The 71,359-nt window shown below is 42.8% G+C and overlaps 4 protein-coding genes and 1 long non-coding RNA gene across 5 annotated transcripts; all 5 read right to left on the reverse strand.

The window, feature by feature from the left end:
* Positions 1 to 13,371: 13,371 nt before the first annotated feature.
* Positions 13,372 to 17,656, reverse strand: LOC146760279 (uncharacterized). Its single transcript, XM_085550795.1, has 4 exons — positions 17,538 to 17,656; positions 15,856 to 16,026; positions 15,102 to 15,221; positions 13,372 to 13,593 (listed from the first exon to the last, which is right to left on the reverse strand). Exons 1-4 carry the CDS (start codon positions 17,649 to 17,651, stop codon positions 13,387 to 13,389), a joined length of 612 nt encoding a protein of 203 aa, XP_085406921.1. The 5' UTR covers positions 17,652 to 17,656; the 3' UTR covers positions 13,372 to 13,386.
* Positions 17,657 to 18,393: 737 nt separating this feature from the next.
* LOC146760280 (kinesin-like protein KIF20B) lies at positions 18,394 to 20,175 on the reverse strand. Its single transcript, XM_085550793.1, has 2 exons — positions 18,969 to 20,175; positions 18,394 to 18,528 (listed from the first exon to the last, which is right to left on the reverse strand). Exon 1 carries the CDS (start codon positions 20,114 to 20,116, stop codon positions 19,202 to 19,204), a length of 915 nt encoding a protein of 304 aa, XP_085406919.1. The 5' UTR covers positions 20,117 to 20,175; the 3' UTR covers positions 18,394 to 18,528; positions 18,969 to 19,201.
* A 7,862-nt stretch (positions 20,176 to 28,037) lies between these two features.
* Positions 28,038 to 30,655, reverse strand: LOC146760281 (obscurin-like). The gene is made up of 3 exons (XM_085550801.1): positions 30,315 to 30,655; positions 29,064 to 29,330; positions 28,038 to 28,418 (listed from the first exon to the last, which is right to left on the reverse strand). The coding sequence occupies exons 1-2, from the start codon at positions 30,623 to 30,625 to the stop codon at positions 29,297 to 29,299; spliced, it is 345 nt and encodes a 114-aa protein (XP_085406927.1). The 5' UTR covers positions 30,626 to 30,655; the 3' UTR covers positions 28,038 to 28,418; positions 29,064 to 29,296.
* A 2,484-nt stretch (positions 30,656 to 33,139) lies between these two features.
* Positions 33,140 to 35,416, reverse strand: LOC146760282 (uncharacterized). Its single transcript, XR_014947406.1, has 2 exons — positions 35,150 to 35,416; positions 33,140 to 33,195 (listed from the first exon to the last, which is right to left on the reverse strand). It is a non-coding gene; the product is annotated as an uncharacterized LOC146760282 (long non-coding RNA).
* A 13,254-nt stretch (positions 35,417 to 48,670) lies between these two features.
* LOC146760283 (fibrous sheath-interacting protein 2-like) lies at positions 48,671 to 49,906 on the reverse strand. The gene is made up of 3 exons (XM_085551399.1): positions 49,668 to 49,906; positions 49,282 to 49,407; positions 48,671 to 48,955 (listed from the first exon to the last, which is right to left on the reverse strand). Exons 1-3 carry the CDS (start codon positions 49,737 to 49,739, stop codon positions 48,671 to 48,673), a joined length of 483 nt encoding a protein of 160 aa, XP_085407525.1. The 5' UTR covers positions 49,740 to 49,906.
* Positions 49,907 to 71,359: the final 21,453 nt, after the last annotated feature.

Below are 71,359 nucleotides of genomic sequence, written 5' to 3' on the forward strand. Positions count from 1 at the left end.
CTGCCCATCCTCTGTTCTTCCTTCACATCAACTACAACTGCACTCTGTGTGCTAAGTCCAAAAATATTGCTTTTATACTTGAAGTTAAGAATGCTATCTCTTGAAATTTTATTCAACAATCAATTTGTATATAAAATCCTATGAATGTCTCTATGTCAAGATACCAAAGCCATCAGCGAAAATGAATTTTCTTCTACCTGAATACCCCGAAGATGGAGTCTGTTTTGGCATGATCTACTATTATTCACCATCCATCTGCAAAATGTTTCTGTCACAGCTGCTCTACTACTGCAGACTTTCAGCACCTCACTGCTTATTTACATAATTTTGGGCCAAGCTGAAGTAGTGCAACTCTCTTTTAAAGGATGCTGAAGCCTTCACAGCTTTGCTTTTACTGTGCTTGCTCAAACCTCTATAACCCCTAATTGACAAAGAAGTTCAGGAATGCAGAGACACAACAGTGGTCTCCAGCATAAGTGTTTTGATAAAATGAAAGAGGAAAAGTACATATTATACACATCACCTCTGGGAAACAGTAATCACAAAAGTTATTAAACATTCTGCTTAAGGCTCTGCAGACTCCTTTTCTCTTTTGGTTTTGTTAGCAATAAAGGCAGCTTGCTAATATTTGTCACTTTCAAATTCATAATTTACTACTCAAAAGGCAGCAAAGATACATTATATTTTCATAAAAGACTATGAAGTTGTCCAATTTTCCAGAGCTGCAGGAGGACTGAAACACTATGCGGTGGCACAGGTCCTTTCATGCATTATGAATAGGGTGATTTTACAATTCAAAACAACAGTTCTCACCTTTCCCACTGCCTGGCACAGCTGGGCAGTGCTTTAGGAGACACTGCATCTTTCAGGATCAAGAAATGCACACCCCTTATGAAGGCAAAGGGATTGATAAGAGACTGAAGGAGGCACTCAAAATACAATTACTGTGTTTGGGGATGGGATTTGGTGCTTTTGTCCACAAATCTCCTCGAGTAGGAATAATAGTACTTCAATGGTCTGAAAAACTGTGCTGGAAATTACTGGGATCCAAGTTTTCATTGCTTCCTCTGAGTCGGTAACCTACAGCAGAGGCAGGTGAATTTTAGAACCTCTCTTGGTGTATATTGATGGCATTGATGTAGAGGATTTGGCTACCCTAATTCCCATGGCCACAGCATATTATCTTCAAGTTGCTCCATTAGTTACCATACTTTACAGATTAATATAATATCTTTGGATCTCCTCGTTACAACAGGCTTTAATTGGCTTCTGGTGAGGACATTCCTTTTGGCTTGATCTCATGGAGCCTCTGCTGTAAAACTGGGAGTTGCATTCACAATACAGCTCTTTCTGCAGCTAGAACCCAGAACTCACCAGGCACCCCATTGCCATAAAATTCTTATCAACTTAATATCCTTCAGACCAAAACACATCATATGCTTAAAACAAACTGAAAAGGGTTGCTGGTTTGCCTACTGCCTGCAGTCAAGCCTCAGTCTTTTCCAGTTCTTGAAGCAAAATCTCACATCTGCACACTCACTGAAGCCAGCTTTGCCTGACACATCAGAGAAAAATTCCATTTTTTCCAAGCTCCATATAGACACAGAGCACATTTTCTTACTGTACTGTTAGCTCGGATTGGCTTGAGAAAGGTTTATTTAAATTCTTTTGGGGAAATTGGAGCCCATAGACACCGAGTTTGCTATCCGTATACATTCCAAGAGACACGCCAGCCCTCATCGCATCCTGCAAGAAAAGCTCCCATGTGAAAATTAAAGACAGGTTCTGAAAGCTCCCTCTTCCTGAAGCACTGATTTTGCTACACAGTTAATTCTGCAAGATTTGAAACTCTACTCTCTGCTTTAACGTCCTCCTTTTCCTACAGCCTTGAAAATGTCCACTGACAACCATTCGTGATGCACTTTTCCACTACAGATTAAATCCTTTCCCCCGTTTTCTTCCCTCCCATTTTGAGAGAGTTTATTTCCAAACCTGTATTTCGTACACTAAAAAAAACCCTGAAATAATTCCAGATCTTAAGTCTGCTCAATAGAAATATTTATTGATGAAAAAGTTCACTGTAAATGGGTCCACCTATGGAGAACAACAGCAAGCAAATAGCAAACATATAAAATGGGCCATATGACATACGTGCATAATGGGGGGGAAGAAGGAGCTGTATTTGCAAAACAAACATCTGCATTTCCTATAGCACATGTAGGTCCCCATGTTGCCACAGAGAGGGCAGTGAATTATGCATCCTTCTATGGTCAGAACTATGGGGGGGCTACAACCATATGAAAAGGACTGGAAAGACCAAGCGGGTAAGGGAGAAGGAAGGTTTATTACATCAAATGAGATTCAATACTAACACAGCTCACTGCTATAGATCCTGAATCCAATATCCTACATGAGACGGATAATGATATAGTCAGTGGGAGGTCCTTCTAAGAAGGGGAAATCTGCAGTTATATTTTTATACAAATTTTTTTTTATTCCTTTCTATCTTGAGCCTTTGCAGAAGAAATGGGACGTTTGTCTCATCTCTGCTTTTATCACACACACAAGAGACCAAAGTAGTCTTTGTACTAGATAGCTCCTACTATTTAAAGCACACTGTAACAGCATCATGGGGCTGAGATGTAGCTGGATGGAGGGCACCCTGCACATGGCATGGCAGCATTTTGTTGAGCTTCAGGAGGGCAGCCTACCCACAGCATGGCAGTTTTGAGTTGAGCTGCAGCTGGAAAGCACCCTGAATATGGCATGGCAACATTGAGTTGAGCTGCAGAAGGGAGGGCACACTGCACATGGTATGGCAGCATTAGACTGACCTGCAGCTTGATGGAAGGCACCCTGCACATGGCATAAAAGCCTTGGTTTGAGCTGCATCTGGATGAAGTTCATGATGTCCATGGCATAGCAACAGTAGGTTGAGCAGCATCTGGAGGGCACCCTGCACATGGCATGGCAGCTTTGGGTTGAGCTGCATGTTGATGGACGGCAACCTGCACATGGCATGACAGCACTGGGTTGAGGTGCAGAAGGCAGGCACCCTGCACACGGCATGGCAGCATTATGACGAGCTGCAGCTGGATGGAGGGTACCCTGCACATGGCATGGCAGCATTGGGTTGAGCTGCAATGGGAGGGCACCCTGCCCATGGCATGGCAGTATTAGGCTGAGTTGCCACTCGAAGGATGGCACCCTACCAATGGCATGGCAGCATTGGATTGAGCTGCATGTGCATGACATCCTGCACTAGTTATGGCAGCATTGGGTTGACCTGCATCTGGAGGGCACCCTGAAAATGGCATGGCAGCATTGGGTTGAGCTGCATGTTGATGGAGGTTACCATGCACATGGCATGGCAGCATTGGGTTGACCTGCATCTGGATGGAGGGCACCCTGCACATGGCATAGCAGCATTGGATTGAGCTGCACCTGGAGGGCACCCTGCCCATCACATGGCAGCATTGGGTTGAGCTTGAGCTGCATCGATGGCACCCTGAACATGGCACAGCAGCTTTAGGAAGAACTGCTGGATGGAGGGCAACTTGCACATGGCATAATAGCCTTGGTTTGAGCTGCATCTGGATGCAGTTCACAATGATCATGGAATGGAAACAGTAGGTTGAGCAGCATCTGGAGAGCACCCTGCACATGGCACGGCAGCATTGGGTTGAGGTGCAGAGGTAGGGCACCCTGCACATGGCATGGCATCATTGGGCAGAGCTGCAACTGGAAGGCATCCTGCAAATGGCATAGCAGTATTAGGCTGAGCAGCAGCTGCATGGAGTTCACCCTGCACATGGCATAGTAGCATTGGGCTGAGCTCCAAAGGGAGGTCACCCTGCACATGGCATGGCAGCATTGGGTTGAGCTGCATCTGGAGGTCACCCTGCACATGGCATGGCAGCATTGGGTTGAGCTGCATGTTGATGGAGGGAATCCTACACAAGAAATGGCAGCATTGGGTTGAGCTGCAACTGGAGGGCACAGTGCACATGGCATGGCAGCCTTAGGCTGAGCTGAAGCTGGATGGAGGGCACCCCGCACATGGCATGGCAGCATTGGGATGAGATGCACCTGGGTGTGGCACCCTGCATATGGCAAAGCAGCATTGGGTGGAGCTGCAGCTGGAGGGCACCCTGCACATGGCCTGGTAGCATTGCGTTGAGCTGTAGAAGGAGGGAGGGTACCCTGAACGTGGCATGGAAGCATTGGATTGAGCTGCAGCTGGATGGAAGGCACCCTGCACATGGCATGGCAGCATTGGGTTGTTCTGCCACTGGAGGGCTCCCTGCACATGGCATGGGAGCGTTTGGTTGAGCTGCAGCTGGATGGAGGGCACCCTGCAAATGACATGGCATCATTGGTTTTGCTGCAGACGGAGGGCACCCTGTACATGCCATGGCAGTATTGGGTTAATCTGCAGAGGTAGGGCACCCTGCACATGCTATGGCAGCATTGGATTGAGCTTCAAAGGGAGGGCACCCTGCTCTAGTCACGGCAGCATTGTGTTGACCTGTATCTGGAGGGCACCCTTCGCTTGGCATGGCAGCATTGGACTGACCTGCAGCTTGATGGAAGGCACCCTGCACATGGCATAAAAGCCCTGGTTTGAGCTGCATCTGGGTAGAGTTCATAATGTCCATGGCATGGCAACAGTAGGTTGAGCAACATCCGGAGGGCACCCTGCACATGGCATAGCAGCATTGGATTGAGCTGCAGCTTGATGGCACCATACACATGGCACGGCAGCATTGGGTTGAGCTGCAAAGGGCGGGTACCCTGCACACAGCATGGTAGCATTACGCCGAGCTGCAGCTGGATGGAGGGCACCCTGCGCATGGCATGGCAGCATTGGATTGAGCTGCATGTGCATGGCACCCTGCACTATTTATGGCAGCATTGTGTTGACCTGAATCTGGAGGGCACCCTGAACATGGCATGGCAGCATTGGGTTGAGCTGCATCTGGATGACACCCTGAACAAGGCAAGACAGCATTGGGTCGATCTGCATCTGGAGAGCATCCTGCAAATGGCATGGCAGCATTGGACTGACCTGCACTGACCTGTGCAAGGAAGGCACCTTGCACATGTCATGGCAGCCTTAGTTTGAGCTGCATCTGGATGGAGTTCACAATGTCCATGGCATGACAATATTGGGTTGAGCAGCATCTGGAGGGGACCCAGCATATGGCATGGCAGCATTGGGTTTTGCTGCATCTGGATGGAGATCACCCTGCACATGACATGGCACTATTGGGTTGATCTGCAGCTGGAAGGAGGGCACCATGCCAATGGCATGGCAGCATTGGTTTGAGCTGCAGCTGGAGTGCACCCTACACATGGCATGGCAGCATTGGGTTGACCTGTATCTGGAGGGTACCCTTAACATGACATGGCACATTTTTGTTGAGCTGCAGCTGCAATGCACCTTGCACATGGCATGGCAGCATTGAGTTGAGCTGCATCTGGAGTGTGCCCTACGCATGGTTTGACAGCATTGGACTGAGATGCAGATGGATGGAGGGCATCCTGCACAAGTCATGGCAGCATTGGGTTCAGCTGCATCTGGATGGTACAATGAATATGGTATGGCAGCATTTGTCTGAGCTGCAGACCGAAGTCACCTTGCACAAGTTATGGCTGCATTCGGTCTAGATGCAGCTGAATGGGGGGCACCCTGCACATGGCATGGCAGCATTGGCTGGGCTGTAGAGGGTGGGAACGTGGCAAATGGCAAGGCAGCATTGGGTTGATCTGCAGAATGAGGGCACCCTGCACTAGTCATGGCAGCACTGGGCTGAGCTGCAGCTGGATGGAAGGCACCCTGCACATGGCATGGCAGCATTGTGCTGAGCTGCAGCTGGATGGGTCACGTCACTCCCATATATAAGAAGGGGAGCAGGGAGGACCCAAGGAACTACAGGCTGGTGAGTCTCACCTTTGTGCCTGGGAAGATCATGAAACAGATCCTGCTGGACAACATGCATGGATTCACATAAAATTCACATAAAGAATGAGCATGTGATCCGAGACAGCCAGCACGGCTTCAGCAGGGGAAGATCATACTTACCTAATATTGTGGCCTTCTATGAAAGAGTGACAATGTTGGTGGACAAAGGGAAGGTGACTGATGTCAGTTACCTGATCTGAGCAAGGCCTTTGACATGGTCTCCCACCACATCCTCATCTCCAAATTGGAGGGAAGTGGATTTGATGGGTGGACAACTCGATGGATAAGCAATTGGTTGAAAGACCGCAGACAGAGGGTGGTGGTCAATGGCTCTATGTCCAGGTGGAGGCCAGTAACGAGCGGTGTCCCTCACGGGTCTGTCTTGGGACTGGTGCTCCTTAACATCTTTATTAATGACATCGATGAGGGAATGGAGTGCACCCTCAGAAAGTTTGCTGATGACACCAAGCTGAGTGGTGCGGTCGATACGGTGGAAGGAAGGGATGCCATTCAGAGGGACCTTGACAGGCTGGAAAGCTGGGCTCGGGTGAACCTAATGAGGTTCAACACGGCAAAGTGCAAGGTTTTGCACTTAGGCCGGAAGAACCCCAGGCACCTGTACAGGCTGGGAGGAGTTGTCCTTGAGAGCAGCTCGGCAGAGAAGGACCTGGAGGTCCTGATAAACGACAGACTCAACATGAGCCAGCAGTGCACTGTGGCAGCCCGGAAAGCAAATGGGATCCTGGGCTCCATCAGGAGAGGGGTGGTCAACAGGGATAGGGAGGTGATTGTCCCTCTCTACTCAGCTCTTGTGAGGCCCCATCTGTTGTACTGTGTCCAGGTGTGGAGCCCTCAGTACAAGAAAGACATGGAGATTTTGGAAAAGGTCCAGAGGAGGGACAGGAAGATGATCAGGGGGCTGGAGCACCTCCCCTATGAGGACAGGCTGAGGGAGTTGGGTTTGTTCAGCCTGGAGAAGAGAAGGTTGCGGGGTGACCTCATTGCAGCCTTTCAGTACCTGAAGGGTAATTGTTTAGTTTGTGGAAGATTGTGGAATTTTAGTTTGTGGAAACTGAAAAATTGTACTGTTTGATCTGTGGGTTTTGAAGGGAATGGGACAAACTGCTTTGATGGTATAAGAAAGTGTAATTGCTATTGGTATACAGAAGTATAATTGAGGGTGTGTGGAAGTGTAACTGAAGGTACAAATAGTGAAATCATGTACAAAGGAAAAAGAGTTAAAGAGAAAGTAAGTTTATGTGTGCTGGTATGAGAGCAACCCCCTGTATTGTTTCCCCCCCTTGCAAGAACTCTTGGAGTGAGAGAGAGCCGGGTACAGAGACTGTTGCTGTAAGCAGCAAAGGGGGGAGGTGGGAAGGAGGGGGCAATGGAAGTGAGAATAGCCTTCATGTGCAGAGATGTAGGAAACCTGAAATCCCAGTGTTAGCACTGGACACCTGGAGAGAAGGAGGTGAAACTGAAATAGGATGTTAGTAGTTTATGTAATGATGAGAGTTTGGAAAGTGAGAAAGTTTGGGACAGACACAGGCTGGAGGAGTAAGGGCTGGCAAGGTATAACAGGGATGTCAGGACTGAAAAGAGGTGAACGATATGAAAACAAAACAAAACTGATTGACAAACAGATAGTAAGGGAATTGGTGATAATAACAGCTGTTACTGTTGTGGTGCCAGAATAGGGCCGTAGGACCCAGAGATCCCCTCAGGGAGAGGTGGGGGGAGTGGGGGCTTGAAGTGCCCAGGGAGGGCTCCGCCCCACTGAAAGGAAAGCAGTGTGCAAACTGCAACGGGAAATTGCATCTAGGGAAGCAGGATAAAGAGATTTATTTTCTGGTGGATATGGGAGCTTCTTACTACTCATAGATGGTTTTGTAACAGTAATAGAAGCTACTGCCCAACAAGAAAAGGTTTACGTTTTTTTTGGATTAATTAAATATAAACTAAGTAGGAATACAGAAATTCTTGTACCTGCCAGGTTGCTCTGGCAAGAAATTTAATAAAACTGGAGCTAAGGGTCCAACAATATTGACTGTTTAAAAACTGTAAGTCTGACATTAGCACAAATGGGGAAAAACAATGTTGTACCCCAGGAGTCACAGCAATATCAAACATGATGCACTTAGGGGTGTGGGCATCAGGGCCAAACATGAAGCCCTGAATAGAAGTTAAAAGCAAGAGATTGCCCAGTCAGGGTAAAGTGGTACCCTATAAGGATACATAACTGTAGAAGGATAGAAGACTTTCTGGAGTTTGGACTCCAATTTTGCAAAAATTTTTGATAGCAAGTGCTGTAGTTTGGTACAACACTTGAAGGCAAGTAATAGAATTGTTGAATGCATACACTCAGTGGTGGCAAATCCATGCACTTTATTAGCCCAGTTAAGGAATGAATAGGTGGAGTTTACCTTCTGGATTTGAAGGATGTTTCTTCTGCCTGCTTTCTGTATCACAGCTTTACAAGTCGGTGTGCAGGTTTGGAGGAGCTATCCCCCTTGCACCCGGCGCTGCGCAACGCTGGAATAAACATACCTGCTTTACAACCCATCTCTGGATTATAGAGTTTGATTCCGCAAGTCAGCTAAACATTTGTGGTTGGTTTTTCTTTTCCCTAAACAAAGCAACCTATTTTCTGCACTTGCTGTGCCTTACGAAAATGCACAGAAATTAGGCAAGCCTGAGACTCACCAAACACCACATGTGACGTTTTGTAAAAGGTCAGTTTTGCAGCAGAGAACCACATATAATTATACCAAGTGTGCAACTACTTTTCCCATGCAGCAGCAGGCAGCAATGAGGCTGTTCTCATAATAAAAATACCATTTGAAAAGTAGTGTAATTAAGTGTATATCATGATGTACCCAGTAGCAACGAGAGCTCTATTAACAGCTTCTGGAACAAGTAGATCACTCCCATCCCCTGCAATGACTTTGCCTCCAATATCGCATGGCTGATAAATTGCAGTCTTCTGGATATGAAATATTTGCAAGTAATTTGCAAACTGCAGCTAATCAGAACCGTCTTCCATATTGTCACCAACCACTTCAGGCAGCATTGTTCCATTTTGACATCTGGCTATGAGGCATTCATGCACGGCATTCACATACATAGGTCAATAAATAGGAGGGAGCGTGATTTCAAGTACTTATGCTTCCATCAGTTCCTTCTGTGTACCTGTGCAGTAGCTGCCCATCTCACCTGGTAGGTACGAATGCTGTTTTCTAGTCCAGGTCAATAAAAGCCTCCATGTTGACATCCACATGCAGATTTGTCCAGCTAACACCATGGAGAAAAGCTTCTAAAAGTCAGTTCAAGTTTTTAATGAGATTGCTGAGCATAAAACCACATGATTCCCATGATTTTTCACAGATTGTTTTCTGCAAACCTGGATCTCACAAGCCTACAAGCAAGGAGAAAGCTTATCGGCACAGCAACAAATAGTACGATTGTGCGTTTTTTTTAATACAATCAGTATATTGTTCTAGCACCAGCTGCTTTTAAGGCAATTCACTCCCATCAAACTCTCAAATATTCACCCAAGTCGGCTTTCATCCATGTTTTTACCTCCTGAGCAATTGAATCTATAGGAACTATTGGACTTGGAGACAACACAAGGACATACTGCCAGCTGAGAACCTTTCAGCTAATTCATCCAACAGCATCTAATGGTTCAAAGCTCACTGAGGGGGAGAACAGTATTTGGGATATTAGAATTCCCTCCAAATGTATTGGGTTTATTTTTCTAAGTTTATTAATTTAAAGCTGAATTTGCACAAGTGAGGGAAAGCACCTTTCTTCCACACTGAGGAATTGGAACCATCTTCTCTCCAAAGAAAATTCTTTAAAAAGGCCCAAAAATTAAGTATACATAAATGTTAATGTGTATTCATGCTCTTCTCTCTGCCAGAGTTCTGCTAAGTACACCAGTCACGTGAAAAAAGCAAGCCAGGCCATCCTGAACAAGTACAGTTATTACTGCACAATGGGTAAATAGCAATCAGTCCTAGAGATACTGTTCCTATACAGGGGAGGCAAGACAAAAATAAATAAACCCTTAACCACAATAAAATCCAAACCCAGTTTAAGAAAGCTTGTATTTATTTCAGCCTCAATGGAGTCAGTTTGAAACTGTCAGAGAGACACTGTACACCTATACACAAATTTAAGAACACAACGGAGTAACTGTTACTGTTTATTAACAACCAGTTTTAATAATACGATAAAAGTATGTCCTGAGAAAGGGGAACAAACACGCTTCTTCAAGGTTTTTTAGCTGTTCTGGATCTCAGCCGTCGCTTGATGATCAGATGATCACTTTCCTTCTTTTGTTCCTCAGATTCCTGAAGAAAACATTTCAAAAGTTACTCATCTTTTCACACAAGACTGACAAGCTCCTCTTGACCCACGCAAACATATTTCTTCCCCTAAATGGATTTCAGAATGGCATTTGCTTATTATATTTTATTCAGAAAACTATGGGATACCGAGATCATTTTAATGCAGCTTAATCACAAGGAACAAATATAGAGAATGTACAAAATCCTGTTTATCTTAAAAAAGCACACACATCTGAGGAAAGCCTGAAGGCAGCTTTCATTTTGAAATACTTGTTTTCAAGAGAGTATTATAATACTTGTTTTGTGAAACATGAAGCGTTCAGAAAACATTTTTAGCCTCAATCCCTGTAGCTATGACTTGCCCAGAATTTCAGTTCTCGGTTCAGTTCCATGTTCTCAGAACTACAGTGAGAGAAGAAATTGTCTCATCTTCTTCATCCTCTAACAAAAAAAATATAACATTTTGGTTTCTGCCCCTATCATTCGTCAAATCATCAAAAAATTCAGAGGGATATTACAGTATGGGCAAATGATCACTATGTTGAACAGAAAAAGGACTCTAACATAATTAAAAGATGCAGTTCCAACAGAGCAAGAATGTTCTTAGCACAATAGCTGCCGACAGAGTCATGAAACTGGCACATCAGATCCTTTGCAAGTTGGCTTAGACAGGAGATCATAGTTTAAGCATACCTAAAAAGCTGTCTAAGTTGTGCTCTAGAAAAGCGTGTAGTAGAATAATCCCACTCCAACACATTGAAATTATCTATGATTCCAAATTAGAAGACATCTCCGTGATTGCTACATCACCTACTTAGTAAACTGTAAGCCAGGCAAACACAGAGATCTTTGAGGACAAAATAAAACAGAACAGCAGGAAGACCAACAAGAATGACTTGGTAGAATAAAGAAATACCTCAGTACTTTGAACCTCCTCCTGCAAATAGATGAAACCTCCAGTCTGTTTGGACTCCTTAGTAGTTTATTTTAAGCCAAGACTACAGTATAATCGCTTACCGAAGAAGCAGGTATATCTAGAGGGCCAGAAACGACAGTTGAATACAGCTTCCTTTTGCATCGTTTTAGCTTGGTCTCTCCTTCTTCGAGACTTTCAGGTTCGTTTGATTTAGGAGAACTTACTGCTGACATCAGCTTCTTGGCTAGAAGAAATTTGTTTTGATACATAAACCAATCAACTTACTGGTTTTGTGAGTCTTTAAATCAATGAATGCAAAAAAAGCTTCGTAACAAACTTGGTTTATAAATGACACGTAAAATTTAAGTGAAAATACTCAGAAATTGTATTTGTTCATCGAGGTTCTTTATTGCTTCTATAGCTGAAACTGTTTATAGGTTCAGGTACGGCAGCTTAAAGCACGCATTAAAATGGAGTATGAAAGACAATCATGGCTCAGAAGTCGCTGGAAGTCAGAAACTTCAGCAGGAGTTAAACAACAGGCCTAACTTTCGTGCTGACAGAAGCACAAGACAGAACCAACTTTCTCTGTATACTTGTAGGTTTTCACAAATGTAATAATGAATCTCTGAAGAGACGAATAAATGCATTTACTTCATAAATCAAAGGACAACTTAACATGGCAGACAAGTCTAAGAACACATACATTAATAGCCTACAGCAGAAACAAGCCATTCTACAATGTCTAGAAAACATGGAATAAAACTTATTCTACACCAACCTTTAGAGTGTATAATAGAAGGAGAGCTTTGAATAAAATCTCCAACTTTTTGCAGTGTTTCATCCTTCTTTTTAGTCAGTCTTGAAGCATGTACTCGCTTTCTCAGGAAGTAGTCTTTTCCGGATTTCTGTTCAACAGAGATGTGAACATGTGAAACAAGAGCATTGTTTAAACTTCATTTTAGTTCAACGTTATTTTAAGTTGACATTTTGAGCTTTACTACTGACACCTCTGTTCATTATGCTGATGATACCACAACGGCAAGTAATGTAGACAATTTTATACCCTTTTTAGGGAGTTGTCAAAATCTCAGCTATTTCAAGGCATACGTTTCTTAAAGTTTCTTAATAAGGCAGTAGTTTCTTTAAAAGTAGCTCCCAAGCTGTGGAGTTGTTTCTTACATAAGCTGTTCTAATTACATAAAATAAACAAACATACAAAACAGAAGACAACAGATGGGAAAAATCTACTACTCATACTCTGACCATGCCAAGGATACTGCTATCACATGTGAACATCTGTTTTTAATAACTGCCATGCATATTAATTATATGAACCTTAGTTTAATACAAGGGCTTCACTTACAAAAGCACACGATAATACACTAAAGCTTCTCTTCCCAACTATTCAGTGTGCAATATCCTTCCCTCCAAATCATTACACAGTACAGCCATTACACGCTCTGGGGACAGACTGACTTGCCCTTTGGTTAGCTTATGGGATTTAATAGGAAGAGCTCATAAGCATGTAAGATTCCCATTCAGGTATACACATAAGGATAAGACACTGCTTCATTCGTGTGACCACACAATTACAGGAAGTCCCAAGCTAGCTTCAAAACTAGAACAAAAACCAACCATTTTCTCGTCACTTGCAGAGGGTGAATTAAAAGCCATGACAGATTTTGTATTTTTCGTGTTCTCACTTTTCACAAAATCCTGGGAAAATAAGACAAGTTTCAGCCATGATTCTTTTGGAAAGAACAATTGATGTCACAAAAGTGAACACTTTAAACACTTTTGCTAATAGTAGGGAAGTATTTGCTAGTGGTAGCTATTCCACTGTAAATCAAATAATAAATAAGCATTCAATTATAAAAACAGGACATTAAGATATCAGTATTAGACATCTCATGATGTCTAAAAAGCTGATTTATGTCTACAGGTTTCAAAGAAAATACACAATGGAGTTAAGAGAAATTCCCTTCTCTTAAACCATTATCACTGAGCTTGGCTGTTAGTTTTGTTCATTAAAGCAGTTCATTGATTAAATTCTTCAACTACTTTACTGAGGTAGAAATAGCATTTTTTTAATGCTTGAATGAGAATGGTAAAAAGGCATCAGATATTTTGTTTTCTCTGTTGGGTCTAGGTCATACCTCATCCATGTCATCACTTCTTTTCTTTTTTGCCTTAGGCATTTTCACTCCTAAAGGTATCATGCTGCCGTGCTGCTTTATCTCCGTCTTATCAGGTTGCAGAGGTGTCAGTGGGATTTCCAGCTCCGGTTTTGGGAACCGACTAGTTTTGCCATTTTCTGCGGACACTCCAGAAGAGTCGAGGACAGTTTCCAAATGCTCCTGATAGCACAGAAGAATTTTAAGTGCAAGTGTTAAGGTAGCCATGAGATTAAAAAGCTATAAAGCATCTGGAAAAGGATATGTAAGCATTCAATTTTCCTGCTGTAAGAACATTTGTAACAGAAGGAGTCTATTTCAGTTACAGCAGAGTTTTACCCCTCTTTCCTAGAACTTGTTACATTTAAAATTATTTCCAATCTATGATCACAAAAAAAGTTCTCCATGTTAAACTGAGCCTGATACTTTACAAGTCATTTTTTCTCAAGGGCACAGACAACTACACTTTTTTTTAATAGAGAATGGTGGTAGAACTGACACGATTTTCTTCATCTCAACTCTGCTGCGTCAGAACTGGGCAGGAACAGGAGCATTTGATTCAAGTGTTCGATTAACTTCCAGCTTAATCTTAGGGAATTTGCCCTTCCTCTTCTACACTAGAGATGTTATTTACATAAGTAAGGTCCAGCTGGCAAGGTGCAAGCCCAGTACAAGTCATTGAAGAACTCCATTGCTATCTTTTCCCTGGAGAGAATACAGACATTCAAGCAATGACACCGTACTTAAGCTGAAGGCTATCATGTACCTGCTCATGGTCAAATGGCAGCAAATGCACAGCTAAGTGACAGGGAAATGTCAGTATGCATTTCCCCAGCAGCACTTACTGTCCACAATCCACCCAATCCTGTTTTTCTCAACAGGAACAACAAAGTCAGAACTGAGATCACCTGGACTCCTCCTTCTCTATGGCAGGAATTCAGCTAGCATATCAAAAATGAGTTCAGATGCTGGTTGAACATATGGAAGACAGGCTGCTGGGGACATCAGAAAATGGTAGATGGCTGCTTCTACTGCTGCTAGTAACTAGCAAACTCCAGTGTCCCAAACACAGACTAGCAGCTTTTACTACTTACACTGTTCCGACCCCCTGAGGGGAGTCTTCTTCCTCTCAAAAAGTTACCAAAGATTGTAGAAAGACAAAAAGTAGTCAGAGCCACTTTATCAGGCTCTGCTAAGAATCTGAATGGAGTATCACCACCCACTGTATTTCCAAGAATTAAGTTGGTTAATAAATACTTTGTTTTTAAAATATATGTAACTGCTATTTTATGAAAGTTAGCAATTAAAAACTTATATAGGAATGATTAACATCATCTGCTAACAAAACAATATCCAGAAATCCTGCAGAGGAAGAAAATAAGTTCAATTTGCTGTGCCCGTTTCAGTGGCTCCATGAATTTTTTCCAAGTAACTTATCTAATCATGAGCCACTTCATAAGCATTAACATGAGGAGAGTTTTCAACAGCACCTGACAAAAATTCATCACACAATTGTTTCAACAGTTTTTATTCCTATCAAAGGCTATAAAAACAGGTGATCTGATCACCTTGAAAGAGATAAATAAATTAAAACTTGGGAATTGTTTAGAGAACATGAGATCTTTTCCTACTCATTCCTTATCAGAAGCAATACAATCACAACATTTTCAGATCTGAAGTTTCATACTAACCTGAGATTCATTTAATGAAGTGAGGCTACTAGTACATCGACGTGACAAATAATTGTCTTCAGATTTGCATCTTAATGGAATACTTTCTCCAGTTTTAGTTTTGCTTTGTTGTTTCCTAGGCTGTAAATATTTAAAAGGAGTAAAGATTAGGCTATGCATTAGACCTCCAAAACATCTCGAGTTTTCTAAAGTTACAGTGTAAAACCTCAAGCTCAGACGCCACATGAACACGTAAGCTGAAACACAGCACAAGTGTGGGAAGGCAGTAACATCTATTCATTGTGTGATCTTCAGATACACCCTACTGGGTCTCACTAACAGTCTCAGGCAGTATTCTGCCTCCAAAAGAGAGAAAGCGAGACATTATTTAGGGACAAAATCTGTAACGCTGGTCGTTTTGTCATCCATTCCCCCCATACTCTGCACGCTCACAGCTGCTATGTTAGAACACCAAAGGCTAAACCTCTGCCTAATCTTCAGCATCCACATACGAATACATGGAAAACTGCATGGAAAAGTTCCATAATGTACACAAAGAGATGGTGTTCTAGTAAATAAAATAGTTTTGAGAAGATGAGAGCTCATGTTTGAGTGGAAGACAAAAAGAACCAACAAGTACTCATCACTGAATATGTAGTTAAAGGACTATATGCCAAGAAAAATGATTCCAGCTCCAGTATCTCCTAGGAAAACAGAAGAACAAAAAGGGGTTAACAAGATGTTAAGTACTGACTTTCTATAAATATAATCATACCTTTTCATTCCTTCTACTAGAGTCATTCCTTCTACTTTGTCTTTCTTCAAGTAAAGGTATTTCTGGCAAACACTGAGGGCTACTGTGGTTAATGCGTTGTTTTAATTCCTTTATAAAGTCATCTTTGTCAGCCAGTTCTTTTCTTAACTCTTCTATCACAGTTGCATTATCCTAATAAACAGTAAAAACTGCTGAGCTGTGGGATTGGCAAAAGGAATTAACACACACAAGCAGTATTGCAATTACTTAGTAGCATCAGTTTTAGAATTGCAGGCTAGAACACTTAACTATTCAAGAACAGTAACATTTCACGGATTTGTACGGTCACTGTTACAAGTGCAGTAGTCACAGAATTGCCTGGGAAGTTGTAATACAATATATTTTGATTCTTCTATTTTACTTATGTGCTTCAGCCTTCATCTCTCTTAAGATATAATAACCCGAGCTTTTATTTGTTCCCAAATCCTCGGTACTGTGAGAAAGTCAGCAGTTGTAGGGGAAGTTTTGCTATGAGAACATCTTTCTTCTCAGAGAAAGTGAATCCAAACATTCTCAAAAGAGCACAACTCATTTAGTCTTCTCTTTAGCTTCTGAAATTCTATGCTACGGCTTAGATTGGCTATCCTGATTAAAAGCTGGATGTTGAAATAAGAAATGCAACTTCCAGAGATCATCCCCCCTCTGCTTTTTGATGCTTCCCTTAATCTCTCTCCATGTCCCCTTCTGTCTTTTCAAGCCATTGTAGATACTACCTCAGAGAAAGCAAAGAAAGAAAGAAACCTGAGACAGAACTACTGTCTGAGTATTGAGCCTAGCTTGGGATCCGGAAATGCTGTGAATTATCAGAAAAAGCTACAGATGTCCAGTCTGACTGTAGGATCATAAGCATCAAACTGACATCTGCTTATCTGAACTACTGAAAAAATTGAAATTTTAGTAATTAACAGAAATTCTGTTTCTGAAGAACAAAAATAAAAGCTGGTGCTTTTTTTGGTTAGTTGCACATGATGTCAATACGACAGTGTTCAAGAACAGAACCACACCCAGAATACAAAGAGCAGGTACAGGAGTCTTACAGAATTTATGGGTAGCTAATCAGGTAGGAGGAAAGGAGAGCTGACCTTGCTTGAATCCTTTAAGGCAGATTGTCTCAGTTCTGCTATTTCTGTCTCTTTTTGTATGGCAATAGAAGCCAAAGTTTTGAGCTGTTCTTCCAAAGCTTCTACTAACTGATCTCTCTCCTCACGCCACTTTTGAAGATTATGGTCCTTTCCCACCAGCTCCTATATTTCATGTTGAAAGAAAAGCATACACAGTAGAAACAAGCAGAATCTTTAAGACAGCCTAGAATTAATAAGTTTTTCATATAGCATAAATAAGGACTCAAGCTGATAGAAAGAGTTTATGGTAAGACATTCCAATTAACATATCGTGATGTCACTCAACAAGATCAGGTTATATGCATGCATTACGTATGTATTTACTATGCAGATTATTGTATTTAAAGCAATCTGCCAGTGCTCTGTAGTGACTAATTATTTGAATATCTTTCATGGTCTACCGCTAATTTCAGTTGGCCACTTTCATTTTGCTCCAATTTTTTTTTTTTTTTTTGACCTTTTTCCTGTTGCTTGGAAAACCTGCATCATTCATTTAATAAAAATTAAGAGCAAGAAAAATACCTGTTTAAGTTGTTGGATAGTATAGTCTTTAAAATCCAGCTCATCCTTAAACTGGTTATTAATCCTTTCAAGTTCATCCATCCTGTTCCTGAGGGATTCCTCCACAGAACGCATCGTGGACACCTGTAATGTAAGCACAGCTCACGGTTCATTAAAAGACTTCTGTAATCCAACCTGGCCAAATACTTCTTTGTTAAATAAAGAGGAATTCACAAACAAGTGCTGAGTAGGAAAACGACAGCAAGTGCAAGGTTACCAAGGAAGACATGAATTCATTTTTAAGCTTCAATTTTCCACCCCAAGCACACCCAATAAACTTTCAGACTAAGATCCTGCAAAATGGGTTTTAAGATATCTTCTTGTTTAATAATTAAATTTTAACTATTAACATCACTGAAGCTGAAATTGAAGAAAAAAAATATACACGCTTATATTAAAGAGCCTCTGGAAATTAGTCTATTTCTCTTCAAGTAAATAGCATTCGTCTTCCCAGTTATCAGCGTTTTTTCACAAGACTTAGGTTTAAAGCTTTGGAGTTACCACAGATACCAATGGCAAGTCACCAGTAACGTAGAGATAATAACAAGTCCCCTCCAGAGGCAGATTAGCTATTCTCTTCACAAACCTTATTCCAGACTACCAACCAACTTTACTTTCCTCTGTTCATTATCTATGTGAAACCATGTTTTAACTTCTGGTCCCCTCTAGAGCTTCAATGGCAACTTTACCTAAGATTTGCTGCTAGCCACACTAGTGTGAAATTTCCAGCTTCATAGTTAAAGTTTGAGAAGTTTTAACAGCAGAAAGCCAAGCATAATCTTACAGAAAAAAATATCTCAGTTGACTACCAACCTCGCTTTGTACTTGCTGAATTTGTTTCTTGGCATCAGAATGTTTGTCTTTTAGATCTGCATACTCTTCTTCTTTCCTCTGCAAATCTTTTTTCAAATTCAGTACAAGGGCAGAACTCTCAGAAAGAATATTTTCTAGCCTTATGTTAAAAATAAAGACACAAAGAAAATTACTGTTACACATCTCATGGAAACAGCAATTACAGCTTAATCCATGCCCTGCCTGTTGGTTTCTATTTGTAAATAGACTCTTAAATCTATCTAGACCAGTGACAAGATTTAAACAATTACTTTTGAATTTCAGCTTGCTTCTCATAATCAGATGCTGAAGCAATAAATTATTCAGATGCTATTCTGAGGGATATACAACAAAACCACCAGAAATCCCCATATTATTCTTTATTTCCTTGCACACTCCTGTTTTCCCTTGGAACTCAAGTAGCATACCAAAGCATCCTAAAGTAGTAGTTTGGCCATTGATAAGCATGCAGATGCATTAAGTCGAAGGGATGTTCCCATTAACTATTTTTAACTCTAGTTCATTCTCAAAGGGCTCTAAGTTAACTCAGTGGTTACTTACGATTCTATACGTTGCACTTTCTCCATTTCACTCTTTTCCTTTTCCTGAAGAGAATGTTTCATCTGCTCCAAGCTGTTTTTCAGCTGCATAACTTCTTGAATCAGATTTGCTTCTTTGCTACTTAACTCTTCAACCTTTTTGTCTGCATTAGCAGACTTCTCCTGCAGAGTTGCTGTAACTGTCTCCAGACTAACAATAATAGATTCTTTTTCTTTAAGTAATTCATTGAGTTTTTACACATTGTCTTCCATTGTCTTGGAAGCCTCCAGGCGATATTCAAGCTCTCTTATTTTTACCTCACAGTTGGCAACTTCCTCCTGAAATTGTGCAATCACTCTCTGATCTTCTGCAGTCTTTTCTTCAAACTCCTGAGTTTTCTTTTCTATTTGCTCATGTAACTGTTTCACAAGATCATCTTCCTGACTAGTGCGAGTTGTAATCTCACATAGCTTCATTACAAGTTGACGATTATGATATTCAGCATTATTCAGTCCCGCCTTTAGGTTTTCATTGTCTTGAAGCAGTGCTTTGATGTGCTGACTTTTTTGTGAGGAAACATCAACAATACTTCTGCATACTTCCCAAATCCTTTCAAGACTATAGTTAAAGGAGAGGTCCTGCACAAGATCTGAGATGGAAGAAGTCTGTGACTGAATGCATGCAGAACTAATTTGAGATGTCCCTGTCTCATCTTTTTCAGAGTCTGAGGAATCCTTTACACTGACAAAGTCAGTACTGATGGCATGAAACTCTAAGTGACATTTGTATAATTCATCTAATTTGGTCCGCATTTTTTTTACTTGTGACACTTTATCAATTATATATTCTTTGGCAACTTCTATGTTGTTAGTTAGTTGGGCATTTTTGTCTTCTAGTGTCATATTTATAAATTTCTGTTCATCCAGTTCAGAAGCAATTTCCCGATAGTCAGCTTGACCCTGCAGAATTTGTTCATGGAGGACATCAGCTGTTTCTTCAGAAAAAGAAAGCTCAATACGCAGGCTTGTTACCTGCTTACTGAAATCTTCTTTTTTATTTTTTTCTCTTCTGCATTGTTCTTCAAGCACAGTTAAATGACGTTCCAAGATTTCAGTTCTTTCCCTCAGTGCTAGTACTTCCTTTCGGTACGCGGAGCACTTTTGTTTCATGTGTTCAATTTTCTTTTGCTCTACAGTGTTCTTTTTCTTTCTCTCATTTACAACTACTGTAAAACAAACAAACAAAAAAAAAAAAAGGGAAAAGGAATGTAGCTCAGATTGATTAATATCATTATTACATAGCAGTTCACAACACCAAGTAGCAACTTCTAAGTGAAAAACTGTCGTAATATGCAAGCCATGCCCTCACATCACATAGTATTTGATACTAGTGAAGGAATTAAAGTCCTCTGGACACGTATTCAGGTGCCTCAGATTTCTATACAGAATTAACAGCAAAAGCTTTTCAGTCTGGAAGAACACTTTTACCATGGCACTACTCAAACCTTCCACTCCACACCAGTAGAAAATCTAATTAGATTTAAGAAACATGGGAACGAGATAGATAATTCACAGCTATATTCTTTCTATTTTCCGTGCTTCAGCAATCCCTATAAGGCAGCCAGGAATCACTCCATCTACATCTAAATGGTAGATAAACAGTTCTCTAAGAAATTTCATTCCAACTCACAGTCCTCTTACTTTCAAAAGAAAGATAAAACCCTGGACAAGTTGATCACTTAAGTGTTGATATCTGTCTCTCTTATTCAGTTGATCTCTAAACAAAATATGAGGATTCCTACTTCTGTCCACACTTACTCTTTTGCATATAAAGTTCTCTCATAAAGTTGTACTTATTTGCAGATTCAAGTTTCCATAAATATTCCATTAGCTTGGGGCTGTTTTTTTCTTTAACTGGTGAGCAATTAGCTAAAATCACATGCATTTTCTTTCTATCAAAAGCAACTTCTGCTGTATTTCATCATTGCTTTAGAATCCAGTTATGTCCATTCCATAATATGCATACTTTAAGTATTAAAAAAAATAAATATAAGTCAAGACTTACTAGGGATTGGGTCACCACAACAATATATTCCATGGTGATTCTTGTACAGTCCTTTTATTACTACAACTACAGAAATGCAGAATTTTATAGTGCCCACGTGCAGCCTGCATTACATACAGATTCACATGTACTGCATGGAAACAGCCTCTTAACTCATCTAAGGAGTTTTATATATAGCCCTCAACTGAAGAAACAGCAGTGGCATATTCCACCCCAAACCAGGTTTGGGTTTTGATTGCTGCTCCCAGCAACACTAGTGAGGGGAATATGATTTATAAGTAATCTAAACACTTTATGCTGAAAACAACAAGCAAGCACTAAAGCAAGATAAATAAGACGAAGGAGAAGATGTGTAATGTTCAGTCTAGAAGCTCCTTACACAGGAAGTAGGGAAAAAGCATTATTACAGAGCATAGGAAACAAGACCTAAAAGCTCAGAGAATGGTGTAAATACCCTGAACTTGAAGCTGAGATAACCTAGCATCTCCTAAAACACTTTTGCTCGTGCTACTTATATAACTAATTCTACAAAAGAACCAGCACAACATACCTGTGCTCATTGTTCTACTGTGTATATTTAACATAGCTAAAGAATATATATTAAGCGGTTTTTGAAATTGGACGCTATTAATACTCACAAATAGAAGAAAATTTTAACATGATTGAATACTCAGTACTTCTTAACAGAAAACTTCATGCTGACATTGTGACTATCAGCTACCCATTTTAATTCCTATGTGGAGCATTGCTGTCATTAATTTTTAAATGAGAGCTTTGGTCATATGATTATAAGAAACCCACTACTATTTGGAATATGGAGGAGTCCACATCCCTCCCTCAGTCTCTGGTAAGATGCTTATATGTGATGCCATTCAGTGGTCACATTAGGATTCAATATTTATGCCAAATAAAGGCAGCAGGGACAAATCATCCAAGAACAGCATCTCATCCAAAGAAGGCCTTGACTTTCTCCCTTGCACATATTTTGCAAGAGGAATACAAGAAAGGAAGGGAATACAGCTAAGTTTTAGATTTTCCCTTCTACATTGTATATGCCTTCCGTAATTCTAGGAACACTGATGCTCAGCTGTGCCCAGAAGTGAAGTTAAATGCATCAGAGCTTATCCAAACCATTTTGCTCAAATATTGCCCATGAGCGAGCAATTAGCAGGTCGTCAACAATTTTGATAGTTGCTTCAGGAAAAACAAAACAAACAAACAAAAAAAAGCACTTGAGCAGCTGATGCTACTCAGAAGATCAGCAACAGCAGTTGAAACAATCCTAAAGAAACTGCTTTAAAACTATTACCAAATCTGCACGTGCATCAACAGATGAGGAAAAAGCAGCAAAAAGGAAAAAAATAGTGCAAAAAAACTTTGATTCTTAAGCATTCAAAAATGAACAGCATAGGACCTTCTGAAAAAGGGATATTTACATAACAGTTACTTCTATTTACAGTTTAACACAGTGGCTTTTCTCCTTATACCATAAGGTACGTGCTTCACAGCCTTTTGCTTCCTATCCGGAATAGGAAGCAATTTATTGTTTTGGAAGACACCCTGTTCAACGATGGAAGAAACTGTACCTTTCTTTGGAGGTGGCTCTTCCACAGTAGGCTTATCTTCATCAGTACTGCGCTTTCTTCCCACTTCCAACTCAGTTTTCTCTTGTTTCAGTGCTTTAACTGAAAGCACTGAAAATTGGCTGCTTTCAGTACCTTTATTAGTGTTCTCTTCTGCCAGTTCTGCTTTAATGGTAGTTAAATGGTAGGTAGTCTTTTCCTGTATTGATATAAGATCAGTTACATTGAAGCTTAACAAAAGGAGCACTTAAGTCTCAGTAATCTTCTGTAGGCAAATATTTACACAAAACCATACAGCTAAAATATTTACCCGGCGACTCTATAGACATCAGTTACAAATCTCAATAGTAGACAGAACAAGTACACCTTCAGATAATGACAAGTGCAATACTCGGTAGAGTATACAAGGGAAAGCAAGAGCCTAGCAGGTTACAAAGTAAAAGACTTGCACACAATCAAGAGTTTACCGGTTTATCACAGAATTTCCTGTTTCCAAGAAGTCAACAAAATTACAAACATGGTCAAAGAGCAAATGGTCAGCTCTCATACAAGTTCATCACATCACACTTCTGCTAAGCTGCTAAAATCACTTTCATCGTGACAGATATAATCCAACCTTAAAGCTTAGTCAGCTCTGTCACGCATATTTTAGATTGTGTCCTTGACCACAAGTGAAGCTTCCTTACTTACAAGATGACGATTGTTAAGCCATGCTGGCACTGCCAAGGACTGATTATTCATCTTTAGTAACTTATGAAAAGAAAAGCCTCAGAAGTGTTCAGGCCACACAATCTCACAGATAGAGTTGGAGCCTTGTTCTTGGAAGAAGTAATAGGTGAGGACATGACTACTCATCACAGTCAGCTTTAATACCATGGAAATACTAAGTTGCAGTGATGCAGACAGTCAAAGACTAAGAAGGATCAAGTTGCTAAGCTTACAAGGTTAGAGATCTGAGTGACAGAATTAACTATAAATGTTTTCAGAGCTACTTCAGGCTACCAAACATCAAAAAATGAACAAAAACCACCAGAAGTGGTATGCACACATACTTAATCAACCTAGTCTTCACATATTCAGTAGCTCGCAGTACATTAGTCAGGATAAAGTTTTATGGACTGCATAGAACGTGGAGATATCCTGATAATGGAGCCTACTGGAATAGCATTTTAAGCTACCACAAGTTGGTATTAAAACAATTTTACACAACATCTTCTTGATAAAGTTACCTCAGTTGCTTCTTTAAGTTGCTCAACAGACTCATCCAATTTAATCGCCTGCATTTCAAAGTCTGTAACACACAGAAAAGGTTGTATTACATAAGTAGCCAATAGATAGTTTATTAAGTAATCAATTTTTCCAGATATTCTAATGTTTAGGTAGCTTTTGAACAGATTAATTAATTTGCATGTGGTCTTCACTTATTGGGAGTGATTCAAAAGTTTTCTATATTTCTTGGAACGAAAACATTGCATCAACAAGACATAAGGAAGAGTAGAGATTGCAATATAAAAGTAAAAATCAAGATATAGACATTTAACCCCATACTTACGAAAGCGTAAAGCTGCTAGTTGCAGTTTAAAGGAGAGGGGGAAAAAAGAAAAGAAATAACCAAAAACCGTGGAATTGCTGAACCTGAATATACACAAGGAACAAACTATCACTTATCTACAGGCTATGGTTCCAAAGGTAGAACATCTCCTCTAATTCCTACTCAAACTGCTTATTTCTCTTTTAGATTAATGAACTATTTCTGTCTTCTACCTTTCACATCGCATAACTCACCTTTGTTCTTCTGCATCAGCTCTTCTTCAGTTTTAAGTAGTTTGGTGTTTTTCTCTGTTAGCTCTTCTTTGGTCTCCATCAGTTCAAAGTTAGTTTTCTCCAGCTGCTTTTCAAACCAGCCAGTATCTTCCTTCGGGTCCTCCAGGGATACAATGGAACTATGTGCTGCCTCAGCTTGCTCTTTAATATCCATGACATCATAATGCACAGAATCAAGAATGCCCTCAGGATCAACACAGGTGTCAGGCACTATGCTATGTTCTCCACCCTGAAACGTAATTTATAATCAGTTAAAACTGGTGAATAGCTGACTACATAATAGCTGTTATTTCTACAGATAGTCTGGATAGCCACTATGAAGACAGCCATACAAGAAGTTTTTAATTTCAGCTTCAAATCCCACCTCACTATTACTCACCATCACTATTTGATGACCACACTCCCCCCCTTTTTTTTTTTTTTTTTTTTTTTAAATATTACCCCCGATTATCTCCTTCAAATTTAACGTACAAGTTTGGACTCCCCTTTTCTTTGTATACAGCGTAAATTTTCATTTTGTGTTGCAGAAACAAGGAAAACGCCCAAATTCCCAAAGCTTTCTGAAACTGTTCTTAAGGCTCAGCAACTATTCCTGCTAGATGAAGAATAGATGTATCTTGCTCATCATACAGCAACACAGCATGCACTTCTTTGTAAACAGCCTTCTGTTTCTATAAGATGTGCCCATAACATTTAAATAGTAAAAAGGAAAATATTTAAGGAAAAAAAAAAGGAAAATATTTAAGAAAAAAAAAAGAAAAATACCAGGGTGTCATGGTTTAATAATTTTGTAATTTTGCTATCAGTATTCCACATCATAACATCATATAAAGCATGAATAATTTTACTGCTCCCGAACACTTGCAGTATATCGATGATATTGTTGTGTGGGGCCATACAGCAGCAGAGATTTTCAAGAAAAGAAAACAGATAATCCAAATTCTTTTGCAAGCTGGTTTTGCCATTAAGCACAGCAAGGTGAAGGGGTCTGCCCAGGAAATCCAGTTCTTAGGTGTAAAATGGCAAGATGGACGTCGTCACATCCCAGCAGATGTGATTGACAAAATCACTGCTATGTCTCCTCCCACCAACAAGAAAGAGACCCAATCTTTTCTGGGAGTAGTGGGCTTTTGGAGAATGCATGTCCCAAACTACAGCCACCTAGTGAGCCCCCTCTATCAGGTAACACGGAAGAAGAATAATTTCTCATGGGGTCCTGAGCAGCAGCAGGCTTTTGAGCAAAGAAAACAAGAGATAGCCTGTGCCGTGGCCTTGGGGCCAGTACGGACAGGACAGGATGTAAAGAACATCCTCTACACTGCTGCTGGAGAGAAAGGTCCCACTTGGAGTTTGTGGCAAAGAGCTTTAGGAGAAACCCAAGGCCAACCCCCGGGACTTTGGAGTCGAGCATATAAAGGGTCTGAGGAGTGCTACACTCCAACTGAGAAGGAGATCTTAGCTGTGTACGAGGGGGTTTGGGCTGCTTCGGAAGTAGTTGGGACAGAGGTTCAGCTCCTTCTAGCACCTCGCTTGCCTGTGGCCCCCCTGTCACGGACACAGGTAGATTTTTGTTTAAACCGTGACAACTACCCAGAATGCAGCATAAGGGAATTTTTGCCTAGAACTCTGGAGGACTATTTGTAACTCAGAAAGGTCAGAGATAGAAAGTTCACACTGATTTCTGGGTCACCAGCCTCACCGTACATCAGCATTTTTGGTTTTTAAATGATACATAAAGTTCTCAATGGCACTGCTCTAGTTGGTAGTTCTTTCCCTTTCCATGCAGCTCGCTCTGTGCATGGCTTGTGAACCGCTATTCAGGCCAGACAGCTGCAGCCCCAAAGACCTGCCATAAATGTACAAATTCTACCAGGATAATGTCTTGGTAGTGGAGAAACAGGATGCGCAGTCATATGGCTCTCACACATACCTTGTACAACCAGCTTGGCTCTGGACTGGGCATCACCAATGTCACAGGTGTACACGTCACTGTCACTTTTCTCCAGATTTTTTATGCTCAGCTGCAGGTCTCGTCCTTTCTGTGCCCTCTTGTATTTCCTGCCAGGCCTGAGCTCAGCAATGCCTTTCCTCCATATGACGAAGGATGCGGCTTTCTCGCTCTGACATGTAAAAAGTGCACTTCCACTTTCTTCAATTTTCACATCTGAAAGTTCCTTGATAAAGTAATTAGGTTTTTCTGGAAGGAAAAAGAGGGGGATGAGGGTGTAGGACAAAGGGATTTGTTACCCCAACAAGTCCCAAGCATACAGAGGTGTCCTGAATCTCCTTTGCCCTCATTTCAGAATATCACATAGAGATGCAAAGAGTCTAAGAAGACCACAGAGTCCACCCATTTACATAGGTTTGATAATTCCAGTAGATATCTGGAAAGTTCAATACCATTATACATGCGCTGGTAGGATCTCATCTGATAAACTGCATATAGTTTTGATTACACATATTCAATATAGACTAATTCAGATTGCCATCTTTTCGTGGCTCACTAACACCCAAGATCATAGAATCATAGAATGATCACAGAATCATAGAGTGGCCTGAGTAGGAAAGGACCTCAAAGAGCATCTAGTTTCAAACCCCCTGCCAAGGGGTCACCAACCACCAGACCAGGCTGCCCAGATCCACATCACACTGGAGAATCATTCGGTTTCCAGATTATTTTAAGGAAAAGATTTTAATCCATCATATTTTCTGAAAACTAAGAATTGATCCTGCTCAAGGAAACAGAAGAGAAAAACATCACCCACAGGCTGCAGATATTTACCTCGACTTCTCTACATGCCATCCCCAGTGTGCTTTTCAACTCACCTTGCACAGTGACCCTGGCTTTTGTTATGGAGTCCTCTGTCTCACAGGGGTACTCCCCACTGTCCTTGGCAGTAGAGTCATGGATGATCAGAATGGCCCCAGTTCCCTCCTGCTGCAAGTCGTACTTCTGGCTTTTTCTGATTGCTTTGCCATCCTTGTACTACCTGATGTTCAAATCCGGTTTTGACAGCTCACAGCTCAGGCTGATGTCCTGCCCTGCGGCTGCTGTCTTATCCTCCAGCTGTTTTGAAACCTCAGTAGGTTTTCCTGGAAGAAAACATTGCTTTTTGAGTAACATACACTTATGGTAGGATGCCTCTCTCAAAATACATGCATCTACATGCTGGAGATAAGTTAGAGAGGCACTTGCAACAGACGCCATCCTACAGCCAGCAGTAATCTGCAAAGTACAGACAATAGAATTCCAGGCAGCATTTATTCTCTCTTAAATCTACCCAATTGAGGATGATGAATCATGTCTGAAAACTGCCTCTTTCTTCTCTCCACTCATCACACTGGGAGCCTCGGATGATGCTCTCAGATGCACATGTTCTAGATAGGAATTTGTTGTACAGCTAGATGATGTGAAGGCCATCCCTTCAGCTTATACTTAGAGGATATTTGCTCCCACAGATCCCTCAACAGAGCATTCCTGATTTACTGTTAATGGAACAAGCTGTAGTGAGATGCCCATTTCCAACACTACCCCAGTGCTTTGGGTAGTTCTCACATTTGTGTAAAATATTTTGTCCTTTTACTTATTTTTAAGAGAAATTCTCAGTGCTTTGAGTTTCAAGTAGAAGGTTGCTATTCACTTTAACCATATTATGAGTTAGCTCTCACGACAATCTTATCAGAAGACAGTTGAAGGAATCAGGCCCCAGAATCTCTCCCATCTCATTACCTTTCACAGACAGAGAGGCTTTGGAGGTTAGACCACGGGCAGTAAAAACGACTTCCCCAGCGTCAGTAGGAGTCACACTTTTGATAAAGAGAGTATATTTCCGACTCACGTTAGAAGCTTTAAATCGCCCACCACTTTCCACTCTGCTTCCATTCAGTGTCCACTTGAACTCATCAATGCTTTCATGGGACGGAATGCATTCAAAAGTACAATCTTCTCCCTCCTGGATTTCAGTGGTTTTCAGCTGTTTGGTAATGCCACTATTCAGCTCTGGAAGGTAAGAGATAGGTTAGTATGAGGTTTATATGGAGAAAAGGCATTTGTGACTGACATGAGTAGCAGTACTGGTGTTTTAACTCAGGATTTGCAGAACATGGCTGCATTCCTTACTGATGTATTCTCTAAGACATTCTCCACTCAGAATTACCAGAAAGCTATAAAAAAAAAAGAGACGTGAATCTCTTGTCTTTGCTCTGGAAGAACTACAATTAGAGCAGCTCAGTCCATGGAGCAGAATGAAGATTCAATGAGCTACAGAGGGAAAAACCTAACAGAGAGGACAACTCTAGGATGCTGCGTGAGAAAAAGGGTTTTGCCTATGACAAGAAATTAAATGTTTCTATTAGCTAATTTGTTACCATCCTACCCCTACTGGTGTTCAAACCATTTCTCCATTTTAGGGATGTTTAGAAAGGAAATATTTCCAGGACATTCTTGATGTGTTTGGTGATTTTCATGGCAAAATGAAATACATTTACATCAAAAGCAATGGGAATTTTCCAGACATCACTGTGCTAAATTGCAGTAATACACTTCTATTGTAGAAACTATTAAGGCTCGTGGGGGAATAGGTGTAAGACATAGTGACCACACTGAATGTGCTTTCAGCACTCCTTTACTTTCCACAGTACTTACCCTGAATGCCGACCTTTGATTTGGCAACATCACGGACAATATCACAGGTATAGAAACCTGCATCTGACTTCTCGAGGTCATGGATAAGGGGATATAGGGTCTTCCCAGACTGTACCAGCTCATACTTGTTGCCAGAAGGGAGCACAACACCGTCCTTCTTCCACACTGGTTTGACCTTCTCTTTAGAGACTTCGCATTCCAATTTAATCACACCCCGCTCCTCACCAAAAACATCATCCAAGGACTTCACGAAGACAGCAGGCTTCTCTGCAATTAAAAAGGCAAAACAGAACAATGTGATACAGAAGTTGAGACATTTCCAGTTGCTTTCAGATTTTTAAAGAGGGATAAATAAATCTTTACCAGCACTGACGACACCAATATAGAACCTAAAGCGGTTTCATGTGTGTTGACTGAATGCACTTTATGGAATTCTGAACTAATCAGTAGGAGAATACAGGGAACAGGAGGGACAGCCTGCATTGCCTTGGGTGGGACTGATATCATATGAAGTAATTGGGATGCAGCTTATCTAAAGCTGGAGAGCTGGCATTGCCCTCACATGGAGCAGAGCTCATACAGCAGGCCACAGGATTAAGAGGATAAGCTGCTGAACACTTTTGATTTTCCTGTTTTATTGACTCCTTTTATCTATCTTCTATTTCACACATCAGATGTTTATACTGGGGAAAAAACTTCCACCAAATGCAAAAGAAAGGAGAAAGAGGAAATCCTTCAAACTCTGAGCGCATAGAGTAAAAGAGCTTAATTGCTGGGGAGAGCAGATTAGAATCACAGTACCCTTTGAATTGGAAGAGGCCCTTCAAGGCCATCTAGCCCAGCTCCCCTGCAATAAAAAGGGACATTCACAGCTAGATCAGGTTGCTCACAGCCTGGTCATTAGTCATCCCAGAGGCAAAACACACACTGAATGATCTCTCCCTGCAGTCATAAATCCTTGGAGACAACAGCATTGACACTGCATGTTACTGAAGCAGTAAAAGAAACTGCTCTTGTAACTCTCCTTGTGCTAAATAAAATGATGATAAAAAGCAATGGAATGCTTTGGCAGGACACCAAAACCATCCTCCTTCGTTGATATCTGCTGCAATGGAACCTTCCACTGGAAGAAAGCCTCTGATGACTTGTCACCCCAGAGAGGTGAGCTTTAGAAGCAGGACTGCTGCACATTAGAATGAACTGGAGCTCCTTAGCATCTCTTACATCCAGGATGGGTGTGATCAGACCCACCTATCACCTTCAGGTGCGCTTTCTGACACCTTGTCTGACTTCACTGTCACTGTGCCAGCATCTTCAGGCTTAACCTGCTTCATTGTCAGTGTGCAGCAATTGCCAATGTTCTTGATGTCATTGTAATTGTTGGTGTAAAGGAGGTTGCCATTCAGGAACCATTCCACGTCCTCGTCATTATGGGACAGCTCGCAGGAGAAGACAGCAGAGCTCTCTTCTTCAATTTCTACATCCTGCAGGTGCTTTGTTACTTCTACATTGCGAGCTGTGGGGAAACAAGGTGAACTGTTACCACTGTTACTATAAATCATACTGGGATGTGGTAGAATGGTTGGACTAGATGATCTTTGTGTAATCTTCTCAGTGAAGATTATACATTTATAAAGTTAGCAGGAGAGAACGGCAGAAATCAACTCCAAGAAGAGAAATCTGAGGTGAAATAGGACATGGAAGAGGCCACCCTCCCTGCTCATACCTTCAGCTGTCAGCGTGGCCTCAGTCTCTGCAATTCCTGCCTTGCACTTGTACACACCAGCATCATCGGGCTTCAGCTTCAGAATCTTGAGCTCTGCTGAATGCTTATCCCTCTTGATCTTGTACTTCTCAGAGGGCTTGATGAGTGTGTGGCCCTTGAACCATTTCACAACCTTTGGAGAAGGCCTGAAGTCACAGGACAGGATGACAGAATGATGTTCCAAAGCTGTCTTGTCCTCCAACTTCCTGGTGATTTCTATATGGTAATCTGCAAAGCAGGGGTGGAAGAGAAGAAAGGATGAGGACAATTGGAAGAAGAGGAAAGTCTCTTGCATGTATTCCATTCCAATTAATGTCAAGTTCACAATGGTTCTTTGAACGACTCTAAAGATAAAACAAACGATTGTCTATAGGGAATGCCATTGACTACATTTCTACAAAGTAATACTGTATATTATCTACCAAATGCAAGGTCCAGCTCTTGTTCTGTGCTTATTAAATTGCTCCCAATTGTTGAGGCTTTTATTCAAATAAGAGTGAGTTGAAAATATAACAAGTACTTCAGGATGTGAATGGAGACTCTTAGGCTGGGGACAACAGCAGATAAAAAGCCTGCAAGTTTCTTTCAGATGAAATCAATGACAAACTGCATCAAATTTAGGTGCTACCAAACTTAAACTTGTCTAGTTCAGAAATACAATTAATTTCACCTGATTTGACTTCTTTGGTATAGCCAAGGACAAAACCTCAGCTCTGTAGATCTGAATAGTAAGCACACCACAGCTATTCAAACAGATCTTTTACTGAGATGCAGCTGTCTCATTTAGTGTCCAACGACTTTGAACTGGAAATGGAGCAGACCCTCCAGACACACACAAAATATTTCAAAGACCCCAGTGAAGGAAGGCTGTACGTTAATTAATTCTTCATCTTCATGATGTAAACCAAGCCTGGATATGTTACCTCTGACAAGCAGATTGGCTGTGGATTTTGATTTGCCAGTTGAGAACTGAATGATGCTTGTCATATCAGTGGTGGTTATCGCTATGGCAAGCTGGTGGATGGTGCCTTCTTGCTGCATAATCAAGTTTCTGCCAGCCTGTAAGACTTCCCCACGTAGGAATACCACTTGGGAGGTTTCACAGAAGGAATGGATATCTCGCATTCAAATTTGGCTTCTTCAGGCTCAGTCACATCCTCATCACACAGCTCCTTTACTAGATTAACAGATTGCTCTTTAAGAAGGATGGAACAAGAGAAAGCAGATATTTAGAAAGAATGTAAAAAACCCTTACATTATCACCCCACTTACTCACGTCAGCATTACTGCACATGAACACTACACCTATCAGCTCAAAATGCCTTAAAACATCATTAAAAAATAATATAAAGAAAGGAATGTTGTTAAGAAGTCAGACAATAAGACTGACAACCTGAAGAGAGCCCAGATCTTCTGATTCCCAGTTCAACATCCAAATCAAACCACGACCTTCCCATCCCAATATCAAACTCCTCGCATTACAAAATGGAAAAGAGGTTCAATGAAACACGAACATTGATAAATACTTTGGTTAAATACAGCAACATAGCTCTGAACAACAAGTTTTCTCCAAGTAAAGGTCTCTGTAGCTCAAATGTAATGACTCTACTTAGGAGAAATTCATTTTCCAGGATGTTCTTGCCCTTATAATGGTAACAGTGGCAAAGCTGGGGACTGAACTCTTGAGTAGTGTGCTAACTCAAATGTCTCCCTTTTCTTTATCACACTTAACATCATATATATACCCTAACATTGTATATATTAAAAAAAAACCAAAAACCCTGTGTTCTTTTCAAACAGCAAGAGAAAATGAATAAAAAGTCAAGCTATGTTTTTTATCCCTCAACGTTCAAACACAAATCTGAAGTTTAAAAGTAGAAAATCAACCTCGTAAGAAAATAATCTGTTCTACTTAGCAAAAGTAAAACCCAAAAGACAAGCTGGATATTGTGTGGGCAGAAAGGTAGGTAGGTAGGAGTTTTTATTTCTGTGAAAGGTCCTGATGGTGTTTAACTTTTTTGACATTCTTGCAAATGATGTTAGCTGGTCCATGTCACTTGTTCCACCCTAACCTCAGTCCCAAAACAAAAGGGGAACTCCCTTCTGAACCTTCTTCACTTCATTTCAGATGTCTTATATGCTTGATCTCCAACCCACCCCCCACTCAGGAGAAAGATCCCCCTCTTACACCCTACTATCTTGCCGCATTCTGATGTTGTCATCAGCCTTCAGCTTGTTGTCATCTTTGTACCACTGGCTCTGAACCTCATCGTGTGAAATCTCACAGACAAAAGATGCACTCCCATATTCATTCACTTCCACATCTTCCAGTGCTTTAACAATCTTGATATCTCCAGCTGTGAAACACTAGAGATATATTTGTCAGGGTATTTCCAGAACTGAGTGCAGCATCTTTTCCTTACACATATTTGCATAGAAAATAAGTAGGATTATGTTTTATTCTAAACCATCATCCATTCCTGAGTCATTTCCCTTTTCAACACAGTCAATGCATTATTGCCCGTGAACTTAAAGATAGACTTACTAGCTACAGTGGAGCTCCCTGCAAACAGTTTTCATGGAAACCAGAACCTCATTTATTCTAAAACATTTCAAGCAAAATTAAGGGTAGAAAAACAATAGAACTGACTGAATCTTTAAGGTCATTTAGTTCCAGTCCCCCTGCTATAGGCAGGGACACCTCCCTCCAGACCATCTCTTCTCCTCAGGGTCAAGGCTTCTCTCAAATCATTCTCCTCTAAGCCTGTGCCTGTGCTTGGGATTGCCCTGACCCAGGTGCAGGGCCTTGTACTTGTCCACACTCAAGTTCATGAGGCTGCCAAGGGCCCACCTCTCCAGCCTGTCCAGGTCCCTCTGAGTAGCATCCCTTCCCTCTAGCACATCAACAGCACCGCTCAGCTTGGGGTCATCTGCAAACTTGCTGAGGGTTCATTTGATTCCACTCTCCATGTTGCCTACAAAAATGTTAAATAACACTGGTCCCAACACCACCCTCCACCTGGACACTGAGCTATTGACTGCAGCTCTCTGAGTGTGACCATCCAGACAGTTCCCTATCCTGCAACTGGTCCATCCATCAAAACCATTTTTCTCCAGTTTGGTGACCAGGATGTCATGCAGGACGGGATCAAATGCTCTGCACAGGTCCATGTAGATGATGTTTGTTAGTGTATGTTTGGTGGCCCTGCCAGGCAGGGGGGTTGGAACTACATGATCCTTGAGGTCCCTTCAACCCGGGTAATTCTGTGATTCTGTGATTCTGTGATATGTCAGTTGCTCTCCCATTATCCACTGATGCTGTTACTCCATCATGAAAGGCCACCAAGTTTGTCAGGCATGGCTTGACCTTGAGGAAGCCATATTGGTTACCACCATCACTTCATCTTTATTTTCCAAACTATGCCAAGGAGAACTAGACAGAACTCTACAATGTCGTGTCACTACAAACCTGTCTGAATCATTGGCTTCTCTACATGCTCATCACTAGTCTCTCCTTAGCTTGTGTGCCCACAACGTATGGGGAATGTCAGCCACAAATCTTACCTAGGGGACATCTTTGCTTCAAAGTCCCTTGAACATCACACAATCCCTTTTAACTGTCCAGGTCTGCACTTCTTTATGTCAGAATCAGACCATATTTCTGTGCTGCTATTTCCCTTTCCTTCTGAAGGGCCTGGATACAACTTGGATTAACCTCAGGAGCAGAGTTCCTGCATAAAACAGCCAGTACTGAAACAGCAACCCAACCTGGTTGCAGACTGAGAGAGAAAATGAGAGTTCACCACCTGTGAATAATGAGACTTCTCTTATTTCCCTGGGAAGTAATGCCCACTTTTTTACTTTGACGGAGCTCCTTCCCATCCTAGAAGGGAAAATATTAAGTCAAATCTACATTAGTCCTTCCTTCTCTGCAATGGGTAAAGGCAGCCTTCAGATCTATGCTTAATTCACCCAATTCCCTAGAATTAATGGAACTGTACTTACTGGAACATATGCTGAAGCTTAAGCACAGTGCAGTGTTTTCAACATATAGGAATGGCTATAGAACATGCATAAATTCTGGCTGACATATGACAGCTTAAAGCACTGCAGAGGACTGTTAACAAGCCCGTTTGGACATCACCTTGAATAAATGATGTTATCCCCAAGTAAGGGAAGGAACAGCTGAGCACCGGGGAGGTACACAAAGGGCCAGAGCAAATTCTCACACTGTCAGGTGCAAAGAAAACTGAGATTTCACCCTAAAACCCAGTTCACAACAAGGCTACAAAATCCTGGCTGAGAATTTCTGAATGCTCACCAGTTGTTTCCAGCTCGAAGGTCATCTTCTGGCCAGCAGCCTCGCAGATGTATTCTCCAGCATCTTTCTTCTCCAGCTGCTCCACAACCAGACGCCGTGTTTTGCCCACAGATTCCATTCTGAACTTTCTGGAGGAGGCGAGCAGTCTTCCATCCTTGAACCATTTTACTCCAGTTGGATCCTGTGCTACTTCACAGCTCAGGGAGGCACTTGCTGCCAGGGCAGCACTCACCTCTTTCTGCACCTGCTCCTGGTTTATAAACACAGGTTTTGGCTCTGAGGGAAGAAAAGAAAAACAGAAGGACTGAAATGAGACCATCTTGCAGGTTTGTATGTACAGGTTGGAACAGGTATAGGTTACCACTTGTGCCCAAACTAATAGCCTTCACTAGAGAATATCAGCTCTTCTGTTGAAACAAAGTGTCAAATCTAGGCAAGAAAGAACCTAGGAACTGAAGGAACCAAGAGGGTCCTTGAACACCAGTCCCATGGTTGCAAGTCACTATGCAAACATATTGAACCCAAAAGAACATCTGACCTGCAGGCAACCAAAACCTGAGTTCCTTTTACTTAAGACCCACTGTGAAACATCAAAACACATAAACATGTGATAGTCAAACCACTGGCTGCCTTTTCATGACCCAGAACAGTACTCCTGGCTTCCTGAACAGACTCCTCATGGCCTCTACCATTGCCACACCTGTGACTGTCAAAGGCACAAAGGAAATATGCTCACCAACGCAGTCCTTTGTTCTTTGTGTGTGATTTGCAGATATCTATCTTACTTTGAGCTCTGGGAATAGTCAGCTCTACCAGGTCTCTTACTGTGAGTAGCAGACTCACCTATCCAGATGCAGCCTCCAACATAAAGGCATAGTAAAAAGGCAGTGTACTACTAGGAGAAGTTCCTGCTTCTCCTGCCATGAAAGGCTGCACGTAGAACATGCACTCCAGCCTCACTGCACATACTTTTCTTAGTCAAATGTTTAGGTGAACAGGAATTACAGTTTGGGATCTCAGGCACAGGAGAGATTTGAATAATATCTTGAATATTGCTTCCATTGTACATATATCAGTAATTATTATTCTACAGACAGACTGAAACAGGTCTTTGTGCCATACTAAAACCAAATACTTTCTACAAACCCAGGCAGTCAAGTATAGGGAAAAAACCTCAGTACAGACTACTGCACCTGGATCACTGTATAATAGAAACTAGATTTTACTTTACTGTTCTCTTCTGTATTTCAGACAACACCTGTCTTACCTGTGACATGAATCCTGAAGGTGAGTTTCTGGCCAGCCGCCTCGCAGCTGTACTCCCCTGCATCTTTCTTCTCCACCTGGCTCACCACCAGCCGACGCTGTTTGCCCTCTGACTCCACCCTGAACTTCTTGCTCGAGGTGATCAGTTTCCCCTCCTTGTACCGCTTCACCTCCGTCTTCTCCTGGGCCACCTCGCAGCTCAGCGTGGCATTTTCTGTTGGTGCAGCCTTCACCTCCTTCTGCACCTTCTGCTTGTTGATAAAGGCATTTTCTTCTTCTGGAATTTAAGGCAAACGGGCAAATTTAAGACATGAATCTTTTCTACACAGCCTTCCCCAAATGCCCAAGTTAGTCTTTGGACTGTACCGTTGAGGACAGCTTTCCCACTCACATTTCCTGACAGTGCTATGAACTGAATGCCAACATCTGAACTATATCAATTGCCAGTGAAGAACTTCCTCCCTGCCAGACCAAAACAGCTTAGATAGCCCTAAACTTGTTTTCATTTCCACCAGTATCATGTTCCAAAATCTTCAAAAATTAAAAAACACCCCTTTCCCCACTGTCCAGCAGCACACCAGCATACGCAGTCATTGAAAAGTCTGTTTCATACAAGGGGACAGGCATTAAATTGTCCAAACAAGCTGACAGCTGTAAGTTGCTTTGCCAGCAAAAGCCAGGTGAGGGGTCAAGGTTAAATTCTGTTTGTGATTAAGTCATAGTGAGGAAATGTATTTTTCTCACCTACTTATTTCTGAAAACAGTTCTAATATATCCTGAGTTTTCAGAGGCAGTAATAAAATGGTTTCCCCTATGGAATCATAGAACGGTTTGGGTATAGAAGGAAGCTTTAAAGATCATCCAGTCCAACCTCTTGCCGTGGTCAGGGACATCATTCACTAAATGAGGCTGCCCAGGGTCCCCATCCAGCCTGCCCTTGGACAATCCAATGATGAGTCACCCACAACCTGTACTGGACAATCTGTTCCAGTGTATCACCACCCTCATCATAAAGAACTTTTCTCATGTCCAAACTGAGTCTACCCTCTTCACTTTTGAAACCATTGCCCCTTCTTATGTTGCTACAGACCCTGGTAAAAAGCCTTTTTCCACTTTCTTATCAGACTCTCTTCATAAATAGAACGCCTGTCTTCCTCCATTTTGGAATGAAAAGCACCAGCTTGAAGCCTTTCTATTTTTAAGCATTTCTTTTGTACCTGCTATAGAGAAGAAAACAAAAGAAAATACTGGAAAACCTTTTTAGTTGAAGGTTTCTTTAATTTAATAGAAACCACCAATGCCGCCGTCTAGCATTGTGACCAAATGCTGTCTCTGAGACTATTTAGGAAGAAGCATTTGCAGGGGTGTGCTTGTGCCCTGAAGATATCTTTAATATTCTTTAATTTCCCCTGAAATTATTGACTTCTCATTTTGCTATCATTGCATCTACTTGAGATCCCCAGGGAAATTCCCGAATTATTTCCAGCCTGTCTTAAGCTGAGGCTACCCAAGTCCTCTGTGTTCATAGCTTCAGAAGGCAAACAGGAATGTACACAAATTAAACAGAATTTAAGCACCGTCTACATCACTGAATGCTGGGGTTAAATGTGTCAAACCACTTAACTTTCCCCTCCTTCTTTGTTGGGGGGTTCAATACAGTCGAAACAATTTCTCTCATCTGTGACATCAATCTTGAAAGTGAGTTTCTGGCCAGCAGCCTCGCAGCTGTACTCCCCTGCATCTTTCTTCTCCACCTGGCTCACCACCAGCCGACGCTGTTTGCCCTATGACTCCACCTTGAACTTCTTGCTCGAGGTGATCAGTTTCCCCTCCTTGTACCACTTCACCTCCGTCTTCTCCTGGGCCACCTCGCAGCTCAGCGTGGCATTTTCTGTTGGTGCAGCCTTCACCTCCTTCTGCACCTTCTGCTTGTTGATAAAGGCATCCTCTGCTTCTGGAATTGAACTGGAAAACATTGGGTAAAATATACATTAGATATGAGCAACTTGTGACTGGAAGACATTAAAAGTTGCTTCTATGTTGTATTGGACCATTTCCTGGAGCAACTCTGCTTCACAGTGTTTATCACACATTATAATGCATCCTCAGCACAGTCCCTATGGTCATCCCATCCCTCTGGGTAGTCTTTACTATCAGCTTGGACTCCTAATTTTCAGATTACTTCTAATGAAGACAATGACAGATCTTCATCTGTCTGTCTTTTGATATTGCTCCACTCTGCACTGGATATCAGCCAAGTACAGCTCAATTATGAAGACCTCAAAATCAGGAAACCATAGAAATTTAAGAGCAGAAAACCATCTTTTGACTCTACCCTTTGGTAATGATATAGCCCTTAATATGGTGAATATTTGGCCTACATTAGATTTTGTAGCTCAGTTTTATGCATAAAGCATGGTTTTGTACTCACAGCAACCCCTGATTCTTCAGAGAACTGGCTGAGGTCATCTCCTCTTAATACCTAACACATATAGAAGAAAGTGTTTAAAGCCCACCTTACCCTTTGTGTCAACAAATGGAGTTAGCATCAGAAAGATATCAAGTGTAATTAGTTAGGCATACACACTTCAGTTAAGGTGATTCAGTTAATCACTTTGCTAAGTGGGATCGATTGATACATTGAATCTTTTATTGATTACTTTAATGACTGTTTTATCTGATTCTCCTTTTACCAACAACTGGTTGCTGAGAGCGTTCATGCTAGCTCCTATTTGAGGCGTGGAAGAACAGATAAACCCTAAATAAATGGGCTTCCATTTCTATTCCATGGTTTGCCCTACAGAAGGCTGTAGAAGTGCAGAATATTTCTGACGCACTTACATCATGGACTTCTCTAGTGCTAGCCAGCTTCTAACAGCAGAGCAATTTTGAATAAGCTTCCTATGCTTGTTTGGGTCCCAGGAAAGATCCCAGGGTCCTGATGCTGATACCAAGACAGAGGCTCCAAGCATGAATGCAGGACTAGCAGGTGTGAGGGGGATTGACATTGCCTTTTATTTGCAGTGGAGACATGGAAGACCACTCATTCAGATCATTCATGCAAGCATATTCAGGCATACCCAGCTCAGGTGACCGGGAAGGCTCCTGCTCCCCAGCAGTCATGGCAAACCCTTCCAGGACCTGTCCCCTATCTCCTTCCTCCCCGCTGTCACTCTGTGAAGCCTTCTGCTGCCATCCCTTTCCCTTCCTTCATGACTTTCTCCTCTGCATGCTGTCTGAATTCTGAGTGGCAGCAGCTGCCCAGGAGGGTAAGTTCAGCTCAAGTTGCTGTGCTGCTGACCGTTGCAGTACGTGCAATCCCAGGATTCACACCACAGCTCTACCACCAGCACTGCAGTCCACTGAAGGCGAGGGAGCAGGGCAGCAAGCCAGTGCAAGAATGCAGTTGATACACTCTACATTTGATCTCCCTGCTTGAATTGACTGTAGAAGCATCATTCTCTCCGCCCATCTTCAACAGCCCCTGTTTTGACTGATGGTTTTCAGGGGAGGTTCAAGTTGGATGTTAAGAAAAACTTCTTCTGAAGAGGAATGGTGATGTGGTGGCACAGCTTTGCAGGGAGGTGGCGGGGTCACCATCCCTGGAAGTGTTCAATAACCATGGAGATGTGGCACTAAGGGACGTGGGCAGTGTGCATGGTGGGATGGGGTGAGGCTGGATGTGGGGATCTTTGTGGTCTTTTCCAACCACAATGATTTGATGAAAATCAGAAGGGTTGCTTATTAGCAAGACAACAAACATGGCCTAGACCAAACAGGTGATGCAAAACTTCTCACAAATGCAATGGAGCTTTGGCCCACTTCAAATAAGGATTTCAGCATGCACCACAAATACTGAGATAATGAGATGGCAGAATCAGCCCTTTTTACTCTAGTTTTCTATAGGTTTCCAAGGTGTGCAGCACTTGTTTCTTTTAAGCAAGAAGGTCTAATCTGCATCCCGTAATGCTCAACACTGAGCACCTAACATTCAACATGTCCTTAAAATGGGATTGTTCTGTGCTACCAGTGGAACCCTGGGGTAGAGGAACCCTGAAAAGCTTTCTGAGTGCAATGGTAAGAGGACAATTTAAGACTCAGAAAGCCATTGCACTTTGGGAGAAGCTAGTAAGATGAGGATTTCTGTAGTGAAAGAGCCAACCACTCCAAGAGTACTCATAATCCCTCCTGACTTTCACACCACATCATTTTGCAGTGAGGGCTGGACTTGCACATCATGTTACAGTGAGAAATACATAATAAATACAGCAACAGTAGCTAGGCAAGCACTCTCTACGTATGGCAGAGGAGGAGGTATTACATTACCCTGTGCAGCCATGAGCTCATCCGGTCTGAAAGAGAACAGAAAACCTTTGGTTTCTGAGGCAAACAGCTAATAATAGCCCTCAGCTAGCAAAATTCAAGTGTAAAAGCACTACATTTCTGGGTTTTCTCCCTACACCTCTGCAATAAGACGTGGGCTGGCTTTGGCTGCTGAGGATTAACTTGGTTGATTCCAGCTGTTGCCATAGTCTTTCTGTCAACGTTCGTGTTTCATTTGCTCTGACAGATACCTCCCAAATCTACCCTTTCTGTAAACCACTATTTGCTGAAACTGCCAGTTTCCTGAGCCAAAAGCATGAGCGACACAACTCACGGAACAGATCCAAAGGCCCCAGAATCACATCCACGTGGTGTGGGAACAGTAAGAGCTGATAGTTTAGAGTCTACACCACAGGCAGCAGCAAAACTGTCTACTACAGGAGCAGAGACGTATTGCACACCAGGGACTGAAGGAGCAGAATGCCCCAAGATGGAGAGAGCAAAGACTGCAACCTTTACAAGGGAACAGAACGCAAGCTATGCCCTGCAAGGACACCAGGTCTGCGTGAGCAGAAAGGCAGTAGACTCCCAGTACAGTTGCTCCTCCACATAGCTGATCAAATGCCAAACCTTGACCAGGATTAAGCTCCAATGTGTTCACTGCCATAAGAAAGAAGAGGAGAAAACAGATTCCCTGTCCTAATCAGCGCAGAATACAAGACGAGAACTGTAAAGTTAACAGAGAACAAGATGACTTATGAGCAAAAACCTGTAGAGTGCAGCTACAAATAAAACAGAAGACAAACCCTCGTCATCAGCCAGCTCACTAATGGTCACTCAGAATGCAGCTGATGTGCTCAAGGCTATCTGGAGTCTAAGTTAAAATTTACCAGATCTTGTGCAAAATATACTGACACCAGAGCAATCTCTACTGCAGCTGGAGTGAGAGATCTACCTCCGTGCTAAACTCTCAGACTAATGAGAAATGTACAATTAGAAAGGTATCAATGGATTCACGACTGATCATTACATTTACAGAACATGGAACGAATGGTCGTCAACGTGGGATTCAACAAACCAAAGGCAAGTGCAATGCCTCTGACTAAAAGTTCTTAGGACACCGACAACCAAACCTCAGTGCAGCCACAGTAGAGATCTGTAACTACTACTGTTGAAATATCAACTGGCAGAGCAGTGTTGCACATTGTACAAATCACAGTTGGACATCCATGGACAGCTGATGATAAAAGTAGTCCTAGGGGAAGAGCTGGATGAAACACTGTTAAAAACAAATAATCATTTTAGCTGCATGTTTGTAAGCATTTATTTTCATCCTCCCCAAAACAGTTTCATGGCAGAATCAAGAGGACACATTCACACAGACGTTTCCACAGCCAGACTATGGAATAATCAAAGAATATCAACCAAAATGTGTTTCCTACCAGTTACATGAATCTTGAAGGTGAGTTTCTGGCCAGCAGCCTCGCAGCTGTACTCCCCTGCACCTTTCTTCTCCACCTGGCTCACCACCAGCCGACGCTGTTTGCCCTCTGACTCCACCTTGAACTTCTTGCTCGAGGTGATCAGTTTCCCCTCCTTGTACCACTTCACCTCTGTCTTCTCCTGGGCCACCTCGCAGCTCAGTGTGGCATTTTGAGTCAGTACAGCCTTCACCTCCTTTTGTACCTTGTCCTTGTTTGTAAACACATCTTCTTTCTCTGCAGGGACATCACAACAGTCACACCGTTTTGCTGTAGTCTGCTGCAGAGCTAACTCCAGTTCCCCGTTTTCACTATACTTGCCCTTCACAGGGAGCATTGTGATACCTCATTAAGACAGGAAAATACTTTCCCCTCTATTTTGCCTTGGGAAATGATAAGCATATCATTTCATTTCATATCATATCACATCATATCACAAAGCTAAACATTTCGCAGTCTGATAGCAGATTTGGACATGAGATTTAGAACACCTGCATGCACTACTGAACCTCCTCCCTTATCTTTTTTTCTTCTCATGTCTCTCTACATTTCCAGTAAATCAGAAGGGAACGGCCCTCTAGAACAGGTTGCCCAAGGAGACTGTGGATGCTCCATCCTTGCAGGCATTCAAGGCCAGGCTGGATGTGGTTCTGGGCAGTCTGGGCAGCTGGTTGGCAACCCTGCACATAGGAGGGGTTTGGAACTGGATGAGCACTGTGGGGCTTTGCAACCCAGGCCATTTATGAGTCTGATTATTGGCATTTTCCACCTAATTGTGTCATTCAAATTTTGTAACCAGATCTCTTCAAACACCTCCCCTTTTCTCACTCCTTGCATGCCTGGTGTGCTCTTGCACTGTAACCCTGCAGACACCAGATGACTACAAGAGCTGCACAAGTTACCCTCCTTGCCTATGGTTTGTTGCAGTAATTCATTCCTGGATGGAAAAGCACATGTAGAAAAGTGTTGCTATGACACTAGATGACAAAGAAAGTCCTATAGCCAAAATGTTTTGCACCAGAGAGGCTGTCAGTTGATCCTCCAAATGCAAGACACACAAAATGAAGCGTTCCTTTATCTCTGGGATTTCAAGCATTTTCTCACCTCTGACTTTCACCTGGAATGTTGCTTTGTCATCTTTTGTTTCACAGCTGTAGCTCCCTTGGTCTTTCAGGGTCACATTTTTGACCATGAGCTTGCGGTGCGTCCCCTGGGAGATGATGGTTGTCTTTTGGTCCTGCTTCACCTCTGTTTCATCTTTCTTCCATACGACAGCTCCGCTTGCAGCTGACACCTCACACACCAGCTCCAGGTCTTCAGAAGGACTGACTGATATTTCTGGAGTTGTTTTGGGCTTGTTGACAAAATTAATGGCTTCATCTGAAGAAAAAAAGAGAAAGTGGTTTACATCCTGACTCAGGCTTATTCAGCACAGCATTAAGATACAGTTAGAACTGATTGTAATGTCTCTGCTCATTACATTTGGGTGATCGAGTTTCACCTCTGGAGGTACTCACATACAAACGTGTGCTTGATTCTCCTGTGTAAAGGAAAGAGTAAGTTCTATGCAGACAGTTCTTATTTCTTTTAATCAATTCTGTATTCTGCACATGTTCTTCTGAAGCTAGAATGAAGGCAGCTAAGTAACATGTTTGCAATACATGAACAAACCTATTTAACACCTTGTCTCTAAGCTAACAAGCAGCGTTTGATGAGCACATCAGTATTTCATGCCCTTCATTCCATCCAGACAGAACCTGCCTGAGGAGCAAGCTGATGGCTGTCAGCTACAGGCAGACCTAGCTTAGTATTGCATTTCTTAGAGCAACAACTGTTGCTTTCAGTCACTGAATATGAATCCTTGGGATCTGATGAGGTGCATCCATAGGTGCTGAGGGAGCTGCTGGAGGTCGTTGCTGAGCCGCTCTCAGTAATCTGTCAGAGGTCTTGGAGAACTGGGGAGGTGCCTGAAGACTGGAGGACGGCCAGTGTCACTCCTGTCTTCAAAATGGCAAGAAGGAGGACCCGGGTAATTATAGGCCGGTCAGCCTCACCTCTGTCCCAGGGAAGGTGATGGAACAGCTTGTGCTGGATGCCATCTCCAGACAACTGGGAGAAAAGGAGGTTATCAGGAGTATTCAGCATGGGTTCACCAAGGGGAGGTCGTGCTCGACCAACCTGTAGGCCTTTTATGAAGATGTCACTAGCTGGGTGGACAGGGGGAGAGTGGTAGATGTAGTCTACCTTGATTTCTGTAAGGCTTTTGATGCTGTCCCCCTTGACATCCTTATAACAAAGCTGAGGAAGTATGGGATAGATGAGTGGACGGTGAAGTGGGTCGAGAATTGGCTGACTGGCCGAGTGCAGAGGGTTGTCGTTGGTGGTGCGGAATCTGGCTGGAGGCCTGTAACTAGCGGCGTCCCCCAGGGGTCTGTGCTGGGTCCGGTCTTGTTCAACATCTTCATCAGCGACCTTGATGAGGGGATAGTGACCACCCTCAGCAAGTTTGCTGATGCCACGAAGTTGGGAGGATTGGCTGACACGCCTGAAGGCTGTGCTGCCATTCAGAGAGACCTGGACAGGCTGGAGAGCTGAGCAGTAAGAAACCAGATGAGGTTTAACAAAAGCAAGTGTAGAGTCTTGCACCTAGGGAGAAATAATTGCATGCACCAGTACAGGCTGGGGGAAGAGCTGCTGGAGAGGAGCTCTGCTGAGAGGGACCTGGGCGTCCTGGTGGACGACAGATTGACCATGAGCCAGCAGTGTGCCCTTGTGGCCAAGAAGGCCAATGGCATCCTGGGGCGTATTAAAAAGAGCATGGCCAGCGGGTCGAGGGAGGTGATCCTCCTCCTCTACTCTGCCCCGGTGAGGCCTCCTCTGGAGTACTGTGTCCAGTTCTGGGCTCCCCAGTACAAAAAAGACAGGGATCTCTTGGAAAGAGTCCAGCGGAGGGCCACTAAGATGGTGGAGGGCCTGGAGCATTTCCCCTATTAGGAGAGATTTAGCAAACTGGGTCTGTTTAGCCTTGAGAAAGGAAGGCTGAGAGGGGATTTGATCCAGGTTTATAAATACCTGAGGTGTGGGTGCCATAGTGGCGTGGCTGGTCTCTTTTCAGTAATGTGTAGGGACAGGACTAGGGGTAATGGGATGAAACTTCAGCATTGGAAGTTCTGCACAAAGATGCGGAAGAACTTCTTTACGGTGAGGGTGACGTAGCACTGGAACGGGCTGCCCAGGGAGGTGGTGGAGTCTCCTTCTGTGGAGATATTCAAGATCTGACTGGACGCCGAGCTGTGCGACGTGGTGTAGGGAGCCTGCTTTCCAGGAGGGTTGGACTCGATGATCTCTAGAGGTCCCTTCCAACCCCTGCAATTCTGTGATTCTGTGAGGCAACCACAGCCTCACTGGGAAGACTGTTCCAGTGTTTCACCACCCTCACAGTAAAGTTCTTCCTGGTATGTATTCTAAATCTACCCTCTTCCAGTTTAAAACCATTTCCCTTCATCCTGTCACTACATGCATTTATAAAAAGTCCCTCCCAAGCTTTCCTATGCACTCCCTTCAGATACTGGGAGGTTGCTATAAGGTCCCCCTGGAGCCTTCTCTTCTCCAGGCTGAAGAGCCCCAGCTCTCTCAGCCTGTCCTTCTAGGGGAGGTGCTCCAGCCCTCTGATCATCTCCATTTCCCTCATCTGGACCTGCTCCAACAGCACAGTGTCCTTGTGTTGGGGTCCCCTGAGCTGGACGCAGTACTCCATGTGGGGTCTTACGGGAGCAGCGCGGAGGGGCAGAGTCGCCTCCTCGACTCGCTGGTCACACTTCTCTTGATGAAACCTGGGATATATTTGGCCTTCCAGGCCGCAAGCGTACACTGCCACCTCGTGCTGAATCATCTGAGACCCCCAAATCCTTCTCCTCGGTGCTGCTCTCAAGTCATTCTCCACCCAACCTTTATCTGTGCTTGAGATTTCCCCAACTCAGGGCACTTGTCCTTGTTGAACTTCATGAAGTTGACATGGGCCACCAAGTTTGTCACGTCTGACTTGCCCATGGTGAAACCATTTTGATTACCACCAGCCACCTTGTCTTTATTTTTCCGTGTGGTGCAGTAGGGCCTTCAGTTGGATCTACCCTGCGATCTTACCAAGCACAGAGGTGAGACTGACTGGCCTGTAGTTCCCTGGATCTTCTTTTTTCCCGATCCGGAATAGGGGGGTTATGTTTCCCCTTTTCTGATCAGTGGGAACTTCGCCAGACTGCCATGACCTTTCAAATACGATGCACAGCAGCTTGGCAAGTTCATCCACCAGTTCCCTCAGAACCTGCGGATGGATCCCTTGGACTTGTGCAGCTTCAGATTCTTTCGATGGTCTAGAACCTCATCTTCACTTACAGCACTTACAGATCCACCTTCTCCAAGTTTTACTGTTGCTTTCTGCAGTTTGGGCTCTGGGCCTAGAGCACTTGCCAGTGAGGCCTGAAGCAAAGAAGTCATTGAGCACCTCAGCTCTCTCTGTATTCCTCATGACCAGGCCTCTAGTTGCCTTCCAGAGAGGGCCCACATCCTCGCTTACCGTCTTTTTAATCACTGATATACCTGTTCCCCTTTCTGTCCCCAGCTAGATTTAGTTCTGCCTGGGTTTTAGCTTTCCTAACCTGATCTTTGAGGTTCCCATACTACTTGGAAGAGGAAGTTATCATCAGCACATTCCAGAAACCTCTTTGATTTCTGGTGCAATGCTGTGTTGTCCCTCCCACAGATATCAGGGTGGTTGAAGTCCCCTGTGAGGACCTCATCCTCCATGTCCTTCTTGTAGTGAGGAGCCCAAAACTGAACACAGTACTTGAGATGCGGCCTCACCAGAGCTGAGTACAGAGGGATGATCACCTCTCTGCTCCTGCTGGCCACACTGTTTCTTATACAGGCCAGGATGCCCTTGGCCTTCTTGGCCACCTGGGCACACTGTGGGCTCATGTTGAGCAGAGCATCGACCAACAGCCCCAGGTCCCTTTCCTCTTCACAGTCATCCAGCCATTCTGTCCCAAGCCTGTAACACTGCATGTACCCCCAGCAGAGAACAACTACATCCCCCAGAGGATTGCTTGCTGCTCTGTCACCCTTTATGTTCAGTGCAAAAGATAAAAGCCATCCGTATATCACTTGATCAACCCTTTCCTTTTTGATCCCAGCAGCACGAGAACTCCCTGGGTTGTCTCACCTCGGCTTTAGAATAAGGACTTCAGTTTTCGGACACACTTTGTAATGTTATTTTTTTAATTTTTTTTATTGGTTTTAATTCTAATTCTGATACTAATTATGATATATTGTACTGTAGTGTGTTATCTTGCATTCTGGTATCATCTTTGGTCAATTAATTAAACAAATTAAAACGAATTAAACAAATTAAAATTAATTAAGCCAATTAAAACTAATTTGTTGCCACTGTTTTGGTTTTTGGCCAATCTCTCTACTTGTTTTCCCCTTTTTTTCCTTTTCCCTTCACTGGGGCCTGGATGCTTCTAGGGACTCTGGAGTTTGTTTTTGGGTCAGAAGCAGTACGAATGCTTCTGGGGAGTTTGGAGCTTGTTGTTGACGCAGAAGTAGCCTGGATGATTCTGGGGACTCTGGAGTTTGCTGTTGGGTCAGAAGCAGTACGAATGCTTCTGGGGAGTTTGGAGTTTGTTGTTGACGCAGAAGTAGTCTGGATGATTCTGGGGAGTTTGGAGCCTTCCCTGCCCAACGCAGGTTTGGGTGACTTCTCAGGCAGCTTCATTGCACGCCCTGTGCTCCATGAGTCTCCCTGAAGGCCACGCTCCATCAAAGCCACATTCCTTCTGCATTGTCCAGACAGAAGATTATAGCATGAAGGAGAGGGGCCAGCTGGTTTATGAAGCATTGTGGGTCTGATTTTCGAACCCGCAATGTAATCCACGGGACCGGGCTGGAACTTGTCCCTGGCCATCTGTAGTCTGTGGATCGATTTCTTCAAATTGGAAATCTCCCGAAGAAGCTCATCCTGGAAGGGAACAGAGGGTTTATGCTTGGTCTTGTCTTAGAGAGTGCTTCCCACCCTAAGTACTGCTGCTTTACGCAGAAGAGGGCAAGCACACTGCTTCAGCCTTGCAATGAGGGCAGAAGAGAACGGCTGCCACAGTGCTCTGCTTGTAAGCAAGCAACTTTCCAGGCTGCCTTTACACCAGCACGCTGTGCTAGCTCAGCTCTGAGCTGAGCTGTCCTTTCCATGCCTCAATGCCTAGACCACCAGCCCGCCCCTCACCTTTTCTGCTTTCCCCATCTCCCTCAGATCCATCAAGTAAAGCCCGTGCCCTCAGTGCCATGCTGCTGACACGTGCCTACCAATACTGGGCTTTGCCTACCTCTTCTCGCCTCTTTGCTTGCTTTTTCTCCAGCTTCAGCCTGGTCAGGTACTGCCTGTACTCGTTGAACTCCTTCAGAGTGCAGACAACCTACAGAAGAGACAATGACAGATGGCTGTAGTGTCAGGCCCCTGCCTGGCAGACTGGAAAGCCCTCCTGAGGAGACCCGTGTTGGTCAGCCCAACAGCCAAACTTACGTCGCCATCCTCGGTGACCAAGCCCCGTTTCTTCAGGTTCCGCAGGTTGTTTTTGCGGTTGTGGAACTCCCGCAGATGCGGGTCATGCAGGCTGTTGTACTCTGTGCACAGATTGCGACTGTACGGATCTCTCAGGTCAAACTGAGGAGAAGGCTGGTGGAGCTGGAAGAGATGTGTTGTAGAGTGTGAATGGGGAAGGAGAGAGCAGCAAAGAGACAGAGACACTTCCAAGCTGCTCACACCCACAGGCTGGCCTCTTGCCTCTTTCCCAAACAGTCATGTCTGGGTTTTCCTAAGTCCTCCAAGAGGGAGAGCAGAGGGTTGCACCCTCCTCCAGGAACGACCCGGTCTCCACATTTCTGTGCCTGATGGGTGCCTGGCCCCAGCATCCCAACACATGGGATTGGCATCCCAACACAAGGCCTCCTTGGCATGGCGGCAACCCCAGGAAACAAGAGCCCTTTTTGACGCTTCCTTACTCCTCTCACCTTTTCCCCCAGCTTTCTCCTGGCGAAAAGGAGCTTGGTGCCGGGCTGCACAGGGATTTTAACCCCGAGTGGAAGGTCCAACAGCCAGCTACCTCCTGCTCCAACTTCCTGTCCTCTGGGTCGGAGCTAGAAAGACAAAGACACGCTTGGACACTCAGACACTCCATTCCCCTCTCCAGCCCACCTCCGCTCCCTTTGGCAGCTCCCTCCCCACTTATGTAACCGATGCTGGGATGTGCAGAGAGGTGCGATTCCCTGCAAGCCTTCTCCAGCACCAGCATGAGGAGAAGTGTCCCTCAGCCTCTGGAGAGCATCTACAGCCCCAGAGCAGCCCTGCATACCCCAGGCTACTGCACTCAGCCCTCTCTTGATGTAGCAGCGCTCACCTTTCCGCTCTTCCCCGCTCTGCTCAGAAATTCATCTGGATTTCGGAATCCAGCACTGCAACAGCACTCCATGGCTCCTGGTAGGAACTCTCTGAGAGCTGCAACCCTCCGCTACCACCTCTCGCTCCAGCAGCAGCGAACTGAGGCCACCCCAGCCGGAGTTCCAGCCTGCAGCTTTATGTCACGCTCACCCACTGTTGCATCACAATGACATGCAATGACATGCGGCAACCCTGCAGCTGCATGGAGGCCCTTCTGGGTGCACTCGTGGTAAGCTGCTCCAGCTGGCCCTGCTTTGAGCCAAAAAGGCTTGCTGAGTCCTGAGGCCTGCTGTAGGCTTCCTTGGTTTCTATCACAGGTGATGCTGCACGTGGAACAAATACCTTCTCGGGTTGTCCCAGAGCTTGTTTTATAAGTAAATGACACTGAAACAATGTGGGAGAGCTGGCCTGTTTTTCTGTCCTAGAATCTTAGAATGGTTTGTGTTGGAAGGGACCCTTAAGATCACCTCATTCCAACCTGCTATAGACAGGGACACCTCGCTGTAGACCAGGTTGCTCACAACACATCCAGCCTGGCCTTGAGTGCTTCCAGGGAGAGGAGGGATGCTGAGGAGGTGGAAATAGTGAATGCCTTTTTTGCTTCTGTCTTTAGTGAAAGGGCTCTCCCTCCGGAATCCCAGGCCCTGGAGGTTAATGAGAGAGTGTGGGGAATGGGAGATTTCCCTTTAGTCAGGGAAGAGGTGGTCTGTGAGTGCCTAGGAAACATTAAGGTCCATAAATCCTTGGGACCTGATGGGGTGCATCCACAGGTGCTGAGGGAGCTGCTGGAGGTCGTTGCTGAGCCACTCTCTGTAATCTATCAGAGGTCTTGGAGAACTGGGGAGGTGCCTGAAGACTGGAGGACGGCCAGTGTCACTCCTGTCTTCAAAATGGCAAGAAGGAGGACCCGGGTAATTATAGGCCGGTCAGCCTCACCTCTGTCCCAGGGAAGGTGATGGAACAGCTTGTGCTGGATGCCATCTCCAGACAACTGGGAGAAAAGGAGGTTATCAGGAGTACTCAGCATGGGTTCACCAAGGGGAGGTCGTGCTCGACCAACCTGTAGGCCTTTTATGAAGATGTCACTAGCTGGGTGGACAGGGGGAGAGCGGTAGATGTAGTCTACCTTGATTTCTGTAAGGCTTTTGATGCTGTCCCCCTTGACATCCTTATAACAAAGCTGAGGAAGTATGGGATAGATGAGTGGACGGTGAAGTGGGTCGAGAATTGGCTGACTGGCCGAGTGCAGAGGGTTGTCGTTGGTGGTGCGGAATCTGGCTGGAGGCCTGTAACTAGCGGCGTCCCCCAGGGGTCTGTGCTGGGTCCGGTCTTGTTCAACATCTTCATCAGCGACCTTGATGAGGGGATAGTGACCACCCTCAGCAAGTTTGCTGATGCCACGAAGTTGGGAGGATTGGCTGACACGCCTGAAGGCTGTGCTGCCATTCAGAGAGACCTGGACAGGCTGGAGAGCTGAGCAGTAAGAAACCAGATGAGGTTTAACAAAAGCAAGTGTAGAGTCTTGCACCTAGGGAGAAATAATTGCATGCACCAGTACAGGCTGGGGGAAGAGCTGCTGGACAGGAGCTCTGCTGAGTGGGACCTGGGCGTCCTGGTGGACGACAGATTGACCATGAGCCAGCAGTGTGCCCTTGTGGCCAAGAAGGCCAATGGCATCCTGGGGTGTATTAAAAAGAGCATGGCCAGCGGGTCGAGGAAGGTGATCCTCCTCCTCTACTCTGCCCCGGTGAGGCCTCCTCTGGAGTGCTGTGTCCAGTTCTGGGCTCCCCAGTACAAAAAAGACAGGGATCTCTTGGAAAGAGTCCAGCGGAGGGCCACTAAGATGGTGAAGGGCCTGGAGCATCTCCCCTATGAGGAGAGATTTAGCGAGCTGGGTCTGTTTAGCCTTGAGAAGGGAAGGCTGAGAGGGGATTTGATCCAGGTTTATAAATACCTGAGGTGTGGGTGCCATAGTGGCGTGGCTGGTCTCTTTTCAGTAATGTGTAGGGACAGGACTAGGGGTAATGGGATGAAACTTCAGCATTGGAAGTTCTGCACGAAGATGCGGAAGAACTTCTTTACGGTGAGGGTGACGTAGCACTGGAACAGGCTGCCCAGGGAGGTGGTGGAGTCTCCTTCTGTGGAGATATTCAAGATCCGACTGGACGCCGAGCTGAATATACCAAGGCCAATTGCTATGCCAGGCACATTTATGGCATCAGTGAACAAATAATGCCTTAAAAATTGTAATAGACAGGAGCCATCTATTCTTTTAAAACTAGGTGACCAAAGAAGAACAGTCCCTCTAGAGTCAAGCTGTTAAGAACTAACAGCATCAATCAATATCACATAGATAGATTACTTCCCTGCCCTAAGACCATCTTGTGACCATTTGGTGCTCCTAATTAAGCCCTCTTGATGGCTTTTTTGTCTGAGCCATGTGACATTTTGTGATAGGAGTTACTGCTAGTGTTCCCTTAACCCTACACCAAAGTAGGAGGTATCCATTCTCAGGGAATCATGCAGGCTTCCTCTGTATCTGATGCTCAGAGACAGCCCCAGAACTTTTTAAATCTTAGCTTAGCTCTCATCCAATAATGTTCATCAAACAGTGCAACTTGTCCTTTGGGGATGTCCTTTGTTCTGCATCAACCAGTTCCAACGGAGTCTTCTTGGCTTGTTTTAGATCAGTTTTTCAACAGATAAAGCCAGGGTCTTTGAATTACAAAGTGAAATTGCAGAATGCATGATTCTCAACCAAACAGAACGGGAGGTGGGATGCAGGGTGAATACCTGAGCCAACACCACCTGCAAGCAATCCTTCAATATCTTAGGAATCTCTAGCCATCCCAAATCCAGTGTTGTGCTTGATCTATCATCTCTGCTGAGTTTTTAGCTAGCTGATGGTGAGCATCTTGGTGGAGATGGGTGAGCAGTCGGACTAGAGGGTCTTAATCAACCGTAAGGATCCTGTGATCAGAGGAACGTGAATGTGCTGTTAAAGGTCACAAGCGCTGCGCTGCAGCATGAGCATACACAGCGAAAGGCTTTCAGTAGAGCTTCAGTTCATAAATGAGGACTGGGTTATGGAAAATAGGCTCAAGATAGAAACCAGAAAACAGATCTTAACGCCAGGTTCTGTGAATGCAGCCAGCTGAATTTCACAGATATTGAATTTCAATGACAATTTCTTGTGTTATTTTACCCTCCAGCTCCACCCTGAACATGAACATGTCAGTGACAAGCAGTACTCCTCCAGGCTTGACCTGACAGTGCTTTACTTGTACTATGAGCTAATGCCAGGAAGAGCAGGAAAAGAGTTTCATCCACGTGCCTTCTCCTTCCTTAGTAAAACCAGTGTGAAACTGCAGCCACGTCAGGCTGAAGGAGACGTCTCAGATGTCCTGCCTGGATGCAGGAGCTCACGTGTCAGAGGATGTCTGGCACGTCAAGTCTCATGGCAGTGCAGTGCATGACAAACTGCAACAACACTTTCCTGTGGGCTCCTTTGGGCACGAGGCCCAGCGGGTGACACACCTCTGGCTGCAGCTCTTCAGAGCCTCCCAGCAGCCACGTGATGCCCATGGGAGAGACACAGCTGACCCGCACAGCAGATGATTTACCAGCTCGCTCTGATTTACAGCAAGAGAAGATACAAGTGGTGATGCTGAATGGTGAAATACTGCGAGTGTGTGGCATAGGTAAAAGATTTGTGAGCCTGAGGATGTTCAAAGTCAGGATGGACAGGGCTCAGAGCACCTGATGGAGCTGCGGTGCCCCTGTTCATTGCAAGGGAGTCCAACTAGCTGACCCTTAAGGGTCTCTTCCCTATCTATGAGATACACGAAAGCTGATTCTGCAGTAACCAAGCTACCAACAGCAGCTGTTTGTCTTACAGCTTGCCAACACAGATTTTAAAATAACAGCATTGATTACTCATTTGATAGTCACATTACAGTGCAAAGCACATGGAAACGTCCATCAGATAATTCAATTAATTCTGGGGGCAGACCTGCCAGTATGAAATATTATGCTAACATGACTGAGAGAAGAAAAGCAAAATTAAGACTAGCTGACAAGCCTTGGCAGGAAGTTCTGCTCTCCATCAATTTAGTCCCATTATTCAATTCTGTTTGGAGCTGTCTCCATGCCTCTCTGGAGTTTGTTCTTTGAGAAGAAGCAATTAAGTAAGCTCTCCAATGCCAAAGTGCATACACTACTCTAGGGCTTTCTCGTCTCTCCATGGATCAACAAGGGTGACAAGCCAGCAGAATATGATGAAGAGCCTCATGCATACTCAGTGTGAAAAAAAAAAGGCAATTGTTGCTGGGAAGAAGGTGCATTTGCATTTGTGTCATCTGCAGAGGGTACTGCAGAAATGGAAAGTCTTCCACTGGAGAAAACAAAGGGCTCTCATTTATTGCAATCAAGGCCCAGCGTGTGGATCTCAGAGATCAGACCTACACCCTGCAGCAAAACAGAGACCTGCGTGGGAAAGTTAAGTTTCTCTCTACATCTGTGCAAGAAAAAGCCCACCATGGAATGACAGCTAAGTAAACATCCCTGTGACTCTTCACAGGTCTCTTCTACATTTGGGATCACTGCTACAAAAAGAGCTGTTGACATCATCTCTCGTGGCCACCCTGGGAGAAGAACAGGAAGACTGGGATGCTCTTTTTCCTATCTTTCCCTTGATTTCCTCTATATCTTAGGGACTGTCACGGGTTACTTAGATTTACCTATGCCCGTGACAGGGGAAGCCACCCCACGCCCCCCCCCCGGGGCCTGGAAAGGAAGGGGAAAAGGGGAGTGGGATAAAACAGCGACAATCTAAGGAGGAAAAACTTATTTTACTAAATATGATATCGAAATACAAGATAACACAATATAATATAATTAAGGCTAACAAAATCGAACGAAACAGAGAGAGAGAGTCTCCGAAAACCGAGAGGCCTACTGTGAACTCTAGGCGACACGGCTGGAACGCTTCCCACTCTCCGAGAAGTTCGAGAGAAGAAGGAGGGCACTCCAGCCTGGGAACGAGATTATATAGAGTCCTGGTCCCGTGACTTATTGTTACTCCTGTTGTTCTCTGGGATATGTAGTCTCCTTCTGTGGACTGCACATTCAACAGAAGTATCCATACTTGACATGATGTTATGATGTGGAATACTGATAGCAAAATTACAAAATTACAAAACCATGACATTCCACCCCTTATTCTACATTATTACATCATGGTTAATATATACATATATATACATATATATACACGTATGTAAAATTGTGATAGCTAAATAGTAGAATTGCATGTAACATAACTAAATGTACAACTATAATAACTAAAATACACTACACATGCAAACATATATATATATATATAGATACATAAAATTATTGACTGCACTCCCCCAGCATCAAATTCCCTTGTGGCACACATTGAACATCCCCATCCTTCTGCATTACCCACCAAGTGCACCCAGGTCCCTGGGCGAAGACAGTTCCACGGATAGGTTTGCCCTTTCCAGAAGCTGGAAGGACCCAAACAGCTTTTCCCAACATGTTCTTTACATGTATAACAGGGACCTTATCTCCTTCTACAGTGTGCAAAATTACAAAATTACAAAACCATGACACCAGTGCAAAAAATGACATCTTGCAAAGTCACATTACAGCTGAGCACAAGACAAATGAAATATTAAGCATCATTCTCCTGGGCTGGTGATGCTTCAACAACAGCATGATCCAGGTTACTCTGGGATTTGATTGCCAGTTAGAACAGATTTATGGGCCTGAGTTTAATTAATAGAACAGTTTGTCCTGCTAACCAGACATTAAAGTCTTGTCTAGCAAGTTTAGAAACTAATATTGCCAAAGCAATTTAAATTAAGACGGCATCCAGCATTACTTCCCTGCCTACTTCAGGACAGATCTAAACCACCTCCCCTCCACCTCTGCCAAAACAGGGTTTCCATTTTCATCTACCCCTTCATTTTTGTCTCTCTAATAACATTAGAGGAAGAGATGTTGCAGAATAATGGAATATTAGGAGTTGAAACTGTTGTTCTCATTTTCCAAACAGAAGGAGCAAAGATGAGCAGATGTAATTGCAATTTTTCAAGACTCAGTAACACCTCACTGCACATAATGGGCTCTTTCCTACTGGCACCAACTGGACAGGAAGCTACTTTTCAATATCACTCTTTGCCAAACTATTGCAAGTGATCTTAACTAGTTATTCACTATTTAGCACAACTAGAACATAAACCAGGACCTTTTTTTTGGCCATTATAACTAAACCCACTTGTCAGTTACAGATGACATGCCTCATGCTAACAGCTTCCTTTTGTAATTAAAACCTTTCTGCAACCTCGATTAACAGGGAAACAGATTGGGTCTGTACACATGTAATTGCAATCAGCAGTATTTTAAGCATCATTTGATCCATCCAGCCCATATTTTATATAGCAAGCTTTGTCCACCATGTTGCTCCCTTTCAGCCTTTATCCCTCTTCCTGCAGACACTGCAGGGAAGAGCACACCTGGAACTGGGCTGCTGCAACTGGGACGGCATCTAGCCTGAATGCCAGTCCCAGGATGGACACAAAAATGAGGGTTCAAGAAAAGAAAAGACATAGTACAAGCCCAAAATAGTTACTGAACATGCATAGATTTTACCCTGCACACAAAGTAGTTCCAATTATGCAGTCAGTGATGGAATTCAGGGTGTACTCTTCTGCCCTCCATAAGAAGAGAAATACTTCACATACAGCACCCATTTTACTCTTGGACAACCGCTTCTGGGTATCTCTACCCTTCTACTGGAATACTTCTCTACCTGACAATTCTAAGCAATTGCTTTAATTGAGCTCAAAAGGCTCCAAAATGAGGGAGAGAAAAGAGGATGAACCGAGTGCTCCGTGACAAAGCACTGGATGCAGCATGGGTGAAAAAGCTTGAAATGAGAACAGAGTTTATGTTCTATACTTAGTTTTCCAGTTATCTGTATAGTTCAGTGGTAAAACACTGTAAAGTGGACCAAAAGATGGAGAAAGTCAATAGAAGACTGCTAAGCTCTGTCCGTTGAGATCAATCGCGAAGGAAAACGGTATTATAGAAGACAAATTATTTGCTGGAGACACCTTCAACACGCTACTTTTTTTCTCTCCCATAAAGATGATGTAAGAAAATGTTATGTTGGAAAAAATCAACAAGTCTGTTAGAAACGTGGCAGGAAGCAGCTGGTCCATCAGTCCTTGGTAGAGGTCTAAACAGTTCTGGAGCTTTTAATGGAGCTCCCAATGAAAACATGAAATGTTACAGATTTTGATTGCTGCAGTGAAAGAAACTACAGTTATCTTCATAGGAGGTGCTGGGTAATCCTTTAAGTAGTAGATCAGTAGATGACCAATGTGTAAGCAACTGTAAAATGTACTAGATTGACTATCATTCAAGTAAAAGGCATGTAGTTGTTCTCCCAGCAGTGTGACAAATACTCCCCAATCAGCAATGACTTTCATCTCGGAAATGCACCCAGAGGTTCATTAAGATTATTTCACAGAGTGCTTTTTCTGAACTCTTTTTTGCCAACTTCAGCCCAACTTACCTCTCACATCTAAAACCCCTGTGTGAAAAGCAAGATGAGATTGCTGAAAACTAAGCAGCCTGTTCAAAAGCCAAATAGAACTGAGGGAAAAACTCCCTTTTGGCAGAAGCATAGGAGGAAGCAGACATGGCAAAAAATGTTTGAAAATACAGTTGCAAGAAACACACTCAGCCTAACTGGAACAGAGCTAAAGCCATTAATTTTATTATCCATTACTAAATACAAACAGAAACTGTTGATTATATTCCATATGGAGATAATCATAGAAGAGGTAATACCCACTAGGACAACCAATGAGCTATTTAAATGTTGCAGTGAATGTCACTTGCATTAATTCTGTCTGAAAGTTTGTATCATCTTTAAGAAAAAAGAGAGGCGATTCCTGAACAAGCCCTTGCTTATTGCCTATTCTAAACCACTGCAATCCCAGATGGAAAGCAATAATCCCCTCACTAAGAAAAAGACCTGAGCACGAAGCTGGAAAGGAGCACAGCTGAGATCTTGCTATATCAATCCTTGTGAAAGAAGGCTGAAGTTCCATCACCATGACATCCCTGATCTGTCCAGAGGAAAAGGGCAAACTCTACCAAGAGACCTTTAGAAAACCTCCATTGTTCTCCCAGGCACCAGAAAGGAACTGCCAAAGAAGCTGTCTCAAATTGAGACGTGAAAACAGGAGAATGTTGAGGGGTTTTTTTGTTTGTTGCTTTGCTCTAAATCAGAGCTTCTGATTTCTATAATAAAGTAAAAAACGTTCTATGCCAAATTGGCACGCTGCTGATGTTATTTTTTGGGGTTGCTGTTGCAATTAGATGGCTGTTTTTTGCTTTTTGGTGTTTTGAGACTTCATGCAAGTATCTCATGACAGAAGGGAATTATGTGAACAGCTTACATCAATTACAAAAGATTCAAGAAAATTAATTGGCAAAACTGAAGCCATGGAATGTTGCTGCTTTTTAAACAGGGATAGAAGAGACTGATCTGAGAGTAAAACAAAAGGGAAAGTAGCTGATGGCTTTACAGAGAGTTAGTTAATACTGGATACTTTTTCTTGCCCTGCTTCCATAGACAGCCGTACACATGGGAACACAACATCAGCTCAACCTGATCAGCCCAAAGGTCTGTCACACTCAAAAACCAGTTCCAAGTCTACTTCTAGCAAAGCATAAGAACAGAAGAGTTACATGTTGATTTTCTACAGCACATAGTACTACGTAAGGACTTCCCAAGCTCCCTAAAAGAGTCTCCCAGTATCTGTATCATCCCAAGTAGTTTCACAGGACAAACCTCCAGCTGACCAGAGTCTCCACCTGAACTTAAAAATGCACCAAATGCAAGAACTCAGCTTAGAAATGTCAATAGCCGATTGAATACTGAAACATCAGAACTGTTTTCACTGTCTACTGTGATACAATTCATAAGAGAAAGGCATTAGAAAAAAATCAACCCTGCATTTGCATGTTGGCCAAGAGATGATTTAAGATAAAAAAGAACCCCTATTGTTACAAGGCTGCCTGAGCCATCCAGTCTATACCTGTCACAGTGCTTGATATCCTGTAACATCAGTAGTACATGTCCTGTCTGTAGCCAGAAATCCCAAAGAGCAGCAAGACAGCTGCAGCCTGCCCAGACCCACATGCACACAGCCAAGAGCACAGGCTCCAACTACAAGCTCAAAGACACACAGTGCTTTTCATTCTTTGGCGGTTAAAGAGCTGGGGATGGGGAGCTGCTATTTGCTGGACAAGCAGGATTTGTGTTTCCAAACCTGATATTGCTTATTCCCCTACTAATAGGAACTGTAACCACAATTTTCTCACGGCATCCTCACTGAGCAGGTGAAACGGGTAAAGATGAGGCCAGAAGGCAAATGTCAAGCTTCTTAGAACCCTTTTTCTTCTAATAAAACAAAAACTGCAGAACAGAACATAATTGTGTGTTTTTTGGCACAACAGCCACAAACAGTGGCTACTGAGAATGTACATAATTAAATTTACATTTAAGAATGCAAACCCAGCTGTTTTAAGAAATGAAGTGGCAACACATTGAAGTGCCACTGTTGGGATTTTTCGTACCTCTGTCCTTGAAGATAAATCTGTCACCTTAGCACAGCTGTGTTGCACACCTTGTTTGTAATGACAGCTTCGAGCCAGTCATGTAAATGTCTGAACAGCATCTGTGTGACTCCTTCTACTTTTACACCCCTGTAATGAGCATTTTAAGCTCTGAATCATGGTATTTATATTGCTTATTAAGAGCACGTTACTGTTATAAATGCAGCCATTGAATTTTGCTTTCCAGTGACTGTCTGAACTTCCAGTTCCATTAACTGCACAAAGAAACAGCATGAGGATTTGACGAAATTTAGCATGAGACCATTTCACTGCACTGACAGACACGGTACTAATAGCTCTTTTGTCTATAAGAGAGACATTCAAATCAGTCTCTCGGTAATGCAATAGGCTGACAGCAATGGCATATGTCAACTGTGTTGGAAGAAATGTGCCAGTGGCGTTAATAAAGTGATTCATTAATTCACCTGCATGGGTAAATTGCACCAGTCTGCCTACTCTCAAAGAAAAGTGCCCAGAACCAGCTCTAAAATCAATAATTCTGAATATTTAATTAAAGCAAAAATCCACGGAAGAGAGAGAAGACAATGCCGGGTTTCTACAGTCTACAGAACAAAGATTCATACATCCTAAGGATGCAAAAGCCTTTCTTGCGAGAAGCTGGTTTTGTATCCCGTTATCCCATTTGTATCCCAACACAGCAGTCCCAACCTGCAATCACCACCCTTACAAACATTTCACTTCTCATCCTTCACAAGCACTCCTGCACTGCATGCAGAGGCCCAGCGGGTGTGCAGGTGTCTCGTTGGCCCTCTTGAGATCAACACTGCAGCCATTCCTGGGAACAATCAGAAGATTTTTATGTGCTTAACAATCAAAGACTTACAGAAAGAATGGGAACTTGGCAGGCTGGTACTTAGCTAAAGATCCAGGACACTGGAGTAGTAACTGGGGAGATGCAATTAGATGCTGCCATATTGTTTAATGCATTAGCAAAATAATGTCAGTCCTTTCCATGTGATACTCCTTCCAATGCAGAATTTACTAGCACACAGTAAGTAGCTTCAGTACGGTATGATACAGACCACACGTCATAGCATGTCATCTGCTTCTCACTTTTGCTTTCACGGCTAATATCTCTGCCTGCAAGGGACTGGACACAACATCATGATTTGATCAACTGTCTCCTGTCTTACAACAAAAAGGTCACCTACAAATATTAGCCAATGTCCACCACGTCATGAGGCAGGAATTCCTTCCCAAAAACTGAAGTTGTAGAAGACTCGGTCAAAAGTACTGGCATCAATGTCATGGGGAAGCAGAAGGAGCAGATACAGTGCAGATCTATGTGACAGATTAAGCTAGGAAATGCTTTAGTTTCCAAAAGCATAAGAAACAAAAGGTTGTTGGTATTTACAGTGGGAAAGGTGGAAAGTGGGAGGTTTTGTGTAGAAATGGAATTGCAAGTTGACAGCAAGGCAATCACAGCGATCTGGCTGAGAAGGACAGAAGTGAGAGCTGAAAAGGCACAAGTACAGGAGATCATACAGAGAATAAAAAGCAGTAAAACAAAGCCCATATGTAGAAGAAGCAGGGGAGAAAACATATGCGATCCAGAATGGTGTCAAAGAACTAAACGAAGTGGTCAAAAAACTCAACGCAATGGCAATAAAACAAGAGCAGAGCAGATCTCTGGGGATAGTAACTGTAATCACAGAAAGAAAAAAGAAGCTATTGGAGCAAGATAACCAATATTTGACAAGATGCTCATCTTCTGACACTCCCAAAGAGCTAATAGTCAAAACGTATGGAATTATATCCTTTACATCTCACAGCAGGGTAGGTGTAGTACTTTTGTTCTAAAGAACTTGCAGCCTGATGAGAATGAGGAACACACTCTCTATACATTTCCCCCTTAAAAAGCAGTGGAAATACTCCTCAGTGATTTGAATATGTCTGTTCTAAATTAAGCAACAGAGCTGCCTGGGTTTAAAGAGGGGAATGCAATGAAGTTTGTTAAGAGGTAAGATAATTCAGAAAACTTCTTGAAACCTTTTTGAAAGCACTGCAGTCACCAGATAAGACAGGTGGAACAAACCCTACTTAACAAAGTTTATCAGTGTCATCCTATTAAACAGAGATTTATGAACTTACCCTGAGACCAGAAAGAGTTGGTACAGTCCATCACCCCCTACCAACTCTTCTCCTAATTCTGTTATAGGTTAAAGGAGTGGGGCACGGATACTGATTGGGAATTACCATAGCATGCTATTTCATTAGCCTTTCATACTGTTTGTCTCTCAGAAGCTTAATCTGAATCCCACCAGAGCCTCCAAGGATGCTTTCATTCTCTAATAAAGAAGAAAATAGCATCGGATTAGTTGAACAGTATCTCATTTCCCAGCGTAAATTAAGTGAATTAGATGGAAGACTGCTCTAATTGTAAAGCTTATTACAAGAACCCACATAGATTAGAACTGAATGCTTCTCTCTGAGTCATCATTTGTAGTGTAAAAGAGGGAAAAAAGAAGGTGATTGTAGACTCTCCCAAGGCTCCCTAATGGCTCAGTATTGACGAGACACAACTGTATCAAAAGAATCAAAAACCTCCACTACTGTAGCAAGACACACTCATAAGTATTGTGCTCTCAGAGTGCTAGAAGGCAACCTTTCTTTACACAGATAGGAGTGCACAGGCAGTCTCCAGCTAATCTATGCGAGCATCAAGCTCCCCAGGGTTGCGAGTAATGGCCATTTAACTCATTTTTAATGTTTGTGTGATCTTCTCAACCACAGAATAGCTACACAATGACATCATGACAAGAGAAACAGCATCATGCTCCTTGTTGCTTATGGAATGACACTATTATGGAATACCATTCTTGTTACGGACATCTTTCACGAGAGACTCAACACAACACACTCCTATGTGTTAAGAACTTACATATCCATGAACTGATGGCAATACTCTAAAATTTAATGTGTAGCTTCTATATATTCAAGCTTGTACTAATCATCTCAAGTTCCCTCTATAGTCAATGGAGAGAAATGGACAATTTCAGACAATGTTCAAGGTAACTTTCATATCCAAGACAGATGAAGTCTCCTTTCTTATGGCTGCAACTACTCTGTACAAAGATACTGAAAACTGCATCCACATCCCATTCAAAAACAAGGAATTCTCAACAGCCAGTAGTCAGGGCCAGCTTTAGCTCTATCTCATGATTCTAACTCTGGGCGCTACTTAAACTCATATATCATGTGTTATTAAATCTATTTCAGCTTTCTGCATGAACAAGCTGCTAATCTCCCACAGGGACTGCAAATGTAAATTCAACAAGCACAAAAAAGTAGAAAGGCAGTAGTAGTAGTAAACACATAAACCGTGAAACATGTAATTTCAGGTCAACTCAAGTTCAAGCAGCTTCATCAGTTGCTATGCTACTAGCTTATGATGATGGGAAAGGATGGAGACAACAAGATTTTATAGGTTCTTCTAGAGAGGCTATTTAGCAACTTTGGCTTTCTGGCACATCTCTGTCTGCAGAATGAAGGATTGTCTGTCTCTAAGCTGCTGAAATGGCAAGTGACTGGTGGTATTGACTACTATGAGCAGCATGGAACAGTTTGTCCAGATTGATTAAGTAGTTTAATCCATAGCAACCTGCTAGGTTTGCAGGAAAAGCCTCAGGCAGGGTTTTTTCATTTCGTTTAAGGCAAATTGGGGAATTAAAACATCCCACTGCCCTTTACCATCAGCCACCTCTGAAAAGTATGTGAAAGATACTCATGCAAAGTGTAAAAAAGTCCAAGTGTGTCCTAATAGCACACCATGAAGCTCCATTTTGACATCCAGATCATAAAGGGATCTCTTTCCACCCTTAGCTTATATGCCAGACTCTTGTACATACTTCATACCAGCCAGAAAGAAAGAAATCTGCCTATTACACCAAGAAATACTCCCCAAACTGGTTATTTGTATTAGTACTTATGATTTCCAATGTGTGGTGTTGTTGTTTTTATTTCCATGAAGAACAAACTTTCTACTTCTGAATGTACCTAACAGAATACCTGAGAGTCGGTCCTATTAACCCCAAATACACTCCAACAAGATAAGGAATTCTTCAAAAAACCACTTTCACTGTCTAGTCCAAGTAATCTTAATGTAAGTTAAATGGGGCTTCAGACCAAGACCTTCTCCTTGCTGAAATGTTACAGTCCAAAAAGTGCCTGACAATATCCGTACAGCCCTAAAAGCCCCGTTATTTCAGAGATGATACAAACTGCACTCAATTTGTTTTCTATGTATCTGCTACTTACGTTAATCATGTGAATAAAACAAAGAATTTCTTGCAGAAGGGCTTGGTTTGTGGCATGGGGACCCATGAACACTGAAACCTATCATAGGTGTACAGCTCTAATAGAGCACTGCACTTGGGAAACTGCGCCTGTTGACACCGGGATTTTCAGGCCTGATAAATCCCCATTTTATTTAAAAAGTCTCACCCTGTATCATAAACTTCCCCCTGAAAAAGTATAAAAGAGGCATTTCAAAATCTCTTTTGTGTATGAAAGAATCTATTTCGTAGCCATTAAAGAAAAGAGATTGAAGGTCTAAGACAGCAATCTACAGTGGTGAACAATGAATGACATTTCTACCCAACTATTCTTAGAGCTACCAACTGAGTGAGCAGCCAATCGCAGAGAAATTACAGGGGATGAGAAGTAAGAGCTGGTAATTTCCTCAGCTGCAGCACAATGGAGAAAATGTCCCAAACACAGAGTGCAGCTCCCTAACCAAGAGGCCAGACCACATCAATAAATCTAATAGTCCAACTAAGCGAAGGCTGGTAGGATATTTCCTTTAGACTTGAAGACCAGCAGAAATCCAAGATCCCAAAAAAGGTGCTGCCATTTTACTGGTTTGGGTGTGCTTTGGCTTTTTGTCAAGCAGTCTCCCAGTATTCCCAAGGATGTCTGTAATTAGTTAATAAACTCTTTCAGTAAGTACATGTTCACTGCTTGTCCTGTTGTCACTGAGGGAGTTAGTTTGAAACAAGATCTCCTATAACCAGACAAACCTGGAAGCTTATTTGGTCATGGCTCCTGGAATACAGACTGTAACTGTAGAAGAGCTAAAGCAGGTTTTGATGTAGTGTACTGTATCTAGAAGTCAATGCAAAATTAGTATTAAGACAACTTGTGTCCTCCACAGACAAGATCTTGTACTTGAGCTTATGCAACAGAACCCTGTCCTTCTTGAGAAGATGCTATTTCTCATTCACGTCGCATCAAGTTTCACACACTTCCTGCATGACCTCAAATCAACTTCCTCCAAATAAAATCTCCATTATAAAAGTGTGTGTTCCAATGATATAAAATGATGGACTAAAATGATTTATGGAGGAACTAATGGATGGAATATTCACTTTGCTACAAATCTTACCTAAACAGAATCTGCAGGTGTCTGAGAACCATCTGCATATAAGACTCATCAGATTATTAGTAGTTTGTTCACTGAAGGACACTTTTCTGTCCAGAGTTTTCTGCTTAAAGTACATTATTACTCCATCTACCCATGCAAATTGAACCTGGGCAATCCTGAGTAGGTTCAGAATCTACCTGAATGTACTGATGTAATGAGCTGAGTGCTTCCCAAATAGTTTAGTTCCCTACAGACAAACATTCAGCGAAGTCTAAAAACAGAAGGGAAAATCTGTTAAGACATGCAAAGACAGCTTTGAAAACAAACAAAAACCCACAACAACCAAAAACTACAATCTCAAAAACACTTCAAAGGATTCAGGTCACAGCGACTCATCCTTTCAAGATGATGTGCTGTGGTACACAAGCTTTGATATACAATCTGTCAGCTTCTAATAGCAACACTCCCTAAGCATGGCCATCAAACAGGTCAAGAATCATCAAGAAAGAGCAGTTCACACATGCCTTCTGGCCGAAACAAGATCTGATTAAACACTACATTATTCCAAAGTGTGATTTGAGACCACTGCTGACAGAGAGGAGTGGATTACACATGTATACATGACTACACACCTGCACACGTTCGCACTGCCATACTATCTGTGTTATGGTGATAAGCACTGCACAGATGAAACTCTACACCAGGCTCATACCTGTACACACAGACAGGAGAACAGGAGCAGCACTGACTCCCAGCAGGAAGACTGGCTGGAACCTTTTTGCACCATCATCCTGTTACCAAGTACTTTGTAATCACAACAGCTAAATTGAGAGCTGCCAATTACCTTAATAGCTAATACGTAATTAGCAGCAGCCTGAACAATGTGTCATCCTGTGAATGTGAAGAATCAGCAACTAAAATGCAAAATGACCAACATACTATTCAGTATGAAAAAGTGTTATGCCTAGCTTAGATGAAAATGATGACTGGAAAAAAATATGTTTTCCTCAGTAAGGGACGTTTATCACTTTGTACAAGGTCTGTACTTCTTAACTCAGTGGAGAAGTCATTAATTTAGATCCATTTGAGTCACTGATGGAAAAACAGGTTTGATTAAAAAAGCCACAGAATTTAGAAAGGTAGGCTGTGAACTCTCAAGCTGTCATTCACATTGAAGCAACACAGCAAAGGCCATATGTTGATTATTTCAGCCTTTGGTACGTACATAAAATTGAGTTAGGGTACATAAGGGGTTTCTTTTTGCCCATTACTTTGTACGTGTGGAACTCCTGCTGATGCAGATCAATGGAGAACTTTAAGCAGACAAGTCCTCCATAAGCTGTCATTTACATAATCATGAACATCTGTGCTAAAAAAGTCAGCAATTTTCTCATTATGTAATTATGAGGCACTGGGTCAAAATTCACTTTTATTACTGTCAGTAATACCTGCCATGTACCTGCTGAAACTCTCAGATTCTTAATGCCTCTCAACATGAAGCAGCATTGCACTATGCCACTGAAACACAGGTACTGTAACAAAGAGCAGCAACAGAAAACATTTAGAACTGTCCTGTTATTATATGAATGGATAAGACCTGATTATACTGAGTTAGAAGTTCAGTTTCCTACTTTCTATCTGCACAAGCAGAAACCTAGTGTCCAAACAAACTGCGGGTAATACCTGATGAGATCTCCCTCCAGTGCAATAGAAAACCCTCTATTTCTTAGACTAGTGTCTAATCACAAGTGAATTGCTGCAGATAATCATGCACCCTAGAGGAGCTAGAGTAAAACACTACAGGTCAAATCTTACCCAAAGTACTTGCACAGCAAAATCTACTGCTTTGTAAGCACCGGTTAGATTGCATTCCTCAGAGTTCTTTTCAAAGCATACCCCTAAAAACATCTCCTGGTTGAGAACAGGAAGATATGGATTATGGTATAATATTTGGCTTTAACGAATAGCATCTGATCCTCTCACTCGTTAAATATTCATCAGCATAACTCCTTGCAGAATTGGCTGATTATTTAAGAAACACAAAGATGACTTGGCTCTGTGCCTAATTCTTCCCTAGTTTACTCTGGTACAAATGCAAAATAAATGGAGTTACCACTGTGAGGTAAATAAGCCAAGTTCCTGCTCTTTTGTCCCCGAGTAATCTGAAATATTGATAAATTCTTACCCTTCATAGGCAAGCTAGTAAGAAGATAAGCACCAGAGGGAACTATTTTCTAGCAGTATCTGTGCTGTGCCTGCTCTGAACCCATTTGTTGCTTAGTAGGACCCTGGCACAGCTCCACAGCCCAACAAACATGATTAAAAATGATTTGATGAACTTAGTCTGTTGAACAGGTGGCTATAATGAGCCTGGAGAGATACGAAAACCACTGTCAGCTACGTAGAAAGAGTTGATGCTTTCTAGAAATGTTTCAACACCAACAGATCTATGAATGTGAGTACAGATAAATGTTGAGCACCCCGCTGGTTGTCAGAAACTGTGATGACCAAGTGTTGAAAGTGAGGTCAAGAGAAAAGAAGCCATTGCACAGCTTCCTTTACTTTTTGCTCCAGCATGAATTAATGAGTAAGTCCTGGGGTGCTGGGAAATAGGAGATTATAAGAGAGTTTGACAGGAAAGGGTGGAAAGGATGCTACTTGGAGACAGTGGTTGCAAGCAAGGCAGTGGAGTGAAGCCGGCCCCTGAGGGTCTGGCTCAGCTCCCCAGCAAGCACAGGGAGAAGCAGAGCCAGCAGCTTGGAGTCAAAATAAGCCATTGCCAACTGGATAAGAAGTGACTGGAGACAAAGGAAGTGGATGGGGAGCTACTCAAACCACTAGGCACGCACTGACAACATCCAGAACTGGCATCTCTGGGGCACTAAGATAAAATACGAGAGTCTAAAATAGAGTTGTCAGTAGATTTTTAGTTTTAAGATCACATAAAACCCCAATTCTAAGAACTAGGCAATAATTTTATAAAAGGAAATAACTGTGGCAGTCAAATCTATCTGGAGTTTCTGAGAAGCTATGTTCATTTGTAGGTATTGGAAACCCTAGATAAAGTATTATAGTATATAACTTCCAGGAAAATTAGTTATAATTCAGAAAAAAAAGTAAACCAGGACTGATGGAACAGATACAGAACCAGACCCAGAACTGTAAGCAACCTTCTGGAATAAGCTCAATTACAAGTTGACTTGATTAATAAAAGTGAGAGAAGAAAAACGAACAGCGGAGATGAATCTGCCGCTTTCAGATTCAGCAAAATTTATTTCACAGGTTTTCCACAAGGAATTGGATATTTAATATGTTTTGTCCATGCCTTCAGCTCCTGCTGGTGATCTTGACAGCGGCATTTTAATTTATTTGGATAACTGTTATTGAAACTTATTCAAGTAAAACACAGAACGCAGTGAATCCATGCAATGATTTAGGACCATTATATATACATCTGTCACAAGCTGCCAGTGTGAATGCGATCTGCTGGGCAATCACTTCATTGGTAATAAAATTCGTGGCTGTATTTTCTTGGGATCTACCAATATTCACTGCATAAAAGCAGCAGGGCAGAAAAACTGAGATAAATTCATGTGGAAAGTGCAAGCATCAGATGAGAAGATAACAACAGTCTACTTCCTCTGATGGTGTTGGAAATGTATTATAACTGGGAATGTAACTCATCTCTGCACATGCATTAAAAAACTCCCGATGATGCACAGATGATAACCTGATACTATGAGGATTACAGGGAGGGACTAGCAGTCCACACATGCACTTCTTTCTTTTTATAGGGTTCTTAGGAGCTCGTTTGGAATTTACCGTGCATGTAAATGCCAAATGAATTTCAAGTACTGTGTTAGCTGCCAATCCATTACACAACCAACGCAATTTTCACTTACAACTCTTAACTGCCTGTGGTACCAATTCTGGATTCTAGTCCTCACAATTCATTGCTTAATATTTAGTCAATCTTGTTATCTCATGGAAATCACAGTCCTGATATTTCATACCTTCTCCTAAACAAAGGTGTACTTACAACAGAACATTGCCCACTGTTTTATAAAGGGAACGAGCACACAGGAAGCTGTAAATAAGCTCTGCTCCATAGCAAAGGATTTCTACAGCTAAATGACTTTTACAGACAGTTATTAAATTTAACCACTACAGTTTAAGGTGCTTCTTTATAAGAGATTACCATAACATGGAAGAGCATGAGGGGAAAAAAGCAGCACTGCCTCTCCCATCTAATTAGCTGCCATGACAGCCTCGTATTCTGCCACACCAGTATGGAAAATTGCAACTCCTTCCCCAGGAAATCCAGCACTCTGCATTTTGAGAGCTGTAGGGGTAACTGGACAGATCTACCTCAGTACTTCCTAAAAGGAATTTGCAAAAACACAGAGAAGACCTGCAGCTCCTTGAAAGCATTCAGGTTATAAAAATAAAAACAGAAATCTTATATTAGCTAACACAAGGGAAAAATAATCTCAACAAGACAAGCCTTACCAGTGTATGGTATGCAAAAGCTTTCAGTAAGCTTTAATTTTATAAAGACAGCAGGCAACGTAACAGACCATGAAGAAAGCAGCACACGCGTTGTTCCCATGGCCCACCCCCACAGGTATGCACAAATCTGGGCCAGAATGCAGCGCATAGGTTAAGATCCACAATTAGCTAACTTGACCCATGTGGCCTTTTCAAGTATCTTTGAAGTGCTTTTTACTTGAATTGTGCCTTACAAATCCCTTCATTTATTTGATTCATTGAGTTCAATGCCTCCTTCACACTTCTGGTAACAGCAGTTATCTGGCTCTTCAATCAGTGTAATCCTTCGGGAGACCTCAGTTAACCACATGAAAGGAGGACAGGTATACGAAAGTGGAGAATTTGAAATTTCCATCTGATACAATTAATTACTCGGCTAGGTTAATTTACCACTGCCTTGCACCCAATTCCTTTCTTCAGAAATCACAGCACAGATTTATGATGATCCTAATGATTCATATTAACCATACTTCAAAGACACAACGATGAAAATCTACCTACCTATTACCTCTGCAGGACAATGAGCTCCTGCAATAGAGCTCAGGTAGAAGAGCAGCAGCACTACCAGCTCATTTGCCTCTGGGCAGCCTATCTTGTTTTCAAATCACTGGAATTAAGAAAGTAAGAAAGATGTCCTAATGTGATATCAGCTAAAAGGAATTACTTCATTCTTCATTGCTCAGTTGAAAGTGCCTGGACATTAAAATTAGTTGTTTGTATAAGAGATCTCTCACTGAAAGAAATTTATGTAGATAATAACAGCATATGCATCTCAGAAGCCGTTATGAAATAAATCTTAAGGCACTATTATCTTGTATGTAAACAAGAAAAAATGCCTAGCAGCTGCATGTGAGCAGGAATTAGTTGGCAGACCTGAGTTCCTTGTATTTCTTTCAGGATGTTGCTACAAATTATTAGTAGAACTACCCATAGAGTAATTTAACACAAAAGGTAAACGCAGTGACTCAACCAAGCACTTAAACAGACACCACAACTCTCCTATACAAAGCCTATTTCAAAGCAAACTTAACAAGTCATGTCAATAAAGGACTGAGAATCTTGATTAAGTGATGTTTGAACTCAACAGTTGAACACAATCACGGCTAGACAAGATACAGATGTATATGCTGATTAAAAAAAAGAATCACACAGAATCACACAGAATTACCCGGGTTGGAAGGGACCTCAAGGATCATGTAGTTCCAACCCCCCTGCCTAGCAGGGCCACCAAACATACACATTTACTAGATCAGGTTGCCCAGGGCCCCGTCCAACCTGGTCTTGAACACCTCCAAGGACGGGGCATCCACAACCTCACTGGGCAGCCTGTTCCAGGACCTAACCACCCTTCTAGTAAAGAACTTACCCCTAACATCCAACCTAAATCTTCCCTCCTTCAACTTAAAACCATTTCCCCTAGTCCTGCTATTATCAGCCCTTTCGAAGAGTTTACTCCCCTCCTGGGAGTAAGTTCCCTTCAGGTACTGAAAGGCTGCAATGAGGTCACCCCGCAACCTTCTCTTCTCCAGGCTGAACAAACCCAACTCCCTCAGCCTGTCCTCATAGGGGAGGTGCTCCAGCCCCCTGATCATCTTTGTGGCCCTCCTCTGGACCCTCTCCAAAGAAAAAAAGAAGCAGCAATACGGTTCATACTTGGAAAAATATCTTCTCATTACCTCCACTCTAAGATCATCTGTATTGCGGGATTTACAGGGTACACTGCTATTGCTTCATTTGTTGGAAGGAGCAGTGGCAAATGTGATCATGGATCATTTATGATTGCTCAAACGACAAGCCACTCAGGGAACAGTTAAGAAGAATTGCAAAGTGAATATGCAATACACTTACATTTACAGTCTCTTCTTTTTCCAACAACAGGACAGGATGGTGCACTAACACACAAAAATTCACTCTGTCAGACATAAATCTTTTGATGTGCTTTAGCTTAAAAATAAAATAAAAGTACATCAAGGAAGACCTGGTTTGTGCTATTCCTGCTT

The sequence above is a fragment of the Coturnix japonica genome, chromosome 6 (genome assembly GCF_054131305.1).
Source record: "Coturnix japonica strain WE chromosome 6, WE-NBRP24, whole genome shotgun sequence".
NCBI lineage: Eukaryota > Metazoa > Chordata > Aves > Galliformes > Phasianidae > Coturnix > Coturnix japonica.

Excerpts from the sequence above, each read along its gene's own strand:
- LOC146760279 (XM_085550795.1), bottom strand. The coding sequence starts at position 17,651 with ATGCGTTCTGTGGAGGAATCCCTCAGGAACAGGATGGATGAACTTGAA. Across the intron at positions 15,222-15,855 it reads CTAGTAGAAGGAATGAAAAG|CCTAGGAAACAACAAAGCAA; the intron begins GTATGATTATAT and ends AAATATTTACAG. Across the intron at positions 13,594-15,101 it reads CTTCATTAAATGAATCTCAG|GAGCATTTGGAAACTGTCCT; the intron begins GTTAGTATGAAA and ends CTGTGCTATCAG.
- LOC146760283 (XM_085551399.1), bottom strand. The coding sequence starts at position 49,739 with ATGGAGTGCTGTTGCAGTGCTGGATTCCGAAATCCAGATGAATTTCTG. Across the intron at positions 49,408-49,667 it reads GAGCGGGGAAGAGCGGAAAG|CTCCGACCCAGAGGACAGGA; the intron begins GTGAGCGCTGCT and ends TTGTCTTTCTAG. Across the intron at positions 48,956-49,281 it reads GGAGAAAGCTGGGGGAAAAG|CTCCACCAGCCTTCTCCTCA; the intron begins GTGAGAGGAGTA and ends CATCTCTTCCAG.
- LOC146760281 (XM_085550801.1), bottom strand. The coding sequence starts at position 30,625 with ATGATTTATAGTAACAGTGGTAACAGTTCACCTTGTTTCCCCACAGCT. Across the intron at positions 29,331-30,314 it reads AGCGCACCTGAAGGTGATAG|AGAAGCCTGCTGTCTTCGTG; the intron begins GTGGGTCTGATC and ends TTTTAATTGCAG.
- LOC146760280 (XM_085550793.1), bottom strand. The coding sequence starts at position 20,116 with ATGAAACAAAAGTGCTCCGCGTACCGAAAGGAAGTACTAGCACTGAGG.